The sequence below is a fragment of the Durio zibethinus genome, chromosome 18, assembly GCF_047325235.1.
Source record: "Durio zibethinus cultivar Kanyao isolate XHJ-2024 chromosome 18, ASM4732523v1, whole genome shotgun sequence".
In the NCBI taxonomy this organism is placed as follows: Eukaryota; Viridiplantae; Streptophyta; class Magnoliopsida; order Malvales; family Malvaceae; genus Durio; species Durio zibethinus.
In genome coordinates, this window is record NC_143179.1 from 11291262 (window position 1) to 11349008 (window position 57747).

Below are 57747 nucleotides of genomic sequence, written 5' to 3' on the forward strand. Positions count from 1 at the left end.
AAAATGTGTAAAAGTATGAAAATAGAATGGTTGAAATTAATGAATATAGATTTGTGGCCACAACTAAAGCCAATTATTTCTTAAAATGATAAGAATAAACCAACAATATTTAGAGCATATAAATGATATGCAAAATGAAAAGTTTGGACATATTAGCCTATGAAGTAAATATATTGGAGATTCAATCTCAAGTGGCGGTAATTACTATTAAAGAAAATTAAATTTCAAGATATTTAGTTAGTAGTATTATAAATAAAATGGATTTAAATACTTGCTATTAGGCACCAATAATGGAAACCTAACTTTAAACTAGGAACCTTTAATTATAAAGTTTAATGGGTAAAAACAAGTTATTGTTATGTGTCTATTAAGTACTAGTAAAATCCATTCAAATGTTAGAAACTAGTATAATCTATTGCATGGAGAGTATGAGTTTTTATACTCTTAATAGAGTTTTAAATGTCTAAAACAATTGAGACATAATAGAAACTTTATTTACATAAATATAAAAGTGGTGCTGCTTTAACACGAAGAATTGGTGTTTCTTTTGTAAATGTTTATAAATAAAATAAGCACATGGGCATAATAGTGCTAAAGTGGTTATAAACCTCTAACAGAATAATAAATAAGTATTATATGTGTTATATCTTCAATTCTAACACTAAGAGCTGAGGTTTAATCTGTGGACACATCAACTTCGTTAGAATTATAAGATGTATATGCTAATTTAATATTTAAATCGAGAGATACCTTTTTATATTCATAATATTTATTTGTGTGAAATGTTAAAGATTAAGCACCAACATTCCAAACTAGTGGATGATTGTTTATAGTTTAGAATATGATACATCTCACATTAAATAAAAGATTTAATTATTGATGAATAAAATTAATTTTTGTAAATATTCATATTTTAAATAATTATATTTGAATATAAATAATTATCATATGATAAATGATCATAACTATTTGAATATAAATAAATTATTATTCATAAAAGTCATGAATATATAAAAAATCATAATCATCTGAATAGAAGTTTATGTCCGTTCATTCATTATAAATAAATATTTCAATATAACCATTTTCACTACTTTTGATTAAAGAGTTTAAAGCTTTATTATATCTTAAAGTTATAATTATCTTTAAAAAAATATTTTTTACATCTCAAAGCTAAAATTCTTTTATATTATTTATCTTTTCTTATTTATTTTTTCTAACACCATATTGATTATGTACCCACATTTTTACAGCCATAAGTTAGAAATTTAGAATTAGACTTCCACAATATTTCTCTCTTACAGGATATTTACTTTAGTTTTATCTGAATTTTTATTTTTTCACAAAGTAGTCGTATTCGATACATATTTGATAAACATTAATATGAATGTTCGATCCTTCAAAAAATAAAAAGAAACGTATTCATATCATGCACATTTTTATATTATGCTAACTTTTGAATCCTACTAACATAGGATATTCTTTGTTTCACTAATTGATTCCTTTGTTTTAAACATTTTAAGTAATAATGGTATTATAAAGTTCACAACAATGCAAAATAGTACAAAACTGATTTTTTTTAATGAAAAAGGTAGCATAAGATAAAAGAATGTATTGTAAATATTGATATTTAAAATTTAAATTTATTAAATATTATCTCTTAAAAATAATTACATACATAAATCAATTAAATTAAACTTCAATTTCAAAACAATTTTATTTTCCTAGATTAGTCGTTGTATGTGGATATGTTCAAATCAAGAGAAAATGTCAGAAATATTAATTCATTCATCTACCATTGAATTCTGTGTACCAAATTTCTGTCAACTTCGGTTCAAATACGGATTAAAACCAAAGCCTTTTTATCAATGGCTTGGACAAATGGGATACGGAAGCTAAATATAAAGGAGTAGTTATCACATCAAAGATGGACCCAAGAAAAAACCGTCCATTATCTAAATTCATTCCCTTTATTGACCGACTGTGCTGACTAACCTGTTTTTATTGAATTTGAGACACTGATATGGCCAACCAAGCTTATGGTTTGACCCATAATTTCATAGTAATTCATAATAATAAAGTCCAAAATTTTCTCAATTATTGATTTATTGTTTTTAATCAAAATTAAAGAGGGTTGCAAATAGTGACAATTTAATCAATATAAAACGACATTATTTCTTAATAATATGTCATTAAAATTAATATTTAAAAATTACCAATTTTAAAAAAATTATATTCATAATTTATTTTTCAGTCAAATAAGTAATAAATTAAGAGAAGTTTAAAAATAAATTAGAAATTAAAAAAAAAAGACACCCCTTAATATTGGTTTTTTCCTAAATTTATTTTACATAAAAACTTTATATAATTGGATCAAAAGGCAAAACCCAAGATGGTAGTATATTTGGTTATCTGCGTCGGGGTGGCAAGCAAAGATAATAAATTTTGTTTGGTCGGTTTGATATAGGAATTGTTCTTTTGTCAACTTTACACATATTTATTTATATGAAATTCAACCAATGAGATATGTGTGAAACAATTATATACACATAATTGAGAATTTTACTTGTTACTTGCCAGCCTGCAATTCTCTTTAATGTAATGGAAAGCTGACATGGCTTTTTGAACTCTTACACATTAGTATTTGTATTGAAAAATTAAAATTTAATGTTAGAAATTATTATTAGCGATAAATTGAAGATTAACTTAGTTGATTTATATAGTTATTATTAAAATGTGAAATTTAATAAATTAAAAATTTAAATTTGAATACTTATTATTTCTTATCCAATCCTCTTACAATTTACTTTATAAAAAAAATTAGATTATAATCCAGACAATGCACAGAATAATTTTGCTTATTTAATATGAAAAAATATATATTTATATACAAATTAATTTTTTTTAAATTATATTCAAAATTTTAAAACTCATAATATATATAAAATTTATATATATTAACTTATCATTAAAAAAATAAACTTTTTGAAAACAGTAAGAAAACAAATTGTAATAGTAATAGAATATATATTGAAAAAAAGTTATTGAAAAAAATTTATGTATAACATGCTACATTTATAGTCTTAAATTTGTAGAAAATTTTTTTAGTGGTAATTAGGATTAAATAGATAATTTTTAAATTAATTTTTTAAAATTTAAAATGGATATAATAAGTGATAAAGATAATTTTAAATTTTTTGCATTTATTTAAAACTACAAAATTAATAATTAGAGTTTAAATAGATATAATGGTTTTGATAATCTTATTATTTAAAATTTTAAGATGAAATTTTTTTAAAATTTTAAAATCTTACATAAAGTTGTTTGAAATTTTAATGTCTTACGTAAATTTTTTTAAAAAATAGTTTTTTAAATCAAGATAAAAGAGATTATTGAAAGATTTGGATAAACTTATTTTTTATAATTTTTAAACATATTTGAAAGATTTTGATATTTAAATAATTTTTTAAATAAGGTTATTTAGTAAACAACTAAAATTATTTATTAAAAAAATAAAATATATATTTTTTACTTAAAAAAAATATATTTCTAAATTGATTTGATTTTCAATTATAATTTGAATAATTTTGATATTTGAATAAATTTATAATTATCTAATTTGTAATTAAAAGAAATTATTTTATTTTTTTAAAAAAACTATCTTATATCTCATTTAAGAGAGTTGTCTGTATAAACGGACATGTGACAAATTTATTTATGTATATTATTATATAATATATATTAGATTTGCAACCATAAATGAAGCACCTTAAAAGCTACCAAAGAAATGATACCCTTTAATGTTTTTTTCATTGACATTTCAATTTCAAATTGCATTGCCATTGCCATAAAAAAACATACATTTCTTAGCAAATTTTCAAGCAATACTCAAAAGTAAAGAGCACCCTTTTTCCATAATATATATATATATATATATATATATATATACATAAAAAAACATACATTTTTTCGCAAATTTTCAAGCAATACTCAAAAGTAAAGAGCACCTTTTTCCATAAAATATATATATATATATATATATATTATTATAGTGAGACAGATTCATGGGGCACCAAATGATGGGACCGCACCAAAGTAGCCAACTTTGACTATATACTATTAGAAGATTCTCCCATGCTTTGTTCAGATCAAGTATATTTATGTTTAAAAATTCTTAAATATCATCATATCATTGTCATCTTTAGGTAATACAATCTTCAAAAAATTCACCATGAATAAGTTACCAGTTACAACCACTTTTGATATTAAAAAAATGCCATTTTTACAATTAAAGTAACCTTGAATTGATATCTTTCATTGTTTCAAATAGGTGAATCAGGCTTAATATCCAGGCAACAATTGTTGATTTGTGTTTAACTTTGTAAGAAAGACATGCAAAGCTAGAACCTCAAGCTGATGACCCCGCTGTTATGGCAGAATGGGACTTCAATTTAGTTTTACAGTTTGGTGTTTTTCTGTCGCATGGTCAAGCTTGTGTTGAATATGACTGACCAAAAAGGAAATGGCAAAGGACAAGAAGAGTTCGTATTGAACTCTGATCATTAAAACTAAAAATTCAATACTCTATTATCAGATCACAAGATTGTTATTTACAAAAGGTGTTTGAATCCCACAAGACAACCGATTACTTAGCTTTCAGACCAAAAGGACATTGTTAAAACAGTTTTGGCGGTTTCTTTCTGTAAGTGGAAACATGTCAACAATTTCAATTTAAAATTGATTGATCTAACCGAAAGATATAATTTTGAATTTTCAACAGAGCTGTATTAGCCATCCCAAGGCATATGAGTGGCCAATCAGTAGGGCCAATGACACACGTGATCACCTCATCATGTGTATTGGCAAATACCAAGTGGCATTTGTCAGTTTACAACCTTACTTTAAACATCGTCTTTGTCAGCAGATTAACATAGATATCTAACAATCCACCATTGATTCAAAGTTATTAAAGTTTCCAAAAATCATATACTGTTTCTGTAGTATCGTCAAACTCGATCCATGAAAAGATGGCAACTGAAGCAGAGATCATTCCTGAACCCATTTCTTTAGTGGTATAGCTCCATCCTCTATTACTTGCTTTGCTTTGTGTTGATTCTTCATTTAACTGACTCAAAATTTGAAGTGCATACTCTGAATACTGAAATACATACTAAGCAAATCTTACCACAAAGTACGCATGAAAAAAACCACAGGGAGTTTAGCAAGATCACATGTCCGTCAAGAAGGGATACTGCCATTTCAGAACAGAAAAATCGGGTCATCTTTAAATATAACTTTTTCAACTTTTTGGTGTTCTTGAAACACTTAAAACTGGATGATCTCTGAGCTTTTATGTTTTTCTTTTATGATGAATCATATACCTCCTTTTTTAATCAACGTAACGACCAAAAATGGAGGTGATCTGGTCTTTCCTTGTATAAAACTAGTTTTTTTTTAGCGGCAAAGGGTTCTTAGACTTCACCAAATACATTGAGTCGGTCCAAAATTTATGAGAAATTACCTTTCCAAAACCTCTCAACGGATTCAAATTCAAGACAGTCAAGAGGAGCAAACTCTCTTGCACTTGAGCCAACATCCGTTAATAAACTAGTTGGTTTTCAAAATAAAGATTATCTTACTATATTATTTTGATCCATAAGAAATAAATCCTCTGAAGTGATCCACTAGATTCAAGACAAGAGTTGTTTGTGCTTACTGAAACTTGTGTCACCTTGATGACAGCCCAGATTTAGCTTTTAACTGTCAACAGATTAAACCAGAATCATCATCAGTTCCAGAAATAGTTTTAGGAAAATAGCCAATTATAGCTAAGATATAGAGCATAGTTTCATCTATAATTTTTTGGCTTTGCTTCAACCTTACTGCATTTTGTAGCTACCATAAGTCAGTCTTGATTTTCCGATTTCTTTAACATTTTTGAAGCCATTATCAGAAGTCTCAATTCTGAAACCAATATGCTGCATAAGTTAGCAATATTTCTATATTAGGAAAGTAGTACTTTCTTTTCTGCATAGTTCAGCAGTTTTCTCGAAAATAATAATTGTTCAGACTGGAAATGGAAAAAGAACAGAAATGGATAAGTTACTGTATTCAATTTTGTTACCAAAGAAGCCTATTCTGAATATGTAAATAACAAAAGCTTTATTCTTCATGCAGAAACCAGAGGAAGAGAGCAAACACTTGACCTTGGAGCTGTGTGACAAAGTTGTCAAGTTTCTACCAGGAGACTTGAACAAATTCCAAGGTGAATTAACCCGGCCTGCTGAAACCGGTGAATGTTTGGCTAAAGCGGAAAACATGCCAGTAGCCAGTAATAATAGGGTTGAAACCATGTATACAGTCTGTGAAGGCAATCATGAAATCTCTAAGGGTGAAAGTTTTTTAATATCACCTGAGATTTCCAAGGTTGCCAATGAGACCCGTGGAATGTTGGAGCATACTGAGGTTGATGTCACTCCATTTAAGGCAGAGAAGACACTGGAGGATGAAGAAAAGATGGCGAATGATAAAAAGTTTCAGCTTGAGGAAGAGGCGGGAACTGGGGAAAATGAAGTGAAGGAAGCAACAGAAGACGGAATGGAAAAGGGTGGCACAGATCATGGCATTGAAGAGTTGAACCTTGATATTGGGGGAGAGAAAAGAATGGAGGTTGAGGTAATTGTTGACCAAGATTCTTCACTGGAAGAGAAAGGTGAAAGCATTGAAGAAGAAACAAGTCACTCGCAAGAAAGTGAACATAAAGGGACAATGACTGATGAAAATGCTGATAATATTGAGTCTGATGAACAAGTTCTTGGCATACAACAGGCCAATTTAGAGCTTAAGAAAAAAGCTTTAATTCATACTCCTGATCCAACAATTGAAAGCTTGAAGGAGGCTAATGAAACAGTCACTGAGGCAAGTAACTCCAATCTTCAAGACGAACTGGAAGAGAAAAGCTTCAAAGAAGTCAAAGATACCGAATCAGAGAAGCTGCCTGCACTAGTGGGAAAGGAAGAGGGCACTGAAGTTGCAATATTGGGAAGAGAGAAAGATCAAATAACTTCTGATAGCATTGGAGACACCTTAACCTCAACATTAGCAGAAAGTTCAGAGATCAAGGACCATGAAACAACCTCAGAAATCAGTGAGGTTGCCAAGAAGGAGCCGTGCAATCCTTATGAGGAGGTAGCTTGTGTGCATGAATCCACACCAAAAGTGGATGACAAGCTTGAAGAGGTTTCCAGTATCATAATCAAGCGAGAGGGGATACAAAAGGAGTTAGAAGATTGCACTGCAGAGAAACCTGAACTGGAGGATGCCATGGAGAACATCTCAAAACAAGAAGAAACTAAAGAGGTTTAATTTTAGAGCGTGAATACCAACTGAATTTCAAGATTTTTTTTTTTAATTTTAAACTCTTTTTCTAGAAAAGAAAGGGAAAACAAAGGAGAGATCATCATTGTAATTGTTAATCAAGTATACCTCATTCTCCATGCAGCTTTGTGAAGGTCCCAAGTTAATCATAAAGGAAGAATGTGCTATTATAGATGAGACAATGAAATCAACTGAAGAAGAAATGCATAGGAGCTTCCAAGAAGATGTAAAAAATGAGACACCACAAGTAGAGGTGAGGTCCAGATAATTTTAAAATTTTACTGCGCCTTGTTTGCGAGGTTGAGTTGAAAGTTGAAACCTCCATGTTTGACCAATCTTTCAACAAAATTTTCATCCAGGTACCTGAGAAGTTGGAAATAAATACAGTTGAGGATGCTGAAAAGCAAATTCTAGAAGAGGAAGACACCAACAAGCACCAGACTACCCTACTGGCCGAGACAATTGAAGAGAAACCGAAGGAAGAGAATACCAGTCCAATGATGTCCATAAAAAAGGTAAGGGACTGTATGACACTAATCTTTGAACTTCTCACTTATTCTATACTTCTGAACATTCACTTCCATCAACAGACATGGCATAAACAATCATTACTCTTACACACACATGCACACAATGCGAACCAGCAAGACCAGAAAGTGATAACGACAAATGTGCTTTGTACTCCATCAAAAGGGCTGTGCATTTAGCATATCTTTGCTTTATTCTACTTCTTAAATTCAAAACTTACATTTACATAGGTTGTTAAATATTTCAAGCCACTGATGAAGTTTGAAGCATTGAAACACAGAAAAAAGAGGATGACAGTAAAGCTGAGAGCAACTTTGAAGTTTCTACATCAGCAACAGATAAAGAGGAATCTTTGGAGAAAGAAAATGAGAAAAGAGAACCAGAAAAAGAGGTCAGTTATATGTGGAATGTATAATTTTGTTACTTGGTATTTCATATTGGACCATTTCTCAAAGATGCTAAAATAAAACAGGTATACTTCCTCTAAATTAAGGCATCCAAACAACCATGAGGAAAATACACTAACAGATTTTTTTTTCAACAAAATCTCAACAAAAAGGGAAAAAGGAACTAAGATCTTTCCCATTTTAACGCTAAAGAAAGTGGTCTTTTCCCCCTTTATTTACCTTGCATTTGAGAAGGGGTGGGTGAAGCATCTATCGGTTCTGGCTGGCTGTTCTGAGTTTGAGTACATGAAATCTTTAGGAAACTCCAATCATGTATTCTGATTATATATGTTATCTTCATTCATCTAGTTTTCGCATATTTTAAAAATTAACAGAACATAGCATTCATTTACTTCTATCAATATATTAATAAACCAGATCATCCACTCAATTATTTCCTCAGTTCCTGTAATGTAAAAGTAACAGAACCAAAGTAAGAAGCAGAAAAGGAATTCATTATCACAGAGGTTTTATGAGGTAACTGATGCAGGCCATAACATCACTAAGTAGGCTGGGAAACCTCAAATATCACAATAAAAGATGGAGATCTCCAAGAATGATAGATTCAATTCATGAAACTTACAGCACAAAGATTGACCCTTGGCCTGTTGTGATTTGTTCTTGTTTATAATCTAATATTTTACCTTCTAGCACTTTGTCATAGTTAAGTTGAAATTTTGTTTGTCATTTCAGTTGTGTAAAGAATCAGAAACAGCAGCTTCAGGTACAGGAAAAGAAAATCCAGAAATGGAGGAACATCCTATAGCTGACATCTCCAACTCATCAATGAGTAGCGAAACTGTGAAGGAAAGTATAAAGGATGGTCAAAGCAGCCCAATGAGGTTAATAGAAGAGGTGAGCTGATAAATCAAAGTGATTTAGGTTCAACAATGTTTTTTCTTTTTGACCATTATTAGTTGCCAACGTACAATTCAACTGTTTTGCAGGCTAGCAACTCAAACATTAAGGAAACAGCCCTCCAGAACTTAGAGGAAACAGTAGAGCCAAATAATGATCCTAGTGTGCTTGATATTGAGAATGAGTCAAAAGAAGAAATAACAGCAACAGAACCCAAAGAAGACCTTGTCCGTAGATTTTCATCTGAGCTTGAGGAGTCCAAAAAGGACACTGAAGAAGAAACCTCAGTAAAAGGAATTATCAACACTGCTGATTTGGACTCTGAATCACCTGAAGCAGAAACAGAAGAAACAAACAAAAAGGAAGCTGAAGCAGAAGAGAAAGAGAAGGAAAGAAATAATGTTCTTGCTGCTGAAGAGAACTGCATGGTAACAACTGAACATGAAGGGATTGGCATTGACGGTGCTGACATTGATGTCAAACCAGTGGACCCCTCCACATCATTCGAGAAGGAGAAGGAGATTCCCCAGGTAGATGGAATGCAGGATAAAGTTCCAAATGCTGGAAGTGAAGATCAAATGGAGATAACCACTAGGGAGATTCCCTTAAATGAAATATTAGGAGATGAAGTGAAGGAATATTCTACCATGCCTTCAGAAGAACATAAGCTCACACCCACAGTTGAGAGGAAAATAATTGATGAAACTTCAGAAAAAGATCAGACTCCAGATGAGCACTCAGAATCTCCTGTGTTACAAGCAATAGATGAGATATTAATGGTAAAGGAGGATAATCCCACATTAGATGTTCCTAAAGCAGAGTCTGAAGATACCGGAAAGGAGGGTAGGCATGAAGTCAAGGAACACTTGGCTAAGGAACCATATGTGCATACAGAACAGGAGTCCGGAAAAAGCCACTCTATATCAGGGGTCACTAATGTCTCAAATGGGGAAGAACCTAGAGAACTAGAGAATGAAAGTGATGCTTGCAAAGAAAAAACACTGCAAGATAAACAATCATCAGATACAGGATTGGAAAGAAAGAAAGTTGAAGATGGAAAGCCATTGGATGAAGTCACAGATGTGGGAAAAACCTCAGGAACATGCCATGATAGTGACAAGGCTAACCGAGAAGAAGAGAATTTAGCTAATAACTTGGCAAAACCAGAAAGCTTGGAGGGAGATACTGAAGTAGAAAAAGAAGAAACTGAACTGCCAGGGGGAGCTCATGATCAGATTCCTGAAGTAATTAATGTGAATGATAATGCCAAGGTTAGAGCGACATTACTCTTTTTACTCCTCCCTTTGGTACTGAAAGAAACCAAATCAAATTAAAGACATGCAAACAAATATCATTTCAATTTCGATTATTTTCATTTTGCAATCATGTCAGAGATTACATCTAATAAGCAACCAAATCATATCACTATTAAAATGTTTCTCTTCATTTAAGTAGCATACTTCCCGAGTCCTCTACTAATTTATCAATTTGTAATAGAATGTTGAACCAGTGGTTGAAGACCAAAGTAAGGAAACATTCCCTCAACCCAGCAAGAGCCAAGATGATGAAACCAGCACAGATGTTCAGAATCAAGAAACTGAAAAAAAGATATTAGAGGAACTGGAAGACAAACGGGACAATGAACACTATGTTAACAGAGAGCAAAATGCAAATGAGGTTACCAAGGCTGTCCTCTTGTCTGAAGAGGTAAAGAACATGTATAAATATTTTTCTCTTCATGATTATTTAAGGAGGTGTCCTGTTATATTGACAAAATGTTTATTTAGCAGGTCAACAAGGAAGTTGAGAAAGCTGATGATAGTGAAGACATCAAAAAACATGTCATTGATGAAGAAAGTAGCACAAATGAACTTCATCTGGAATCAAAAGGAGATGATACAACTAATGAGGTTATCTCAGTAATTCATCATAAATATTCATCCAGATAGGGTCTTTAGATGTTGCTCATTTTTTTTTTCAACTTTTAAACATTTTAATTATCTTATGATAGGTGGAAGAGTACGCTTCAGTCTCAACTGTATGTCTCAAGGAAGTAGACTCCAACAGACAGATAGAAAAAAGCAAATCAGAGGTCAAAGAACATTCGACCAAGGACAGAGAGGCATCCGTTGTCATAAAAGAATCAGAAGAAATGAGACAGGATGAAGACTCTGGAGACCGTGTAAGCATGCAAGGTGAAGAGAAAGAATCAGAAGAAAAAATTGATGACATTGTTGATGGATCAAAACTTTGTCAAGACAAGAGTGATATTGAAACTGTGACAAAAGTAAGAGCGGAGACAAGCTTAAACAACACTGAGGTGGATAAGAAGCTTGTAAGTACATCGAATATTAGCTCAGAAACTACTGAGAGTGATGCTAACCTAGAGACTAAAGAACTGAAACTTGAAGAAATATCCTCTGACTTGGCACCTTCAGTCCCCACTAATGACAATGATGAAGTGGAAAGGCAACGTCTAAATGTGGATATTGTAGACAAGGATGAAGCTGAAGTAATCAAGAAAGATCCTGATGCAGTTTATTTGTCCGAGGATCAGATTGATGAAACTGAGAAAAGCCTAAAAGTGGAAAAGGTGGACCAACTCTCAAACAATGATCATGTGCTTGTAGAGACAAAGAGTGAAGCCTCCAAAACTTCAAATGCGGATGAACTGGGGAAAATTGAATTAGCTTCAGATGGAGGTCATTTTTCTGAAGACAATGGCTTTGAACAAGATGCAGAAACCAAGAAAAGCCTAACAGTGGAAGAACTGGAAGCAAATGAAGTTGAAGAAACCAAAGGTGAACCAGAAACATCATCCAATTACTTACCTCAAAAAGTTGAAACCATTTTGGAAGAAGATGCTATTAGTTCCCATAATACTCTCACAGAAGAGAAACTAGAGGAGCAACTTCAAACTTCTACATCAACATTGCCTTCTGAGGATGAAGAAATCAAAACTCCAAACTCAACTACAAAGATAGAAGAAGAGATACAGAAGGATGCTGGAACTGTAAAACATGAGAGTCTAGAAGATTCTTCTGACACAAAGACAAAAGAAGAGGTCTGCTTGCAAAAGGAAGAACAAAGAAAGCCTCAGGCTGTCTCAGGTGAAGAAACTGTTGTTAATCAGGGTCTTCAAAAAGAGGAACCAGAGAAGCAAATTCAGACTACATCTTCTACATTTCCATCTCAGGAACTGGAGAATGCAGCTGGAGCCATAAGTGATGAGATAGATGTTGTTACTGGAGATGGAATAACTGGTGAGCATACTCTCTCAGCTAATAAACCAGAGGAGGGGACCACAAGCTTTGCATTACTTTCCAAGGAACAGGAGGAACAAACCGTAAGCACGGTTGAGAAGATAGACAAAAAGAAAATAAATGAAGCAGAAATTCCGGGAAACAAGATTTCAGAAGATTCTTCTGATACAAAGAAAAAGGCAGAGATGTGCTTGGAGAAAGAAGAGTTTCAGGGGCTTGAAGATGCTACGAATGATGAAACTGCTGCTCAAACTATCCAAGTGGAAGAACCAAAAGAGCAATCTTTAACTTCAGCAATGCCTTCTGAGAACATAGAACATGGAACTACAGCCAATGAGGAAGAAGAAGAAAAAGTGAAGGGAGTGGAAATGCTCGTAAAAGAAATAAACTTAGAAAAGGAAAAACCTGAGGAGCCTGAAGCTGTTGTGGATCAAGAAACTACTGTTTGTCAGGCTTCAATAACAGAAGAATCTGTGAAGATTGAAACAATAGGCACAATTGAGAAGTTAGATGAAGATAGTAAGATGAAAGAAGCAGAAAATCTTGAAGATAAGATTTGTGAAGATTCATCATCTAGCTTGCAAAAAGAAGAGCCAAATGAGCTTCATACAGTTCCAAAAGAAAGAATTACTTCTGGTCAGACTTTCTCAGAAGAGCAACCTGATGAGCAGCTTCATATTTCAACCTCTGCTATAACTAGTGAAGAACAGGAGCATGAAACTAAGAAGACAGAAGATAAGGAAACAAACCATGAGGCAACCATAAAAGACGAGATTTCAGAAGATGCTTCAGATGCAAGGACCACAGAGGAGACATGCTCACAAAGGGAAAGGTCTATTGAGCTTGCTGTAGAAGATGCAATGACTGCTGGTCACACTGTCACTGAAAAGAAATCAGAAGAACAAGCTCAGAATCCAACCTCTACACTGCCTTCAAAGGAAGTGGAAGGTGGAAATACAAGTACAACTGAGAAGATAGAAAGCAAGAAAATAGAGGAAGCAGAATTTTTACAAGATGATATTGGGGGAGATGTAAGCTTGCAAAAGGAACGATTTCAGGAGGATGAAGCACTTGCAAAAGATGAAAATGCTTCTTCTCAGACTCTCCTAATAGAGGAGCAAATTTCAAACCTTGTTGCCACATTGCCATTAGAGGAGCATAAGCATGAAACTGTCAACGAAGTTGACAAGACTGAAGAAGAGAAAGTAAAGGAAAAAGAAATGCAACATGAAGACTCCGATGTAGCAAAGAAAGTTGTAGAGATATGCTCTGAAAAGTATGAGACAAGGGGGGCACAAGCTGCTTTGGAAGGTGAAACTATTGCTAGTCAAGTAATAACACAGGAATCAGAAGAAAAGAAAACAGAAGAGGCAGAAACGCTGAAAGATGATAAAAGCCTGCAAACAGAATGTGTAAGTCAAGGTGCCTTAGAAGATGGAGCTACTGCTGCTCATACTCTCTCAGGAGAGAATCAACCAGATCAACTTCATGGTACAATCTCTACATTGCCTTCTGAGGAACAAAAAGATGAAACAAAGGAAACAGAATTGCTACAAGATGAGAGTCCAGAGAAGATTACAAAACAAACAATAGAGATTAAGGAAGCCTCAAATGTCAAAATGGAGACACCTGAAAAGGCTATTGACAATGAAATACTCACTGAATCAGAAGATGCTGCAAGAGATGAGACAGCAGGTGAAGAAAATCAGTGTGAGAAAACAAATGAAGGAAATGAAGTCATATTGACTGAAGTTTCAAAAGAAGAGGTAAGCAAGACTAGCCCAAAACCTTTAATAATTTCCTGTATTTCCTTATTCGTTTTCATTTCTATTATTCTTTTGCTTTTAAAATTTATCATCCTAACAACTAATAACTGAGGGGGCAAAAATGACAGGTCATTGAGGACAAGGAAGTTATTGAAACATCTTATTCAACTTCCCACTCAGGCAAGCTGACGAAAGAAGGCTCTGCAGAAGATAAGCCAAGGGATAAACTGATTGAAGACTGGACAAATGAAGCATTAGAAGCCACATGTCAAAATGAAGAGGTCAGGAAACAGAAACTCAACTTTATTCATCTTATTCTTTTCTTGCTTTTCTATATCTATATTGAAGCATTAATCCCTTAACAGCTCCTTGTGGAAGCTCAAAAGTCCACTGAAAACGATACCATTGAAAAACAGATTGTTTGTGAAGATAAAACTGTTGAGGATCCAGGCCAAGCTTCGGTTTCCGGGATTGAAACCAGAACAGTGACAGAAGAGGTCAGACTACATTTAATCCTCCTTTCAAACTTTGCAATAAATAATCTTTTATGCAAATGTAACTGTAGTAGGTAGGAAATGCTACTATCTATTTTTTCTAAAACTTAAGGCAAAAAGAACTTTATTCAATGGGAGATAAAAATATATGAGAAATGCAACAGTTTTGTTGATTTCATGAATCTGTTCAAGATGACGAAAAAGATTTCAGCTCATTGAATAAAATTATGACGAGAGAGAGAGAGAGAGAGAGAGAGAGAGAGAGAGAGAGAGAGAGTGAGTGCTGTAGAATAACAGATAGAAATAATCATGCTGAGCAGCTCTATATTTCATCTTATTTCAGGCATCAAGCATAGAATTATCACTGGCAGAAGGCACCAATTATCTTGCAGAAGGCAATCAGATAATTGATGATATTCAGCAGCCAGGGGAAAGAACAAATATGGCATCTGATAAGCAGATTCCAAAAGAATTAGATCCCATTGAGAACACAGAGATAACAAGTTCATTCGACAAGGAACATGCTCCAATAGATTTGCAGGAGAGAGTTGCAGAACCCTCACGAAAGGCTGAAGTTGGAGATGTCAAAGAGATTTATCCAAAACAAGCAGAAGTTGACCATGGTGGAGAGACAATAACAGATAATTCAGGTGAAGATATAACCAAGGAGTCTACGACTAAGGTATCACCATCCAACCACATTGAAAGCTCCACAAAGGAAACTCTGCAAGTGACTCAAGACACGATTGAAGAGAGAGAAGCAAAAGATGAAAATGGTGCTGCTCAAATTCTTTCAGTGGAGAAACCAGAGGAGCAATCTCCAGCTCCATCATCCAAAAAGCCTTCTGATGGAGTTTCACCTCAAGTCGAGGCAGTAGAAGAAAAGGAAGTGGAAATTCTAAATAAAGATTCTCCTGATACAAAGACAGGAGAAGAGATATGCTTGGCAAAGGACGAAAACAAGAAGGTAAAAACTGTTGTGGAGCAAGAAACTATTGCTGTTAAGGCTCCACCATCAGAGGTTAGATAGAACTAATTCAAACATAGATAATTTCATGCACTCTTTATTTGTTCTCTTTTATCTTCTTGTTTCGCTGTAATAATTTATTTATGAATTCAACAACTGCTAACGGTGGGAGCGAACATGACAGATTAAGGAGGATCCAGTTTCTCCTTTTGAAGATGGCCGCAAAGAAAATGAGCTAAAAGATGAAGATACCTTGAAAGTCCAAACATACGAAATTCAAAATGGAGAGGTCAATATACAGGCATTCATCTTTGCTCCTCTTGTTCTATTAATGTTGCCTCCCTCTTTTGATATTGAATCTTTATTTACAAACAGCTCTTTGTGGAAACTTTAAAGGACGGTGCAAACGACAATATTGAGAAAGAGATCGTTGCTGAAGATGAAACTGTGAAAGAAGCAACGACTGTAAGGGAGGAGGTAAGAATAGTCTAGTAAGAGAAATGAGACTTTATAACTAGAAGGAAAACAGATTAAGAATCTAGCTTGGATATATCACTAATTTTACATTTGACAAACAGATTCCAGGAGAAGCATATCTCATTGACAGCGGCACGACAGCTAGTTCAATTAACAAGGAACATTTTCCAACTGAACAGCAGGATAGAGCTTTAGTAACCTCAGATAAAGCTGAAGTAGGAGATATGGAACCTGGAAATGCTCAAGAGATCTGTTCAGAAGTAGTAGTTGATCATGGAGACGAGCAAAAGAAGGACAATTTGGGTGTGCAAATAACACAGGAACCTGCATCAGTGGATTCAGCTAAGCCATCATTGTCTGGCCTACACCAAAGATCCACAAGAGAAAAAATGCAAGTGTCCGAAGATATGATTGAAGAGAGGGAACTAAGAGTAAGCAAGGAAGAACCACATGTGGAAGAAGCAGAAACCATTCAAGCCAAAGAAGCAAAAACAGAAGAGAAAGATGAAGGAGAGGAAGGGGATGACCACAATAAGACGGACTCTGGTTCAGATGCTCCCGTGATGGTAGAAGCACCTAGAGATACTGACACTAAACCACATAAGAAATCTCATAACATACTATCAGGTGTTGGATCGAAAGTCAAGCATTCAATTTCCAAGGTGAAGAAAGCAATTACTGGTAAATCTTCTCATTCAAAAGAATCAAAACCAATATCACCAAAGGGAAGCGAGAAATGAAGGTGTCTCAGTTAGTAAAGAATCACATATTCTTAGATGTTTTACAGGGGCTTGTTTTCAGGTCAAATATTTTCTGATCATACTATTTTTTAAGCTTTGTGTGTTTATGTGCAAATTGAAAAGAGTAGCTTCAATTTTTTGTATAAAAAAACTTGTAAAGTTTCATGATTGTGAAATGTAGTATGACAAAGTTGGAGTTTTTCTGAGCATGCCATAATCATATGCATACAAAATTGTTCATTGAACAAAGACTTTCGCTATTAGTTTCTTTTGGCAGGAGTTCTAAAAACACATACCATTTCCAAATTACCAATTTCACAAGCTCAGGAATTGAACCAAACTTCACTTGGATTTAATAAAGCAAAGATCATCATTTTAGTTTATTGCTTGCAATTGCCGTTGAAAATAGCAGAACAAGAAATTGTGATTGAAAAACAAACTCCCTACATCCAAAGAATAAGGAAGTTGGCTAAATTAAATCCATCATATTGATGTAAGCCATTGCCACAAAACAAAGACTACGGCTTTGGGAATTAAACCATACTTCACTTGAACTTAGTAAAGCAAAGATCATCATTTTAGTTTCTTGCTTCCAATTGCCATTGAAAATTGCAAAACAAGAAATTGTGATAAGAAACAAACTACCTAACCAGAATTGGGATTTCATTACCTCAAAATTTCACCCTTGTTTAGCATTACTCGGCATTATGATTGAATGCAACTCCACTTGGGATGCCAAATGGGTCCTTAAATCTCAAATTCACCATTTCAATCAGTCAACAGCTAAATATTAGCTCAGTATCTAAAATAAAATTCAAAAGAAAATCAATGGGAATTCAACCATGCCAAAAACTAAAAATTACCCCTTTCAAATGCCTTAAAAAACAAGTACACATAAGCCTCAATAAGTTTCAGTAACAACTAAAATGGTTCCAACAGGAAACATAAAATTAAAAAACTACCCTAAAATAAACATAACAAAGATAAGATTAAGAACCCATCAAATCCATGGGAACCCACCACTTAATACCTCCTTCCGGGTCCACCACCGCGACCGAACCCGATTTGAGGAACCGGAACAGTAACCGGATCAACCTTAACAAGCCCAGGAATATCACTCATCCCAAGAACCGAAAGCATATCAAGAGTTTCCTTATCAACTTCGATTTGATCAACCTTGATGGCCGATTCATCAGGGACGAAATCCATGCGACGCTCGCGCTCCTCTTCTTGAAGCTTCAAAGAGATGCCACGAACGGGACCCTTCTGAATCCGCTTCATCAAGTGGGTCGAGAAGCCAGCGATCTTGTTGCGGAGCCTCTTGGAAGGAATAATAGCCACTTCTTCGATGATCTTTTTGTTGGTGTGAAAATCGAGGGTCATGCGGGAGTAGTACCTCTCAATTACTTGGCGAGACGATTTCTTCACTGTCTTGGTGCGGACGCGGCCCATGGCTTGGAGCGGTGAAGCGGTGGAGGCTGAGTGGTTGGCTGGGGTTTTGCAGAAAGTTGAGCGAGAAATGTTAGGGTTACGGTTAGGGTTTTTTATATGGATGTGGAAATTTTGGGTTGGATCTTAGGTTTATGGTTCAGGTTTTTCATTTGGGTTTGGTTGAGCCCAATTATGAAATTCTTGGGCTAAGCTTGGAAAAATAAAAATTATTTTGTATTTAACATAATAACATTTTAATAATTTTAAGTGTAATTTAATTAAATTAAAATAAAGTTAAGGATGTAATCGATTGAATTTGAGTTGATACAGTATTAAACTTAAACTCGAGCGTGATTCGAAATTTAAGACTTGAAATTCGATTTAAACTCGATCGAATTTTATTTTTTTAATTCGAATTTAACTCGAAATAAAAATCGAACTATTCGAACTCACTTGATTAAACTTAATTAATATGTAAAAATAAGTTTGATTCTTATATTTGACAAAAATTTGATTATTTGTATTCAAATTCGAATTCGAGTTTAAGATATTTTATTACTTAAAATAATTAAAATATATTAAAATATAAAAATTAAATTAAACTCGCGAGTTTTTCAAGTCAAGTATAAAAATACTCAAACTTGACTCAATCAATAAGTCGAGTTACTCAAGCTCGAGCTTGACTCGATAATAATCAAATCGAATTTCAATTTTATTTGAATCAAATTTAAATAACTTACAAATACTAATACATTATTTACACTCATATTTCAAGACAACGTGCATATTGGTTTCATTATATTTTGGAATTTTGAAAATTGCGGATGGATGCTTAAAAATGGTGTAATTACATATCTAATCCTAACTATTTTATTCAAAATATTCAAGTCATTTATTATTTATAGGAGATTGATTTTAGCAATTTACTAAATTATGGTGAAAAGCTGTATCATTCAGATTGTGATGAGTGTCATATACAAAAATGTCCTTGATTAAGTATTTATTTTTTATAATTTTTTTTTATATGTTTAGAGAACCGGACCTTCGTTTATAATTTATAATTCATATCCCTTAGATATATATCAAATACATGTATTTCACAAAAAATAAAAGATGCAAGCAAAGTAATAAAGATTATTTTAATTATCTAACTGCATGTTTTCATGATACGCATTTGCATATATAAATAGTTAAAATTGTAATGATTTTTAACACTAAATCATATTATCTACATCCCTCAAACCATCCCCCTCTCTTTTCGACATGAAATTAATAGATAATTAAAATTTTAATAATTTTTAACCCTAAATCACATTCCCTATAAGCCTAGAACCAACTCATCTCTTTTGGACGTGAAGTTCGTGACATAATGATGATGCAATCTAAATTCTACGATGATCTAACCGTATATAGTACCTACATCAAAAGCCATGTCTGATATTTGTTTCAAATGCTGATGGCATTGAGATAACAAGACAGTATTGTTGCCCAATAGCTACGATGATGCATTCTAAATTCTACCCTTATCTAACATGCACATAATTGCCCAATAGCTCCTACTCTCTGTCGTTCCTTATTCTATTGCCACTTCTTGCTTGTATAAAGGCTGAAATCATAAGATAATGATGTCTGGTTTAGCATCAGCATGAAGTAAGGCCTGTGAGTCAAAACACTAGCGATTTCATCTTAAAAGTCTCAAGTTCAAATGTTGAGAAGAACAGAGTAAGATTTATGAAATATACGAACTCTGTTTCTTATATATTAAATCGAAGTAAAATCATGCATGACTTGGCAAAATTTTAGCCAATCCCAACAATAATTGGAGATTTTCAACTTACAACCACTAGCTCTGTATATAAAAAATCAAGAAAGTTGAGATTTTTTATGTTTCTTCTCAGATTTCTGAGCTGCTTCAATATTCCTTTTCCGCTCTTTGAGTTTTTCGACCTGTTTCTTCTTCCGTTTCTTGCCCATCTGATCAAAGAGAAACATACTAGAGTCACACCAAAGATGAAATTCCAATTATAAAATTATGACAGCAGGGAAACTCAGGTGTTCATGACAAAAACTATGATAACAAGGCCAACAAAAGTTACCTCAATGGCTATAGCTAGCCCCCTCTTTTTACGTGACATCATAAGCCTTGACGGGTCCTCGGTATCAATGGCATTTTGTTGTACATCAGGAAGAGATTCTTCCTTAGACTCCATTTCCTCAGCAGAGCTCTTATTTATAGTTGAGAAACCCTGAAGTTCCATTTTCAAATCATCATGATACTGCTTCTCAAGAAGCAACATCTGCAACCAATAAAAAAACATGGCATGGTCAGGAAGGGCAACCATGAACATCATAGGATCTTCCCAACCAGAAGAAATATAATTTTTGAAACTCTTATCATGTATTGAGGTGTCACATGTCTGTGACTCCAGTCAGATACCTGTCGCTTCTTCTCAGCAGCTTCTGTAGCCTCTGTTCTATTGATATACCCTTCTGCCAACATATTTTGAGAGTTATCCAAGCCATCATTTTCCATACCAGGCAAAGGTTGAACATCACTTTTCGCAGCAGCCTGTAGTTGTTTAATGGTCTTGGCATAATCAGGAATATAACCTTCAGCCTCATCATCAACAAAAGGTGACAGATGTGGAGGTGGATCCCTATTGGCAGGAAGACAGCAATATCAAATGCTGATGGCATTGAGATAACAAGATTATTCCATCTTCAATTGCAATTAAATGAATCATATTGATTCCATAGGGTGTGCATACTCCAAAATATATCAAAATTATCTTCCTGAACTATGATTCACATTCAATCTATGCAAATGAAGCTACCAAATTAGAAAATGAGAACTAAATGTTGTTCATTCCAACATAGCAAAAGCCATGAAGTTCAACACTCAGATATCAAACAGATATCACAAGAGTAAGTTCCCAAAATTTACCTTCCAACCATATATGGCTCCGTTGGCAAGATGATCCGGGCATTTACACAGTCATAAACCCACTGAGGTTGAACATATTCTCTTGAGAGGTATACATGACCCTGGGTTGGTCTGTCGACAATCTACACAAGCAAAAACCATAACTAAAAATGGAAATCCCTAAAACCAAATTTATAGGCACCTACAAATCTCACACGTGGCCCATTTATTGGCACACCTGATGGGTAATGCTATCATCAGCTTCAGCAAACGGAGCTCCACCTCCTTCCCAAGAAACAGTACCTCCAAAAGCAGTAATGACAAAAAGTAAAGACTCTCTTGGAACCTGACCATATAGAGTATGAGGAACTATTCCAACACAATCAACTGATATAAAGAAATGGAAGCCACTTTATTGTAGTATTATTACCATGCGCATCATATTGAAACAAAATTCTTTAACAAAACGAAACAGCAAACCTACACTGACTTGATACAAAATTTCAGCCAGGAACAATTAATCTCACCTCACGACTCAAGAAAATTTTCTTATTTTGAAAAAGTTTTTTGCAGTCCCTTGTAGCTTCATCTTCTTCAATTTCACTAGCTGCATTTTGAACAAGGACCATCAGTGCACCAGGTTCATTGGCAGGGAGTTGATGCTGAAGTTGAGCAAGTCTTAGGTCAGACTCCTCCTGCTCTTGCTCTGATCTAGATGAACCAGCAACTTGAGGTTCTTGTACAGAGGCTCTGTAGTTAGCATCAAAATATCTCGACAATGCATAGAGATCTGTGGTATTCAGAAACGCATATTTGTATCAAGAGAGCTAGGAGGGAAAAATTACAAGAATTGTTCATAGTCATCACTTAAAATTGCATAGAACTCTGAAACGAATGTGTAAGTTTCATTACAAAATGTAACGCAATAAAGCAAACCTGCTGCCAGAGCTTCTAGCCGAGGATCAAGAATAGGAGGATACCTCACATTTATAGAATGATAAAGTTGATAATTGACAAAGCCAAGAAGTGCCTGCACCCAAAATAAATATATGAGAAAGATATAAAGCCAATCAATTGGCGTAACCATCAGATAACAACGTATCAGGAAATAAAGTAGCTTGAAACAATTGAGAAAGTAGCAAGGCAATATCGGTGGGAAAGACGAGGAGTTAAATTGATAGGTAATTTAAATTTAATAAAAAAAAAAGCAACAACAGCTCTTCTATTCATGCTCGGCTTAAGCTTATGTTGAGCATGTTTCTCCAACTTTATGAGACACCTTCTCCTTTCTATCTATGACAGTCATCATTAATGGGAAAGATTCTACATCTGAATATCAAACTAGGATACATGCGAGACAGAGATGTAACCTCGTAAAATTCCAAAAATGTTAACATGACATTGAAGTCAACATCATCAGTCAATACTTGTTGTCGTGCATGCGGTGCTAACCATGTGATTTTTTGACCATCAACCTCAGCCTGCATAGGACAGAGAGTAATCTTAAGCAACATGCATAATAGCAACAGTAACAAAAATAGTATTATAGCCAGCAGGAACTATAACAACAATTAACAACAAAATAAGGTTGTAATACCTGGTAATATATACCCTTGACAGCTACAAAAACTTTCCGTAATTTATAAGTACGAGAAATGTAGACTTGCCATTCATGACACAACCTGACAAAGGACCAAGAACAGCAACACAAGGATGCAACTGATGAGATACTAGAAGTAAGGTAACCATAAATCTCTCTCTTTCTTCTTATTTTCTTTCATACTTAATAAAAAAAAGACCTACCAACCTTCGACAATTATGGATGCGCTTCACTTCAATTTTCAGCCTATCAATGGCAGGCAACATTGCAAACAGGTGGACCATTGTAAGAGGGTCATCCAAATCTCTAAGTGCATCAACAAATGTCGGATACCTAAAATCCCAAACATAACTTAGATACTCAAGAATTTATACAATTACCATTGACAGGAAATAGCAAAGTACACAGATTGTTTAACAAACCTATCCCGGATGACCATATCAAGCTTGTAAGAAGGAGCACGAGATAGAAGAAGCCTTGCTAACTCATCATTCTTTTTTGCCTTAGCTTTCTTTATCTTCTTTTGATATGCCCTTATTTCTCTGAACTTCTCGAGTAACGGATCGTGAAGAATGTACATAACATCCTTCAAGTGGTAGTAAGTATGATGGTTTCCTTTCACCTTCTTCTTTGGCTCCCTTGGAAATACTCCTTTGTGAATGCATAATTTCCTGCAATATCAAAACCATTAAAAAAAGTCAACAAAGCCAACACTCTTTCTATTTGAATTCAAAATAACATGCGCTATCAAAATAACTCCAAAACTTCTCCAATTCTGCAAGCATTCCATTTTCAAAATTAAAAATTAAATTAATTTATATTTCATTTGGTTAAAGCTTTTGCTATTTGCATACTGCTTCCTCAGTTTTTTTATAAAAAGAAATTTTCATATAAAATTAAAAATAAGCAAATATCTCAAACATAGTAATTATTTCATACAGAAATAAAATCATACTAAAAAAAGTTAACACTTTAAAGATATTTCCAAAACGTGCTTCTTCCTTTTGCTTCAATGAGCAAAAAGCAAGTAGAAAACCTAACAACCAAACGTTACCTAAGGAACTAACCTCAGCTTAACGAAGCTCAATAACTTCACATGCTTAGCAAATTAATCAATGAAGCTAAAATTTAAATAAATAATTAGAATTTATAAATAAAAAAAGCGAGGAACAAGAGATGAACCTGAAATCAGAGAGGCTAACTTGAAGGATTTTAATGGCTTGTGACCTCGTCACATATCTCGCAGCATTTCCTTCCTTTTTCTTTCCCTGCCAAATTTCACCAGAAATTGTGAAAAGAAAACGCACAAAAAAAAAAGGAAATTTTTGAAATTTTGAATTGCGAATTGCGAATTGCGATTTTCAAAATTAACGTTTGAGGAGAAAGAACTTGCCGGAGGTCGGTAGTGCTTTGGCTTCCCCATAGTTTTGTAAAGAGAAGTGGGAAACTAAGGCGAACAAAGGGGGAGCAGAAATTACTAGGGTTTAAGCTAATAGAGGATCGGGTTTAAAAATTGAAACGCTATTGGGCTAGGTGTCTGGGTCGGATTCTCGTCTCATGGACGGTGGACCAAGCAGTTTTAGATAAAGGTGGGCTTCTGGTATGTTGGAGGATATAACGGATCGAAGCCTATCAAACGGTATTAATTGGATTCGGTTTATTAGATCAATATTTGAAAAATAATTTATTTTATTAATTCAATAGATTATTAATATTCAAAATTGATAATGGAATGTACCAAATTAAATATTAATCAATTATATTAATTTATTTTAAATATAATTTTATATATACTATAAACATAACATAATTTATATAGTATTATAAAATTATGTATAATATCATTTATTTTATATAACATAAATATAGGATAGTTTTTTTATATAATTATACAAACAATATATTTTTTAAAAGTTAAAACCGATCGATCTCACTGACTTAAGTTGATTTTGATTAATCATCTTCATTTGATTCAATTTAATCGATTATTTCAAATAAAATTGATTAATTCAATTTTTAAAATTTTAAAACCGAATCGACTGAAAACTCTAACAAATTAGATTTCACGCTGTTAATTAGTTGAATTAGTTAGGCTTAAGAGAAAAATTTTCCTTTTTTTTATTGATAAAAACATTTCTCTCTTTTTTCTTTTTTTAATTTCTATCTAATTCATTAAGAGAAGAAGCCCGAAACTGCAATGAGGAGTCCATTCATTCCTCAGAGATTGATAAATTAATCAGAGAAACAGCCAACATTGGCAAATCATTTCCTGAAAAATACTTGATTATATTGGAGCCACTTGGTCGTGGACATGAAACCAGCAGACAAGTTCAAGTTCAAATTCCCTAAGGGAATAACATGTACAGTTCAGGAAGGATGACAATTGAACCAGAGCCAAAAGCTCCTGCCAATTGGTGCTCTTGCCTATTTCTAGTTAGCACATGGAAATACATAAACAGAGACGAGTGCAACATCAAATCTGATATTCAATCTCAAGTCTTTGACTTGATCATTTCTGTAACCAAATGGTCAATTCCTATCTTTGTCTGCTATCACCCTTTCAATGATTGATAGAGATGAAAGAAGGAATTCAATAGCTTTAAATCCAATGATTTGAACTCATTTTTATTCATTCTACGCATTCTTATATAATGCACTGGCAAGGTCAAAGTAACAACAATGGAAAGGCCATAATCTGATATGTTCAACAGCAGAACATGTTGTCTCCTCCAATCTACATAATTATTACCACATGCACTTATCAATTTTGATTGGAGCAACCTGTGTTTCTCTTGAATGTGAAACTGCAATAATCATCTGATAGAAAAAAGAAATCCGATATTAAAGAAAACTTGTGAACAAGTCCAGAATCTACTAACCTAAGAGGAGAGCATACTCATAGTTTGTCTATTGGATAATGTAAAGCTCTTGTTTAGCTATAAAGTAACGACCAATGAGATTTCCTGGTTCCATTATAAATTGTTCCTGAAATGAACCCATTCGCACGCTGGGAATATCAATAGAAAGATCTTTGAAATTAGGCGTGCCCTCTACTTGTAAGCCATCCCCACAAATAAGAAACCAATTGCCAGTGATGAAGGATCCTGAGACACGGATTGCAACTCCATCTTGACCATGAGCACGACATTTAGAGTTTTTCTACAACATGCACGAGTTTTTCAGGGGGCCAGTCACCTGCTAATGTACTTCGGATATTGGACATCATTGCTTGGACATCATTGGGACCAACAAATTGCTTCCCTGAGAAACTGAAAATAAAAAGGAAAAATAATATGATTCTTGAAGGGGACTGAAATGCATGAAATATCTAAGCATGGGGATCATTCTGCTGATTTACCATGTAAACAATGATAGCAAGACTATCGCTCGATAGTTCGTTACCTGAAAGCTGAATCTTCATTGTATAGGGTCCTTGTTTGCTGCCAAGTTTCGTCCGGTCCATCAAATAGTAAGTAATAGTGTATTGTCAGCATCTGATCATGTAAATATCAGTGTTAGTATCCATCGAGCATAAATAAAAAGGATAGGTCTAGTTAAGATATTGTCAAATATTATATGTAAATTCAAAGTTTATAAAAAGTGCATTGTGTCTTTCTTTGTTAGATACACAGATGGAAACAAATAACAAATCGTTTGGTAGACCAGGTGACGCCAGTAGGCCTGTTTTGGGCGATATATCTCAAACTTCATGTCTACATCCAATGTGTCAATCCCAAAGGTGAAAAAGAACTATGACCTCTTGCTCAAACATGTGTAACTGTCTGAAAGTAATGTAAAATAAGAAGTCCATATACTCACATCAGCCAAATCTTTCAGCCTTTGAGTTGGATTGAAAACACTTCAAACAAATGCCAGTAAGTCTACTCTAGCATGCTCGTGCTTTTTAATAAAAGGGTGGGCAAGAAGCTGCAATCAGACAACATCAATTCAACGTATGTTAAGTTTAAACTGTCTTATATTCATCCTGTGGAGTATAATTTACCTGCTCAGCTGTTGGCCGAGCATCTGCATCCTTCTGCAGGCAAGCATCAATGAATGAACAGAACTCTGGTGAAAATTTGTGTTTTGATGGTGATGGTGATGGATCGTCCAAGATCTTCCACGAAAATTCAGCAATTTTAATGTCAGATTAAAAGAACTAAGAAATAAAGTGTAAAGTTTCAAGCAACATTAGTATGGAAAGATGTGTTGAAGGCATTGGCACATTACCTGCAACATGAGATTAACCGGTCCTGCATTAGCTGTATACAGAAATTCTCCGGTGCCGCACTCAAAAAGAGCAAGACCAAGGCTCTATATATCAGCTGGATAAGAACAGCTCTCATTTCAAATTCGCTCAGGTGACATGTATGTAACAGTTCCAACAAAGGTAGCACACTACCACCAAGTAAGAAGCAGTTGTTAGACATTTATAATAGATTTTGATTAGATAACTGATATTCATCTTCAAGAGCAACTCCAGTGTAAATTATCTCTATAACAAAACAACATACACCAAAGGTAATGGCAGGAAACAAAAAAGCATGCACAAATTAATTAATATCTGATGACTAACCATTGCCATTGAATTATCTAGGCCAGCACTTATGCCGAAATCTGTAATTTTGGGCTCCCCCTTAAGATTTACAAGCAGATTTGCAGGCTTGATGTCTCTGTGAACCAAATGCCTAACTCCATGCAAGTAGCTTAGTCCCTTGAAAGGAAAAGGATACAAGTTGTAGCATTAACTTAAAAAGATGCAGCATATACAAGCCAATGGCAACCTTTTTCATTCAGAAAACCAGAACTGAAACAAAATGAGATATTGTTAGCACTTACAAGTAGGAGCTTCTGAAACATAGATGAAAGGACTGGTTCTGGTATACTTTTCCGTAATCTTAAGATATCTGCCAGTGACCCTCCATCCATGTATTCCAAAGCTATGCTTATTTGCCCCGAGTCTGGGATACAGAAAGCTCCATGGAATTCTACGAGACCCTCAGAACAAGGGGCCTCACAAAGTGTTCATATTTCGGTAAAAAGCTGTTGCCTTTTCTCCTAATATGCAAAAAAAAGAAATGGATGTAAGCGAAATCTACGAACCGGATAATGCTCTTCACTGTTGAAACAAATCTAGCCACCTTTTAAGCAACAAACAAGCTCATCTTTGCATCAACGGTACCTTCTCAAATATATTAATTTTCTTCAAGGCAAGAATTCTATGAGATGGAATGTGCATAGCTCTCTGAACAACACTGCTTGCACCACTACCTATTGCCCCAAATATCCTCATCTCATGAGAAGCACGCCGATATGTCTTTTCGCCTTGATCTGTTTCATCCACAGCCGAAGATGAGCACTTTTGCAATCCAAGCTCATTAATGTTGTACACTCCATATGATCTACTCAATAAGTTGACAGTTCCATTATCGGACAGCTTTTCACACAACCAAAAAACATGTATGTGTAAGGGATAAAAACTAGCTTCAAACTCACATAAAACTCATCATAAGTTGAAGCTTACCATGCAAGAATCATAAGGATCAAGTGTTGATCCAGCCGAGAAGCCCTTCTCAGCATCGAACAAGGGCGCTAGCTTCTTCCTTAACTCTTCTAATCCCGCCATTACAACTCACCATGAAAGTAAAACAGACATTGATGCATTCCTTCTTGAAACAACTTGTCTTGACAAACAAAAAGTTCCATATCAAGAAAACAAGAATTGAACATATTTTACTGCCCAGAAATTCAAAGTAACCAACCATTATTCAGTAATCTAAACGAAAAAAGAGGAAAAAATTTCAATGAATAACATCAAATTTAAGTTCAAAACATTAAATTCAGCAAATGAATGATCACTGTAAATCTAAATCAGAAAAATATCTGCGTGAAAGGTTCCTGCTATAAAAAGTAAAATTCAAACACCAAATAGAATAATTACTACTAATCTTATTAAAGGAAAATTTAGAAAAAAAAAAAAAAAAAAAGAACTTACAAGCTAGAAATCCGTACAGCTAAGCTTTGAGATTAACTGCCAATGGTAGACAATTCCGACACACAATCGAGTTCAGTTTATTGCAGTTATGTTCTCTGCAGTTCTTGTTTTTGACTAATCACAGAGAGCCACGTAATAATTTATTTTTAGTGCATTTTCTTAAAAAAAATTCAATGCCTAAACTCATGTAGAAAATCGGCCCACGATTAAATCATACATTTAAAGCCCGTCTGAGCCCACTGTTTGCGAGGCTCAATAAGTCTATAAATTCAAAGTTTTGGGTCAGCCCAACCTAGTTAATTTTTGATCCAAGCCCAATGTTAATTGGTTGTTGAGTTACTTGCCCTCGAAGCCAAACCATATTGTTAACTCTTCTTTTAAGAGATCGTTGGTCTAGCCTAATGTTTTGTTAGCCCTATGCATTAATTGATATAAAAGGTTTCTATTTGCACAATTATTTTTCTTTTCACATTTTTTAAAAATAATCTTCAAGTGAATATTTTTTTTTTTAATTTTGAAAGTCTCTAGATTTTTAAATTCAAAAACTTTTAAAAGGTTTTGAATATGTGAATGTGAAAACTTTTAAAAGTTTTTAAATTTAAATATCTGAAAACTTTTAAAAAGTTTCAACTCTCATTAAAAATATCATTTAAGTAATTTAAAAATCTCATTAAGAACATTGATCATTTCTTTTTTTTCAGATCGTTGAAATTAAAAAGAAATTCAAATATTCACAAATTGTAATCAAGCGTTCTTTTTGTTAAAACTATAGTTTTTATCTATTAATTTATAAATGAGTTTATAATTATTTGAAATAAATCATGCTTTTTTTATGATATTGTGAAAAGTCTTCGGACTATGCAATTTTTATCCTTTGCTAAATTTTTTGGCTTATAGTTTAGATTTTTAGGAGACTAGTTAAATAATTTACTAGGTACAAAACATATATTTTATAAATTATTTAATTTATCCAATTTTCATATCCAAACGCTTTTAAAAATGAAAAATATAAATTAAATAATTTTTTATAGAATAATTTTAAAAAGTAAAGGTTTGAATAGAAGCTTTTATTAATATATTAAAATCTCAAACGCATCGAAGTGATCCAATCCAATACCATTTAGTGTGATGAAAATAGCCTCTTATCACAATGATCCATGCTTTTAATCTATGTTTAAAAAATCAAACGAAACTTAATTTACAAACATTATATTGGACATAAAATATTTTTTATTATATTAATAAAATCTTGTAATTTAGGATCGAGATGAAAAATGTTATTAATGAAATTAGCTAAATGTCAAATTAAAAAGATATATATTACACATTATAGCTTCCCTACTCCAAGTGGTATGACACTAATGCTACTTGCAACTATCATCTTAGGGATTGTTGGCATTATATAGAAAATTGCACAACATTGAAGTATAAAGTCTAAAGTTTGATAAAAAATGGATTGGTAAATTTTGATAAAGAAACAGAGACATGTGTCATCAAAGACCCTTAACCACACTGGGGCATAATTTTGAAAAAGTTCTTATAAATGTCTGTCACCTTAGGAACTTTAAGAAATAATGCAAGTTTGGAACATTTGAGTTTTTTATGTCAGTTTTTTATTTGTCTTTCATTATTTCAACAAAGTGACAGATGCATTTTCATTGCATTTTCTTATTTGTTTCATTGCTTTTATATACATGTCCTTTATATTTCATCCACTCTCATGTTCTAAATAATGAATGTTCAGATAATTATGATAATAATTTAAGATTTAATTTTGAAAGCATTATTCATAGTGATGAAATTGATAAGTTGAGACTATTAATCTATTAGGATCATTGAAGTAAAAGAGAACAGAAAACTAGCATAGGATTTAGCCCACTCATAGATAAAAGTGATGTAGTGTGTGATTTTTTTTTGTGATAGCTCACTCACAAATTTGTTTTAGTCAATAAATGTTCTTCATTAAGAGTATTTATATTTGAAATGAGAAATTATCATTTTTCTTATACCTTTCACATAATGAGTAAAATTATCTATTTGCTATCATATTTGAGTCTATTGAATTTTCTTAACAAGAAACTCTAACTAAGAATCATCCCCCACACTAGGGGACAAAGTTTAAAAAAGGCTTGATCATAAAAAAATAATAATAATAATAAAGAAAAAAAAAGTGAAGGTCTCTAATGATTTTAAAGGCAAAAGAAAAAAAAAATTTGATGCTTAGATCTTTCCTAAAAAATGATGATAAGTGCAAATCAAAAGAATGTGAAGAAAAAAAAATAAAAAAAGAAAAAATTGATAAAGAATGAGGTAAAAAAAAATCAAGTTGCTCCATATGATAATAAATGATCATTTGGTTTATAGCCCTTCAAATTAATTTTAGGCCTACGTTATCCATTTCTTTTATAACACTTCCCCTTAGCCTACATTATGTCATTTAAAAGTTCATTATGATTAAATGTGAATACCTGAAGTGAAGAATTATGAATTAAACTAAGACAAACTTGAAATGAGAATGTTGGAAATTTTAATCAAGAAGTTATTAATGGATTAAAGGAAAATGAGAAATGAAAAGGAAATGATGTGAAAGAAATGTTAAAAAAAAAAAAAGGCAAAAAAAAGCAAAAAAGCAAAAAAAAAGAAAACTTAAACTAAAAACCCAAAAAGGGCTTTAAGTAACAAAAAGGAAACTTGGAAAAACAACCTTAATGAAGTTCCCCATGAAATAAGGATAATGCTTGAATTGATGAAAGATCAAGAATATTAATGAAATGAGTTTTTAAAAAAGAATTCATAATTAAATTGTCTATAATTGTCAGAATTTTCATTATTTTAGATGTTGCATACCATTCATATTATTTATCTTGATTGTTAATCCTGAAACGATTTTTTTACTTATTTATTCTTTCCCAGATTTGTTCTTATAATGAATACCTTTTTTTTATTTTTCTTATTCTTCACCATTTATTTATTCCCATGATGAATTAAAAAAATGTAATGGATTACATTTAGCATTGAATTGAAATAATGATGAATGAATAAATGATTGTTATGAAATATCTTTACATTATTGGGAAAAAGTTAAAAGTGATTAAGGCATATTGAAAATAAAATGTGAAAGATGAAAGAAGTTTAAATGATGTAAGTCATTGTGGCTTACAAATGAAAAAAAATTTTCAAATGTTGAGATCAAATGATGAAGATAATGAAGAAGAGTTTTGGGTCACAAATCAGTTGGTACATTTGCTAGCCAGTTTCAAAAAAGTTGAAGAAAAACAAGATAAGAAACTGAAAAGAATATATGAAGAAGAGTCTTGAGATCCTATTAAAAGAAAGAAATTTTGAATTTGGATGATATAATGGATGAGACTTCTTGATGATGAATAATAACCCATATTGAAAACCACAAGGGTTGATGAGTTAAAAGGAGTGTAAAGATAAATCGAGAGTTTTGATAACCTTCTTATTTACCATAATTGAAAAGATAAATGAATTACATAGCATAAATTGCATTCACCACATGCGTTATATGTATGCATCATATTGAGAATATTGCACTTATTCATGGCTTCATCATGTATATTTGAAAAAGAAAAAAAGGTCTAAAGTTTGAAATTGGGTAAAAATTTTGCATTCATGTGTTGTATTCATTGTATTCATTACATGTTGCATATATTATCACATTTATTATACTCATGCACTTCATGTTTGAAAAAAAAAGATTAAAGTTTAAGTTGTGAAATTAGAATGAAATTTCGAAAAATCTTTGGCTCATGCATTGCATTTTTTTCACATGCATTACATATAACACATTGAAAACATTGTATTCATTCCAATGCTTCATGCATGTTTGAAGGATAAAAATTAAAGTTTGAATCTTAAAATTGAATTTGAGAATTGTGGAGAATCTTTTCATTCATGGCATGCATTCATTGCATATGTTTGAAAAGTATAAAGAAAAAACTAGATGAGGAAATAATTTTGAGAAGAAACATTAGAAGTTAATCAATGATGATTTAGATGAAATGCAAAAACTCAATTTAAGGTAAGAGTTTTTTAAAATTTTCAATGCCTCTATTAGGAAAAAGCTATTTCAAAGGTAAAAATGATCTTATTTTATTTTTCAAAGTTTCAAAACCTCAGTTATGGGGGAGCATTTTATTTTTTTAAAAGTTTCAAACATTTTATTTGTCTAAAGTTTCAAAGCCTTAGTTGTAGAGGAACATTTTAGTTTTCAAAGTTCCAAAACTTCAGTTGTAGATGAACATTTTATTTTTCAAAAGTTTCAAAGCCTCAGTTGTGGGAGTGCATTTTTCAAAAAAAAAAAAAAGGTTTCAAACATCTAAGGAGAAACCTTTGCAATTTTTTTTTTTATTTTTCTTGACCTGGATAAAATGGATGTCTTTTGTCTTTATACTATTACTGTTTCATAAAAAATACATAAAGAAGGGTAACTATAGACAATTTATTTTATTCAGAGATTTTTTTAAATTCATTGGGCTTCAACTTTTTATTTTGATGGTGCAATTAGGTTTAATGGAAAAAGTGAATTTTGGACCCAAAGATTAAGTCCTAAATTTTATTTATGTTTTAATTTTTTAGTTTAATTGTTGTTTTTTTATCAAAAGAGTCAAAGTCAATTCGTAAAAATAAAAATAAAAAAAGTAAAAAATAAAAAAATATATATGTGATTTTGCACGAAAAATCTTGGATTAAATTTAACTCTTGGATTCTATCTCAGATTTCAACTTTAATAGTTGAATAATTTTGGAAAGACTTAGAGGTCAATCTATTAAAAAAGGAAAGACTACACAGAGAATAAAAATTGAAGAGAAATCCTAAATTCGATTGAATTAATTTTTTTCAAATCGAAAGGAATTCAATTACTATATAAGAACCTTGAATCTAAGATCAAAATGAGGGGCCTTAATGCAATTGATTTCAAGATCAAACATAGGACATTGAAACGAGAGAAAATTTAGGTAAAGTTTTGAATCAATAACTAAGTAGCAATCAAGCAAAAAAAATTTACAAAAAGATCCAGTTGAAATTTTTGAAGAAAAGCTAAGATTTATAGTAGGAAGTATCAATTTTGAAAGGAAAAAAATTGTTGGAACCTGTGTAGGCCACTTCATTAATTCGATACCAACTTTTTGCTTGATATTTTGCCTAAAATTCCTTTTTGGATGAAACATTCTAATTATGATCGAGTGAGTTCTAAGATAGGTTCTACTAATGCTTTACCAATGCCATTTGTTTATTTTGTTTTCTTGGTTTTATTTTATTAATTTAATCCTTTTATAAGAGTAGATTGACTAGTTGAATAGGTTTATCTCCGACATGTGGCCTTTCCTAAAAAAGATGATGAGTTCAACAACACATTTTTCCCCCTGAAAACACTTCAACTTGCCAGATAATAAAATGCAATGCCATTCAAGTTTTGGAATTGAATTTATCATTGACTATTCAGTTAAATAGAATTTGCATGTTTTGTACTGTTAATTGCATAATAATATATTTATTTGCATGTTTTATATTGTTAATTATATGATAATATATTTAATTATATGTTTTATATTGTTTATTTGCATGATAATATATTTATTTACATGTTTTATATTGTTAATTGCATGATAATATATTTATTTGCATGATTTATATTGTTTATTGCATGATTATATATTTAATTGCATGATTTATATTGTTAATTGCATGATTATATATTTAGTTGCATGTTTTATATTTAATTGCATGATCATATATTTAATTGAATGTTTTACATTTTTAATTGCATGATTAGATATTTAATGGCATGTTTACATTGTTAATTGCATGATTATATAATTACTTGCATGTCTATTTGCATGATTATTAATTTATTTATTTGTGTGATTGTATGATTATTAATATATTTATTTGCATGATTTTATATTTATTGCATGATATGATATTATGTTAATTTTGAATGATATCTAATTGCATATTTTTATAATTATTGTGTGCATAATTGCATGATTATATTACTAACATATTTGTGTGATTATATTTGATTTTTATATTTATATGATTGTTATTATTGCATGATAATTAATATATTTGCATGACATTCTTGCATCAATATTTTAGCATGATCTAGCATAATATTATTCCATGATATTTGGTATGATTTGTAATATATTTGTATGATAATTTTTGCATGGTATGATTTAATATTTATTGCATGATTGCATGATTGATTGATATTCTTGATATAATTTTTGTATCACTATGTTTTGTAAATAAATAAAAAGATTAGAATTGATTTATTTGCATAATAAAAACCATTTTTGATTAAGTGTTAGGTAAGATAATACATAATTAATGTTGTATCAATTTTGGGTATAAAGGAGTGCTAATACCTTCCATGCATATAACTAACTCTCAAACATTAGTTTTGATGATGTAGATCAGCACCTATTTCTTTTAGGGACCTTTAGCCTTTGCTTATAATAACTTTAAAAAAAATAAATTCATATAGGTGGTAAGTTGCACATAACTAAAAAAGATTAGTCGTAATTTCATAATTTTTGAGTCTAATGGCTAGGTTTTCTAACCTAGATGTTATGACACATAAATCAAGATCACGTACATTTTGTTGTAATTTTTCACAAAGAAAAATGAGATAAAAGCAAAAAATAAAAATAAAAATAAAATCCAAATTGGCTTGAAATATATCCTGGATCACAAGTCACCCCACTTGCTTGGACATGATATTGAAAATTCCTCCATCATCATCATCATCATCATATTGTTTTGAAAATGGGATTTAATCCGATTCCTCTCTACAAATTAAATATATAACTAAGATTTTTTTATTTTGTTTCAAGAGTAATCTTAGGTTTCGTGACTAGGATTTTTTTAAAACTTTATTAAGCTGGAAAATGACATTTAAGATTAGACCAAATTCGTTAAATTTTGTGCTAATTAAAGAAATGAATCATCCAAAATATCCAAGCCACTACCAAAGCCTAAAATTGTGGGTTAAATAGTGATTACATGAGACAAATAGAGGTTATTAGTACAATATTAATATTTTTTTATTAATAACTATTAAATCATTTCTTGTCTCTTTATATCTTTTGTTAAGTGAATAAGATTTGGTCGATTTTGATCAGATTTGTAAAAGATTTTTGACATTCATATATCAAATCATGATATTAAATCTCATTATTATTATGGACAAAATAATATAAAATTTGTGATTAATTCATAGTTACATAGAGATGGAACATTCCCTTCATTCTTTACTAGTAGCTGGAATTAAAAATATATTTATCATTGTTTGCAAAATCCATCTCAATGGATGCATTTTGAAAGATTTAAATTTGAAACCAACGAGATAAAATTTAGGTTTTTTTTTTTTTTTGTGTAATATGATATCATTTATATATATATATATATATGGATGTTAATTTGGGAAATCTGATTTTTTATAAAGATGTGTATTAAATTTTAGGGATGGGATGAAATGGGTATGACTTTAAATTTTTTTATCAGGTATGAAAACAGGTAATACAACACTCATTACATATTCGTACCCTATATATATATATATATTTATATATTTAATAAATTAATTTTTTATTTAATAATATAAATTTTATTTTAAATTTATTAGAACTAAGATATTTGTATTTAGAAGTATATATTTATAAAAAAATTATTTAAATGTGCAAGATAAAAATAAAAATTTTTTTTTTTTTTGTTTAAAAATTTATTGGTATGAGAATTATCTATACTCATTAAATACATACAAAAATGGAGATAAGGATGAATTTGAAATATCTATCGAATATGGATATCGAAATAGATATAATATAAAAAATCGAAGATAAGGATAGGAAATACTTTATTTGTCATATACCTTATACTCTATCGATTAATATATTAAAAAAATATAAATATATATATATAAATAAAATTATCTTCAAAATCCAAACCGCGGAAGATGGATTCTCTTGTTTGATTACCAATATTTCTAAAAACTTCTTATTTATGTATCAAAATAAAACTGTGTATGCATTTTAAGAGCCAATAATAACATCTCTAATCATAAGGGTCATGGCAGATCACTTGAACTTAAAATTATTCCTCTTTTATATCTCCATCCAACCCCAACTTTTCTCCATCACCCATCACAATCTGACCCAACCAATAATTTGCATTAAATAATCTGAGGCAAGAATCAATGAATCATATATAGTCTTCCTTTCACAGAAAAGCCTAGCTAAAGACAATAATTTTTATACTATATATAAAACTTTTGTGAGTCTCCCAATCTTTCTTTTTCTTCATGACCCTTAAGCTATCATTGCATCAATATTATATACAATTAATTTGTATCAGAAGACATTGAAAATGCAAGGACTTTGGAGAATATTGGTAGGCATGGATTAAAAAAACGTAGGTCCAATGTATCATAATCATCACCAACAAGATCTAAATTAGATTATCATGAATTAATTCTTCTATCATTGTTTACACCAACTACCTCTTTCAATTCAAAAGGAAGTAATGTGAAGCAGTTATATTTATTTAATTGTCATCATCAATTTGAGTACCATATATATAATTCTAAAGGCAAGTATAAAAAAAAATGCATATAATTAATCTATAATACACATGTAGCCGTCTCCTAGTTATTTGCTCATCTTCCTTAATTAACATTTGTGTCTTCACAATCACAAAAGTTAAATCTTCAGGCTGAAAATTCTTGAGTGCACGCAGATTTATCGGATTGCAAAGCTATAGGGACAAGATGGGGTAGCGAACTGAGGAGACTGAAAATGAAAGAGACCCAACCCAAACCAACCCACAGTTTTATTTGGTATCCGTCCTTGTAAATATTATTTCAGCATAGTTTGTCTGTAAACTATATATACAGTGAATAAAAATTGATGTACATGGATGGAGTACTAGTACTGTACAAGCTGATAATCAGTGGATTTCAATAATAGAAGTTAACAGTAAAGGTTTCAGAGCTTCATGCTAATAGTTAAACTCAATGATACGTTGAGAGTCATTCTCGTTGCATTGGAATCACGATTTAGTGAATTTTCCCTAAACATGATTACAACATAATCAGTACGGGTGATGATGATATTTAGTTTGATTTTTTCGGATAATATATATTATTATAAATTTATAAAATTCGATCTGAATCTAAATCGAATAAAAAAAATTTGATCTGAATTAAACTAAAATTACGATTTCAAATTACCTCTTAATTTTTTTTTATTTTTTTTTCTTCTCCTTGGTGGCCGGAGTTTGAACAAAAGGGAATTGAGGCATTCATGCATGCACATTTACATATTTTGGATCGGACATGCTATCATTTTCAAAGACTTTTTCACCATGCCAAAGTAGCAGAGATAAAACTTTAGTTAGACACTAGAAAGAATGAAGCAAACATTGAAATGATTGATTCAACATATTTAAAATACATGTACTCTCCAGCTAGCACCATATATTCTACACACACACACACACACATATATATATATATATATATATATATATAAGAATAATTGAAAAGAATCTCTCAAACCAACCCTACCGAGAGCACGCGGTTGGATTAAGCTAAGTGTTGATTGGATGATGAGTTGACAATAATAGTATAAACATTTGTTCTTTTTGCTATATGACAATTGTAATTAAATTGCTAAACTTTTTTGCTTAACTTGATGATTATATATCAAGGAAAACACTTGTGCAGATTGTTTGTCAATCCTTCTGATATGCTATTTATCCTTTTCATATTACCTAAATGCCTTTTTTTTCTTCTCCTGGTTTATTTATTTAATTGATAAAATCATTTGGTATTTTCATGTTTTATCTGAAACTTCTTTGATGTAATAACGAAACAAACCTGCTTTTCAGTATCCATGTCTTTCTGCATCTCACATGGGTTTGAAGTCATATTTGTATTGGTACATACACTAGATTGATGTCGGTTCTGAATTTGATCCAACTCTCAGTTGATCATATTTTGTCATAGCCAAGCAAATTTTAGCCTGCAAGCCATTGGTGTAAACTTTAATTCAAATTTTTTCTCTACTTTTGTTCTTGTTGGAGATTTTGTGGATGTGAGTATTCAAGTTGGATTCACCAGTTTCTTGAAACAGTGGTTTGATATGATTATAAGTACAGTGTCATAGTCATCCTTTTCTCTAGCCCCATTTATTACCCCTTGTTATCTTTTGCTTTTTCCATTGTTTCTCACTGAAAAATGCACTTTGCTTACCTTTTCTCTCATCTTCCTTACCTTTTGTCACCGAGTTTGCAGGTCTCCCTGTCCTGCAACTAGCTAGGGTTTCCTCTTTAAAAACTCTCTCACTCTCACATTCAATTACAAAAACCCAAGTAATTTTTCATCTTTCTATGGCTGCATAGTCTTTTTCACTGGGACAAAAACCAATTATCAAAAGCACAGAGAGATCTTGAAAGAGCCTACTCAAGGGGAAAAGAGGTAGTTTTCTTTTTTCCTCCTCATTAAACAACCTAGTCATAAATAGGTAACAACAACTACAAGCAGTAGCCTATTGATTTAATGCTTATATATATATATATATTCTTCTTCTTTTTTTACCCTTTTCTTTTGCTTCATTTTTTGATACTGCTTCATGCTTTTCCCACAAAGAATTTGACAACAAATATATATTTTTTTTCACATGAAAAAAAGATCTGGTACTATATATACTGTATACTGCAACTAAGCTCTAAAGAATCTTGGGAAATTTTTGTGGTCCTGAAAGGAGGGAACTGGCAAGGTTTGTTTCAATTTTATGCAAATCTTTGACCAAATTCAAGACAGAATCCTAATACAGGAGTTATTTGTGCATGTTAATGTAATGATACATGTTTTTGTTTCCTCTCAATTTTATTTTTATTTTTTCTTGGTTTGTTTTTGACTTTTGGGTTTTTTTTTTGTAAGATGACATGTTCTGACAGTAGTATTTAAATTCAAGGAAAGCTGCTTGGCTGGTCAGAAAAGGCAAAAGTTGTTTGAAAAGGAAGATGGAATCGAGTGTTTTCCTTAAGCAATTTCTCATGAAATCTTTTTGGTCCTTAACCTAGTTGTTTCTCCAAGAAGTCTTGATAGATTGAATTCAGAACAAAGGCGATTTTTTCCAGTTTAACAAAGTCAATCAACTTCCATCTTACTGAAGAAAATAAAAGATATACTTTTACTTTATCAACCATATAACCTCACATTTGAACGGAATTTTATTAAAGAAAAAAAAATTATGGTTGACAAATTATGATGTCTGATGCATGCAATTTTTTGGTGCAGAGAAGATGGCTTCTTCCAGCTATTCCAATTCTCCCTGTGCTGCCTGCAAGTTCTTGAGGAGAAAATGCATGCCAGATTGTATTTATGCACCATATTTTCCACCTGAAGAGCCACAAAAATTTGCCAATGTTCACAAAATATTTGGTGCAAGCAATGTTAGCAAACTGCTTAATGAGATTCCACCTCATCAAAGGGAAGATGCAGTGAACTCCCTTGCTTATGAAGCTGAGGCAAGGATGAAAGATCCTGTTTATGGCTGTGTTGGAGCCATTTCAGTCCTCCAAAGACAGGTGATGAGACTCCAAAGGGAATTGGATGCTACCAATGCTGATTTAATCCGCTATGCCCGCAATGAAATGCCAGAAACAGCAGCAATATCCCAGTATGGAAGAAGAACAGCAGCTGGTCATGGTAGTACCGGAGGAAGCAATTTTCTTAATCAAAATTCTCGGTTTTACTATCCCTCTCAGTGGAATAACAATGACCCTGGTGGAGACAATGAGAGATCAGGAAGTGGAAGCATGTGATGTGAGGTTGCACCATATAATTAAATAATCAATAAGCAAAAATCAATGTAGCCTGTACTTTCATTTTCTATGTGCTAAATTATTAGGTGGGAAGTCCCAGTTGGCTAGCTCTAGGGTTTTCTAGTTATGAAATTCCTGGTAAGGGACTATGTGTCATATCATGGTATTTTTATGATATGCCATTATCCTGATGAAATGTTAGTTTTTTTTTTTTTTTTTGTATTTGAGGTTATAATCTGATCACTTAAACTAAAAGTACATTACTTTATCAGAAATGTCGGGAAAATATTATTGTCAGTGTCTTATTACTTTGCGAAAATAATATTTTGATGCAGCTGTTCTTGCTATCTATTATTCAAAGTTTCTATATATGTGTAATTAAGCCTCTAAACTTATGTCATCAACAAAAATTGAGTAATGATTTCTTCATGAAGATTAGAGTGCAGCGGCTTCGGACAAGGTTTCCAAGCTCCTTGGTGCTTGAGTCTAAGCAGCTTGGATGGGAAGTCAAACCCAGAAAGCAAATTGTGATCTGAATTCGGTGCTGCACCTTGATTTGCAACCTTCCCTGGGAGAATTGAAAAATGCCCATCAATTAATTATTTATGCCTGTTTGTTTCCTCAACAATAGTTTTATAGAGGGTACTATATATATACTCTTAAAGCCATTAATCTTCCATATTTTATACATAAATCTGCACCCACCTTGGCCAATCGTCAACAGTTCTTACAAGCCACCAACTGCTACTGGACTGCTACTGTTTTATGCAGCTTAATTATAAAGTAACAGGATTTTATATATTAATATATTTTTTCTACTTTATGCTATAATTAACAGATACAATTATTCTGATGCTCTAAATATCATGTTGAAATCATTACCAGGTTCCCACTTTCCTCATGAATTCCATTTCTTCTCTAATATATCTACTCTCAAATTTTCCTTCCTTAATTAGCAGTACTGATGGCAATTACCAAGAGAAGATTAATTGTGTTCTAGTTTCCAGCCGTCCAATATAGGATCTTCTAATTACTTAAGGTCTAACCGATAAAATTAAAAATAATAGTGATAGTAAAATTAATTAATATAATTATAAGATTAAAATTAATGATGAAAACAATTTTCATTTTATCATCATTGACTAAGTTAACGTCTTCATAAGAATATTATAACTTTTAATTTACTTTTTTTTTTTTGCTTGGGAAAATCTTGAAGTAATTAAGTTGTTCAGTCTCACATGTTAAAGTAAAATGTGTCATACTTGACAGCTTAAAATAAGTAATTGTAAGTCGTATATTGGAGATAACTCTAACAAATGATCATTAATAAAACTCAAATCTAAAACCTTTTCATAAAAAAAAAATAAACTTAATCAATTGAACCAACTATTTGTTGATCACTTTTAATTTACTTTGATTTCAAAGTAATTTAGGAAGTCTACAGGTTAACAGCAAAGGCATCTGGATTTTATCAGCAAATTAGGAAAGTTCTTGGTATATATTTGGCATTAAAAAGGATTAAAAAAAAAGATGTTTTCAAGCCTGTTGCAACTTGCTTCAATTCACAAGCCTGATTTTTCCATGTACAGATAGTAAACGTCACACTCTAAATTTATTGACCTCCCTTACTACATAATTCCCATTAATAATTTCCCAGTTCCCTGCAGTTCTATAGATATGTATAAAACTGTCGTTATCTGTAACAGTGGGAAGCTACTGGTGCCTAGCCTTGTAGGAACAATAAAAGGTTGTTTTTACAGTGACATAAGTCACAATGTTTTACCGATGTTACAGTATTGTGGATTTTTTACATAAAAAATCTTATAAAATTATCTAAAAGATCAATGATTCACTTAAATTAAAGAAAAATTATTGTATTAAAAAATATTAAATATATACTAACATAAAAATATATATCTTCATAAAAGTCAAACCATCAACTCGATGTCATACGAGAAGAATGCTTAGTCTTAGTGTTGGGTATGTGTATCAAAGCAGTTATTATATTTGTGTTATATAAAGTATTAATAATTTATATATATGAATTATATTTTATAATAAAATTATGTATCATAATTTATATTAATATAAAAATATAAAATATATTTTTTTAATTGTAATAAATTTATAAATATTTTTTATTAAAATTTTAAATCATGTTTTTTTTTTTGTTTTTTAACTAATCTCTAAATAATGATTTTCTCCTTTCTGGCTTTAGAGAAACAAAATTTATTGCTGATTCATATGGTATGGAGGTTATAGCCAAAAAATGATGTCCATTATTATATTATTTAAAGAGATTCTTTACTCTTTTTATGATTTTTTTTTACCATGTCTTCCCTTCCCTAAATCATAGTAAAAAAAGTAATTAGCAACAAAAACGAATTTTGCTTTCATAATGTTTTCTCAAAAATCATAAAAAAATCTAATGCTTGTTCAGTGATTTATACAATTAATTTAAAAAACAATGATATCTAATATATTTAGGTTATGTTTAGTGTACAAGATCGTGATAAGATAAGATAAAATGATATTATAAATATGATTAAATTAAATAATATTATCTTATTTTGTATTTGATGTTTACAAGAATTAAAAGAGTATAATTTATTTATTTATCAAAATTATCCTTCCTCAAAATTTATATAATTTAAATTATTAATATAATTTTTAAGAATATATTTAAATATGTAAGTTTAATCTCATAAATTAAAAATAATATTCTCTACTTAAGGAGAATTGAATAATTCTATGCCAAAAATGATATTATTCATCCTTACAATCCATATCTCTCTGTTTAAATATAAATTAAACATAGTATAAGTTAATTATCATTCTATCATATTCATTATTTTATATGCCAAACATAATATTAAAATTTAAATCTTAAAATTTATAATCTCTTCTTATATTTCCAAATTACAATTTTTTTTTTATAGAAAATAATATAAAAATGAAATTTGATGTGATCAGTGTATATTAAAGAGAGGAATGGAGAAATCAAAGCTAAGATAAAAGCTTGATTATCAGATATGTACTTTAAAAAATGCTATGTTATAATATATGATGCTGAACGGTAAAGGAAAATGTCTCCTTCAACTCGATTACATCCTTTTTTAGGTGTTTCCTTATCTTAATCAGCATTATTGTCTTATTTCTTTCTTTTGTATTTGTCACTTTAAATAAAAAATTTATTAAATAAACAAAAGAAAAAGTATATCTATGACTGTTCTATCATTGTAGCATATAACTATCTTAAAGAAATAAAAGAGTTTAGATACATGCATATGTGACGGATTTTCATTAAAGAAATTATTATGAACAAACTTATGATGTGGACATGTTATGTGGTCACCGAATCGAAGCCAAAGTTACGGATTAAGGGGTCAAATAGTAAAATCATTAGAGAAGGGGGCCAAGTATTACATTAGCTAGCCCGAGTACCGTAAAATAAGGGTGTAAAATTTTTTTGCGAGGGGGGCCGTCACCTCTATGTGTCCTTTAGTTAATAGAAGTGAGAAAAAAAAAAGAAAATTAAAAATTGATTTTAAATTATAAAGTTTGATTCAGATCAATTTTTTTATATTTGACTAGTGATGGGGATTTGGTATCGTCTTGTCTATTATAAAAATTTTAAATATTTTATTGAATTAGTATTTGTTTGGGTTAAAAATTAGAATGATATATGCAGTTAATATTCCCTAAATCCTTATGAGAATTTAATCTTATGTAATTTAGTATTGAGAGTTGAAAGCTTTGAAACAATAATCCACACTTTGAACATTGAACTACTAAGATAGTCCCATGATACTTGGTTATGACTTAATAGTTGGCTTTGTGTAAATTAGTACTGAGAAGCTGAAAGCTTTATTGTTGGCTCTAAAAGTTCATGTCTAGTAGAAAGTACAACAATTGTTGATGTAGATTGCACTTGTAAATAAGCCATTCAGATTATGCAAAGTCATCAAAACCAAAAATAGTGAACAATATAGTATCTTTAACATTGTAACATACATCGTAGCAAGTAGTCCCACTTTTGAAACAGTTATTTTTTCTCTAGAGTTTAGAACTACTGCATCTTTCTAAATGTCACATCCTTGTAACATAGATGCTTGTTTGAGCTTTTGAAATAAAAAAAAAAAGCATGTAAATTTAAAGTTACTTCAGATCAAGGTATTCGTTATAAAGAAAAATGTTAGAAACTGCAGAATGCAGAAGACATAAGTACAATCAAAATTATCATTACTTTGAAATTCTAAAGAAAAAACTTCATTAGATAAAACTTGACCAGTAGAACACCTTTGCAAGTTTTTAATGAAAATTTAACAAAATCACATGACCCTGTTTCCAAATAGAGGATTGTAATTCAACTATAATAATTCAACTTCTAGCTACAATCATACCTATAAAGAAGAAAACAAATTAAAGAACAATTTTTGTTCACAAATAAGCAAGATTTTCATATAAGAATAAATGGAGACCAAAAAATAAAAAACATGTTTTAGTGAGATGAGAAAAGTTAATTTTTCTGAAAGCTCAAGAACTTTAACCATCTATTTAATGATAAGATGTCAACTCTTGCAAACACCAACACAAGCTACCATATTCCTTTTTTCAAGCCAACTATTTTCAGAATCTTCAATCCTCAACAAAACTTCCCTTAACAATTCCTTAGGTAGGTTGGCCCAGTAATAATCGCCAGCAATTGCCACTTGGTTAGAATATTATAGTTGTTTTTGAACCACCGAGCGTAACCTTAGCCTGACAATGCACTTTATTTTCATGAATAATATTAAAAAGCATAACAAAACTTAAGATTATTGCGTGTCAATTTTTTTGTTTTCCACAGAATGCCATGATACCTGATCTATATGTCTCAGCTAGTTCTACTAACACAATAGTTTTCCTAAGCCATATTCAATTCTGAACTCTACTATTTGGTTATGAACTACTTTTATTCATTAACTATACACATAAATCACACTAAAAACAAGGAAATAAACTTAAATTTTCAAGTACAACCACAATGATCCATATCATTGTTAGAAAAAATAAATAAGAGAAGAAAAATAATAGAAAAGAATTTCAACTTTGAAGTATGAAAAATATTTTTTTAAAGGCAATTATGCCTTTAGGATACAACAAAGCCTCAAACTCTTTAATCAGAAGTAGTGAAAATGGTTATACTAAAAGATTTATTTATAATAAATGAATAGACATAAACTTTTATTCAGATAGTTATGACTTTTTGTATAATTATGACCTTTAGGAATAATAATTTATTTATATTCAAATAGTTATGATTATTTATCATATGATAATTATTTGTGTTCAAACATAACTATTTAGAATATGAATAAAATTAATACAAAAATTAATTTTATTCATCAATAATTAAATCTTTCTGTCCAATGTGAGATGCATTACATTTTAAAATACCAACAATCCCCCACTAGTTTGGAATGTTGATGTTTAATTTTTATCTTTCACATAAATAAATATTATGAATACAAAAAGATATATCTCAATTTAAAAATTTAATTAGCATATATATCTTAGAATTTTAACAAAGTTGATGGTGTCCGTAAATTAAACCTCAACTTCTAGTGTTAGAATTGAAGAGATAACATACATAATACTTATTTATTCTTCTATCAGAGGTTTATAACCATTTTTAGCTCTATTATGGTCATGTGCTTATCCTATTCATAAACATTTATAAGAGAGACCCAAATTCTTCTTGTTGAAGCGACACCACTTTATGTTTATATAGATAAAGTTTTCATTATATCTCTATTGCTTTAGACATTTAAAACTCTATTAAGAGTATAAAAACTCATCCTTCTCACGCAATGAATCATACTAGTTTCTAAAATTATAATAGGTTTTACTAGTACTTAATAGACACATAACAATAACTTATTTTTACCCATTAAACTTTAAAATTAAAGGTTACTAATTTAAAGTTAGGTTCCCATTATTGATGTTTAATAGTAAAGATTTAAATATATTCTACTTGTAGTATTACTAATCAAATATTTTGAAATTCAACTTTCTTTTATAGTAATTATCCTCACTTAAAATTGAATCTCTAATATAATCACTTTATACTTATATATCCAAACTTTTCATTTTATATATTATTTATATGCTTCAGACATTGTTGCCTCATTCTAATCACTTTGAGAAATAGTTGGTTTTGGTTGTGGCCATGATTTTATATTCATTAATTTCAATCATTCTATTTCTGTATTTTTATATATTTTTAATATAATTATACTTCTAGTATAATTAGATAAACTCAATGAATATACCAAATGATTTTAGTCCTTTTAAGATTTTTAAGAAACTTTTTTATGATTTTACTGTAATAAGTGTCTAAACTTATTAATCTGTAAAAATTATACTAAAACCTTATAATAATATGATGGTAATTTTTATTTATTTTGATTCTTATTACCTCTACCATGTGTAAGTTTGCATTCTTTTATTAAAAAATGTCTCATTCAATTATTGAAGATATTATATATACTTAATTAAGTTGCCATCTCATTTATCTTTTTACTATTTGATGATTTTTTTTTAAGTAAAAGGTCTCCAAATCTACCTTTAATGAAAGATAACTAGCAAATATCTTAATATTTCTATAAAAGTTTTAAAATTTTTATATTTTAATTCAATATAAAAGTTTACATCAATAAGTAGATTACAAATATAACCATGCTTCTATAGTCTCCTTTTAAGACTTTTATGTTAACTCATAAATACTTATATAAATCTATTTTATTCTAGACACTATTAATAATTTTTTATTACCATGAACAAAACTATATCCATCGCCCAAATGGATCAAATAGCATTCCTTTTGCTATTATAAAAGTTTTCATATTCATAAGATTTTTGAATCACTCACGGCATTCAAAGTAAATATACTTTAAAATTTTCACTAGATAAAATTATACATGATAAATCATTTGTACAATCCATGAATTAAATCATATACATAACAAAAAATTATCACAACGTGATCAAGATTGTAGCATCAATTTTGGCTTATAGCTATTCTAAGCCAGCCATAATAATTCACATCATACCTATAAATCATGCAAATTTGGCTATTAAAGTTATCTCATTTATAATGATGACTTTTTGCGAAAACCAACTATCTCAAATGTTATAATGAGTTTTCAATGCATATATTAATTACCCAGTAACTAATTCCAAGTTCATGACTATTGAAACCTTTAAACTTGATTTTAAAAAAAAAATTTATGAGAACTTTATTTCTTCACCATTGTGCAACCTATTTATCTCTGTTATTTACCACTTTTAATTGGTCATAACATTTTTGAATATATAATAAATTCAAACTTTACTCATATAACCAATATGCCTATGCAAAATTAGAGTCCATAGTATATTTAACTCCAATTTTAAATACTTTCACAATTATTTTATGATCAATATGTTCATATCTAGATCACCATATCATAGTCATGAAACATGAATCCAAAGAATCATTTTCATAAAATAGAATAAACAATAATTTTAATACCAGTTTTACTAGTATTTCATGCAAAAATTTGTAATGAATTTGCATTAGTTAAATCACTAATTGGCTAACTCTAAAGCTTACGGCTTTCACAAACCAATATGTTAATATGGTGTATAATCAGCCACATTCTTATCATTGTCATGAAACTATTGAAACATTAGGAACTTATTTGCTTTTCATTTTAATAGCCTACAAAAGGTAATTTTTGGTACAAGAAGTAAAAATATATTCATTGTCTTTAACTAATAATGTATTAATTGGATGATGGCATTCTATTTTCATAGTCCATGCCTTTCTTACATGTATAAGAAAAAAAATTTCATCTCATTCAGTTCATTTTCATAATATATGGCAAACTGTACCAATGTTCTCCATGCCATCACAAAATGGAATTAAACACATGCATGTATTGATGCCTTTGGAACATTGAATTTGCATTTTCTTTTCTAATTTATAAACATGCCTAATTAGATATTGATGAGCATCATTTAAAATGCTAGTAACCAAAATAGTTTTTAATGACATGCCTTTTCATTTAATCAGTATCCCATATGCGAAAAACAATAATATTTTTTTGTAACCATTAATTAACTCTTTAACAGCTATTTATGATTTCAACTTTGTGATTGTTCACAATAAAATTTTATTTTGTAAAATCACTTTTAGTGTAATATACCTAGCAGGCAAAAATACCTGTCATATTATCCATGTTTTTTATAATAATAATTATTTGATTTATTATCCACTAATTAATCTATGAAACAATACCATATCTTAATAATAATTATTCACATATATCAATTTAATTTTAATTGATTTTCATGAAAATTGTACACAAGTTAAAATTTAAACTAATAATAAATTAAAAAATATATATATCAACATTTGATTTATAAACGACTAACAAATATAGAATCATATAAATAATACTTGACTTAACTTATTATCTCAATTTTGGTGCCATGATTTAAAAATAAAACTAATATTTCAACCAAATATTATTTTTTGCATATATTCTCCACTTATATCTAATTTTTCATAGTAAATACCTTTACCTATTTAAAATTGTTTTGATAGAAACTATGGGATAATTTGCCTATTTTATATATAACCAAGACATAACAATTAAATAACCAGTCATTCTATTATAACCTAATTTAATTCATTACTTTATAACAAATGATAATTCTTTTGGTCACAAGTCAATTCATGTCTTTCTATTTTATGTTTTCAAGCTATTGTTCATTTTAGTCTTTATAAGCATCGATTTTTCAAATAAATATAATACAATTCATTAAACCTAATTGTGGAGTCAATTTTAGTATATGCATAAATTTATACGATGTAATCAATATTTTACGTATTATATTTTGACTTTACACATTAATAAAATAAATTGTTAACTTATTTATCTCATTCAGTCAATCTTTTTACCAGCAATTATGCAAAAAATAAAATACATATCTTTAATGAAGATATTTATGAAAATTAATATTTTGGTCCATAAAAACATTAATCCTTTAACACCTTGAGCCTTCTCTAATACTGATTTTCAAATCATGTCAATTTCTTTTCCTTGTATCTTCTTTATGCAAAATATAAATTTCTTATAATTACCTTAAATTGTTAAAAAAAATAAATAAGAGAAGAGAAATAATAGAAAATAATTTTGGCTTTGAGGTGTGAAACATACTTTCTTAAAGGCAATTATGCCTTTAGGATACAATAAAGCCTCAAACTCTCTAATTAGAAGTTGTGAAAATGGTTATATTAAAAGATTTATTTATAATAAATAAACAAACATAAACTTTTATTCGGATGGTTATGACCTTTTGTATAATCATAACCTTTATGAATCATAGGCTATTATATTATAATAGTTATGACCATTTGTCATATGATAATTATTTGTGTTTAAACATAATTTTTTAAAATATGAATAAAGTTAATACAAAAATTAATTTTATTCATCAATAATTAAATATTTTTATCTAATGTAAGATGCATCACATTCTAAACTACCAACAAACATGGCATAATAAAAAATATGTCTCATTTCCATCACATTCAACTTAAACTCATAGGAAACTAACATTCAAAGTCAAGGAAAGAAACCAAAGAAAATACTAAAAAATAGTATACTTCATGGTAAAACTCTGAACAACTCTTAGTGAATGTGAGTTTGAACACTAATAACCAAAGAACAACTCATATGATTTTAAACCTAAGAAAATAGTAAAAAATACTATACTTTCTGGTAAATGTGAGTTTGGCCACTAAAAATTCAAAGTCAAGAAAATAAACCAATCTAAAATCATATACTTTCGGGTAAAATTCTAAACAATTCCTAATATCATGAAAATTCAACTGTCAGTTTTTTTACTATTTAAAATCATACAAAAAGTATCCAAACTAAAAAAAAGAGCTAATGAAAACAACTAAAACTCATTTTCATCCAAAATCACAACATGTAAAGATAAAATCTTCCAAAAAAACACATTTACAACAACATGCAAACTTCCCAACCACAGAACCCAAAACCCATTCAACAATCAAACTTCATTAAACAAAATTACAATTTGTAACACAAAAACGATGACAATGAAACCCAAAAGAAAAGAAAAATCGACATTCAATGAAACAACAAAAGAGATAAAAAAAAATTGAATAAAAAAACAACTGAAAAAAAAAGTAGTAACCAGATAAAAATGAAAGGAAAAATTCACATAAAAAATGAGCCTCTCTTGGAACTGATAATAGCTCTGTTTCAAATAGAAATACAAACAATAGAAAAAAGCTTCGAAAATAGAGAAAACCTACACTTGTCAAACATAGAAGCACCAAAAAGAATAGTTGTCAAAAAAACTTCTTCATCCTTTAGTAAGTCAAACGTAAAAGAGAAAAAAAAAAACCAAAAAGACTTGCCATTCAGTAAAAGCGCACTCAATATAAAAGGGAAAAAAAAAACACGTGTCTTTCCCAAATCTCTTCAGGGATCCTTTTAATATAAGGTTATTTGAATTTGAATTAAGTTTAAATATTAAATATATATATATTAAGTTCAAATTGGATTTTGATTTGGAAGATAAAAAATTAAACTGAATCGAATTATATAATTTTATTAGTTTTTATATATTTTTAAAATTTTTATAAAATAAAAATAATAAATTTATATCAAAATTTATTTAAATAGACTAAAATTTTATATTAAAATAATATTAAAAATTAAAATTTTAAAATCGATAAACCAAACTTGTAAAATTTAATTCGGTTCGAATTCAGATTGGATTTTAAAAATTCATAATGTTATGTAATATTCAAAAAATCAAAGTAAATTTGATCTAATCTGAACCATTATATTACCTATATTAGTTACATCTATTGCGGTTATTGATTTTATAAATAATAGTTCTAATTAATATTTTGTTAAAAATTAATGGTGGAGTGATTAAAATAAAAATTTACTAAAAACGTTAGTAGCTAAAATTTTAATTTTCATAATTAGATGATCAAAATAAAAAATTATCCAAAATTAGATATAATTTTGGATGATGGATACAAAATAAAAATGTTAGTAACTAAGGTCATATTTGGTGCATAGGATGATAGATAAAATAGGATGACAATCATCTTATATTATATTTTGTTTGTATCTAATTGAAAGTGATATGATTACAAGGAAGATTATTATTCTCTTGGTGTAGAATAATTCAATCATCCCAAAGTTGAAAGAATTATTTTTAATCCATAGTATTAAACTTACATCTCCTATTATACACTTAAAAATTACATCAATAATTTAAATTATATAAACTTTAAGAAATGATAATTTTGACTAATAAATAAATTATTTTATTATAATTCTTGCATATATTAAACACAAGAAAGAATATCATTATTTAATATAATCATATTCATAGTATTATCTTATCTTATCTTATCATAATCCTGTGTACGAAATGCATATTTAGTGTATTTTATTCTTTAATTTTTAAAATGCTTTTTAAAAAAACCTAACTCTGATTGAAAAAAAAAAAAAAGAAAACTAATCTCTATACTTACTAGATTAATTTTTACCAATGTGTAGGTAATTTTTTATGCTTAAAATTTTGGGTGGAAGTAAATTTGATAATTTATATATTTGTGTCATATAAAATATTGAAATTTATATATTTTTATTGTGTTTTATATGAAAATTATATGTTATAATTTGTGCTGATACGAAAACATGAAATATTTTTTTTTATTTTGTTAAACCCATATATGATTATTATTAAGATTTTTAGATCGTATTACCTTCGTGTCTTTTTTTATATTAAATTTGTATCATGTCATTGTGTCATATTTTAAATTATCAAATTTAGGTCAGAATGGGATAAAATGATGCTAGTAGAACAAAGACTTATTGAGAAACGAGTGAGGTAAATTTTAGGTTAATTTAAATGTCTTTCATTGACACACAAAGGGAGAAGCACGCGAGCAACAACTCAGAAAAAAGGGCATAAAAAAGTTGATGTTAGATGTAGGCCTAAAGCTCTACACTCATTTCCATTCACTTTCACTTGTTATAAACCTTTCTTTTTCAAGTTAGGACGGACCACCACACAACCGCCCAAGAGGATAAAAAAAAAAAAAGGGATCAAAAGATCAAAAACTGACCCAAGAGGTCCAAAACCAAAGACACAGCTCGATTACAAATGTTTTGCAATACTTTTGAGATTTTGATTGACTAGACGTGCCTTTCAATGGGGCAATCAAGGTCCCGTGAGCCCCAAAACATGTCATGAACAGACTCTTAGTTGATGATCAAATAGCCAAACTTCAACATGAAAGATGAGATTAAAGCAATCTATTTTTACCCTACTTTTTCAAAAGAAAATATGAAGTTGATGGGAGGTTGATCGTTTTTTGGTCCCTGCCCCTACCCCCCAACTGGCCATTCCCATCACCCCCCCTTGGTTGGTACAATAGTATAGTGTTATTAAGGGTCCTAAGTGTAAATGACATATCAAAATTAGTAAGTTATTCGAGTTCGATTTGAATAAAATTTAAATTTTATTTGATAATGTTTAGTGGAACTCAAGCAGCTCAACTTACCGAATGAGTTAAGTTTGATTTGAATAATTCACGAGTTTAATCGAATTTTTATATTTTAATATATATTATTATTATTTTAATGAAAAATTAGTATTTTACCATTATATATATATATATAAATTCAAACTCGATTTCGAATTTGAAGTCAAGTAAGGAAATCAAGCTTTTTTTTTTTTTATAAATAAATTTAATCGAATGAGTTTGAATAATACGATTTTTATCTCAAATCGAGTTTGAATTTAAATTTTAAAACTTGAACAAATTTGAATTGAATTTCAAATAACAAATTTCAATTCAAACTCAAATTTTTTATTATTTTAATTTGACTCGATTTAATTACACTCTATCTAATATCCGCACGTTCGCTATGCCATTTGTCAATTTAGGTTTCTTTTCATGTATTTTGGTAGGACAAATGCGCGTTTATTAACATCCACATGTTTATATACGTGGATAGGTGACAACGATGCAAGCATCTAAAAATAGTAAACCTTTGTCTCCAAAATAATTTCTTAAGGGCATCAAAGAAATGTAAAGAAAAATAATATGCCATATCGAATCTTTACGCCTTAATTTACTTTAGTTGATATAATTTTTGGTCTAATGATCAAGAAGCTTATTAAAAATTGAGATAAATAATGTATCAGACTTGTCAAAAAAAAAAATTCAAAGTGAATTTCGATGTTCAAATTAGTTAACATCATATGAGAAGTAAAAAGGTAAGAGAAAACATAAGATAATTGTAAAGAATCGACTATCGAGAAGATGTAAAATATCTAATATATATCTGATTTGAATCTTATTTTTCTTTTTATACCTTATAAATAATGAAATAAATAATTAAATTATCATATGTAAACTCTAATGACATGATAACGGGAATGTTGCTCAGGTGCCCATTGAGATATAACAAGTTTAAATTGCTTTTTAAGTATTCTTTCACTATCTTTTGAAACAATCGGTACTAATATAGCCATATGTACACATGAATGTTTAGCTAGATAATTGATATATGACTGTTTAAAAAGTTATAAGTTCGACTCTTTTATTCTCAAATGAATATATATATATATTTATATATATATATATATATATATATTCGTGCATGTTTAGCCTACTAAACCTTCTTTAAGTTTCAGTTTGAGTTTGTTAGGATATATGTATAGCTAGTTGATCAAGCCTTGCATGCTTAGAACAAAGGCATTGTTTTGTTCTGGTATTTGATGGTTGGATAACTAGGAGAAGATGGTCATTCGTGAAATTTTCATTACCGAGACTGCATGTTCAAGAAGAAGCAAGTTTATCTATAAATTGGATGATCAAATGTATAGTTTGATTAATCTTTGCATATGATGGACAACAACTCTTGAATGATACCGACATTACAGTATGAACTTGTTGGGTTCTGACTCAGGCACAGGTTGAGGTCAGGTCCAGTTTTTCAAAGTGACACTCAATGCAGAGAGATGACAAGCCTACCAGCAATTCTAGTTCGGTCCAGTTTTCTTTAATGTTAATTGTAAAGCTCAGGCCAGGAGAGAAGTCAAAAGCCTATGATAAAGGGCCTTCAGGACCAAAGATTGTAAAGCATAAAAATTAAGGTCTGGTCCAATTTATTAATGACAAAGGGCCTTGAAGCCTAATGTTGCTCAAGCCTTTTATTAATATCAGGTCCTGATTTTGAATGTGAAACTCAAAGCAAAGAATTGAGATTTATAATTTAGAAAGGAGAACAGAGAAAAGAAATATATGGCCATGGCCACTATAAGTTTAGGCAGTAACCCACTTTTTCCCACGCAAAAAGCACAACACAACAATTTTGTGGACAACAATGTCAATGTGGCAAAATAAAGAGGTGGACCGTCACACAAATATCAACTCAAGGGCTTTCGCTCTCTGCCCTTGTCCGAAGCGGTTCTGATGGTCTTGGCCTTGCTAAGTCTGGGCATGTCACCAGCCCCTTCATCGGATGAGGAATTGCTATCTGTGTCTCCCTCACTGCTGCCTTTGGGCTTGACCATGGAGACACAATGCTTTCAAACTCTATTAACGATTCTGCAACTGCAATGGCCCGGCTCAATTCTCGCACACCTTGTAGCTGCAATTCAAACTTTACCCATAGCTTCAGTCCATCTAGAAAGTAAAACAGAGCCTCTGCCTCTGGCTCATGCTTGGGACCAACAGCAACAGCTCTGAGAACTCCCTCCAATAGTCTCAGATTCTCCCCTTTTGAGCAAACCTGCGAAGCTTTCCTCGAGCTTCTTCTTTCGCGTACTCTGGCTTAAACTACTGCCTAAGCTCCTCCATGACCTGGTCCCATGTGGTGATTACCCGCTCACCACGCTTGGCACTGTCATCCCTACGGCGCCACCGCAAAAGAGCATTATCAGTCAAATATATAGCAGTTGTGCTCACCTTAGCATCATCTGCTGTCCCGACCACTCTGAAGTACTGCTTCATGCCCCAAACAAAGTTATCGACATCCTTAGCAAAGCAACTTCCCCCAAATGGCTTTGGCTTAAGCAACTCCACCCTTGGTCCTAAACCTGCACCAGCAACCACGGTCGCTCATAACACGACATGATCAACCTTGAACCTTTGTAGCTCCTCTTGCAAAGTCATCATCATGGCCTTCAACACCTTATGATCCTGCACGACCTCCCCTATTGATTCGTGCACGGGTCCTATGTTGTCCTCGAATCTATCTTGCGTGTCCATAATGGCCCCCTCACACTCCTCCAGTCGGGTGACCATGGACATCAGCACCTCCTCAGAACTAGCTTTCTTTCCCTTGTCGGTGGGTGGGCATTCATTGCACACCTTGCGTGGGCTCCCTCTCTGGTCATCCCTAGCCATACTAGCAGCGCACAACGAGCAAACAAAAAATTCACGAATGTAGTCTACGGAATTTACCTCAACCTTCGGACCAGCACTCTAGTGAATCAATATTCTGCCCAGCACAACATACACGACCAGCACTTTGTCGGGCACCAGTCAGCACCTCTGCACAGTACGCCCAGCACACCCACAGCACAACAGCAGCAATCGGTCGAACATCTGGTCTACACTCCTGCACGCCTGGACTTTGTACACCAAAGGGCATATCACCATCACACGAGCACAGAAACAACTTAGAATGCTCGCACCACACAATCGAATGCCCACGCCAATATGTCAGCAACCTCCCCCGAGGCTAACACTGGTTCCAGTAGTAACCAGCACTGATCAACTCTTCTGAACCAGTTTCTACTGACTCTGAACCAGTTTCGAATCTGCTCTGATACTAACTATCACGATCTTAAGCCTGAATCCGTGGGCCCTAAGTTGAGAATTGATTCCGTATGCCTAAGCTCAGCCTACTACGCAAGCGTGCAGGCACTGTACCAACAAAAAGTCAGAATACGCAAGCAAAGAAAACAGGGAAAGGCTAACAACATAAAGGATTAAGGCAAGAGTAAGGATTTTATTACTCTTATTCTGGTTGTGTAGGGACTCTATTTATAGCTGAGTCCCCTAAGTTACATTCCTAAACTCAAACTCTAAGGATTGCATTAATTTAAATTTTATGATTTTAGGAGATCTGATATAGTCCTTGATTATAGAGGATATGACGTTGCAGCATATTTCCAACATCTTTGATCAAATCTGAGTGGAAATCTGTCCTTGCCAGTTCCAAGTCCGTACTCAGCATCGCCCGCTCCTGGGCTTGTACCTGTACCCACACGTAGGCCCGACTCAGTGTTATCAACTCTGATTATCTCATGTCTGTGATCAGGAGTGCCCGCGTCTGTGTCTGCCTGTGTGCCTGTCCCTGCCTATACGCCTATGTTTATCTGTGCGCCTGCATTGCCCGCACCTCGGCCTAGCTCAACTGTGCCAAACCTGAACACCCTGTCTGAGCCACTGGAACCTTGATCACTGCTCGCACCATTGTTCTGCTGGTTTCCCACAACTTACACCTTCAGTGCGCCTCAGGACCTAGTCTTTTTAGCTGTCAGACTCTGTTCCGCTAGAACTTGAATTGTCGTCGACTTGGAGAGAACCCCTAAGCCTGGACCAGCTTACGGACTGTGACATTCTTCAGCTCACCATGTCATCCCCTACGTGTCTCCATATTGAACCCTTCACTCCTTTATAAAAATCCCACCACCCCAAAGTCTCCTTTCAGCTCTGATTGTTCTTTTTCTTTTGCTGTCATTAACATATAAGTTTTCAATATCTGCCAAAGCTCATAAGCTTTTCATCAATGGCTGACATCCGTGATCGCAACCAGCCTCAACAGGTTCAGGTTCACCTACAGCAACATTTTAATTATCAGGGTGGTGGGAAGAACTATCAAAGTGGACCATCAACGAGGAAGGTTCTGGCTAT

The 57747-nt window shown here is 31.2% G+C and overlaps 5 protein-coding genes and 1 pseudogene across 10 annotated transcripts in view; 3 read left to right on the forward strand and 3 right to left on the reverse strand.

Moving 5' to 3' along the window:
- The first annotated feature begins 4922 nt into the window (after window positions 1–4922).
- On the forward strand, window positions 4923–17125 carry LOC111299564 (uncharacterized). 3 transcript variants are annotated; one of them, XM_089747521.1, is made up of 16 exons: window positions 4923–5072; window positions 6178–7359; window positions 7502–7630; window positions 7737–7892; window positions 8186–8296; window positions 9045–9206; window positions 9299–10480; window positions 10707–10916; window positions 11000–11119; window positions 11221–14238; window positions 14367–14519; window positions 14604–14735; window positions 15076–15753; window positions 15884–15988; window positions 16075–16176; window positions 16278–17125. In XM_089747521.1, exons 1-16 carry the CDS (start codon window positions 5028–5030, stop codon window positions 16914–16916), a joined length of 8124 nt encoding a protein of 2707 aa, XP_089603647.1. In that variant the 5' UTR covers window positions 4923–5027; the 3' UTR covers window positions 16917–17125. The 3 variants fall into 3 exon arrangements, with proteins under 3 accessions (XP_089603647.1, XP_022750543.2, XP_089603648.1); XM_022894808.2 differs by having other exon boundaries at window positions 15076–15699; XM_089747522.1 differs by having other exon boundaries at window positions 14655–14735.
- A 634-nt stretch (window positions 17126–17759) lies between these two features.
- LOC111299566 (small ribosomal subunit protein eS17w-like) lies at window positions 17760–18442 on the reverse strand. The gene has a single exon (XM_022894811.2). The coding sequence runs from the start codon at window positions 18366–18368 to the stop codon at window positions 17940–17942; it is 429 nt and encodes a 142-aa protein (XP_022750546.2). The 5' UTR covers window positions 18369–18442; the 3' UTR covers window positions 17760–17939.
- A 1447-nt stretch (window positions 18443–19889) lies between these two features.
- On the reverse strand, window positions 19890–24379 carry LOC111299567 (pescadillo homolog). 2 transcript variants are annotated; one of them, XM_089747523.1, is made up of 14 exons: window positions 24264–24379; window positions 24053–24138; window positions 23293–23541; window positions 23078–23203; window positions 22868–22952; window positions 22641–22751; window positions 22207–22300; window positions 21798–22060; window positions 21509–21616; window positions 21292–21413; window positions 20785–21004; window positions 20444–20644; window positions 20186–20321; window positions 19890–19953 (listed from the first exon to the last, which is right to left on the reverse strand). In XM_089747523.1, exons 1-13 carry the CDS (start codon window positions 24291–24293, stop codon window positions 20211–20213), a joined length of 1806 nt encoding a protein of 601 aa, XP_089603649.1. In that variant the 5' UTR covers window positions 24294–24379; the 3' UTR covers window positions 19890–19953; window positions 20186–20210. The 2 variants fall into 2 exon arrangements, with proteins under 2 accessions (XP_089603649.1, XP_022750547.2); XM_022894812.2 differs by lacking the exon at window positions 19890–19953 and having other exon boundaries at window positions 20008–20321.
- A 1089-nt stretch (window positions 24380–25468) lies between these two features.
- Window positions 25469–28832, reverse strand: LOC111300512 (mitogen-activated protein kinase kinase 3-like; annotated as a pseudogene). Its single transcript, XR_016329856.1, has 9 exons — window positions 28395–28832; window positions 28053–28307; window positions 27710–27928; window positions 27447–27584; window positions 27101–27268; window positions 26874–26987; window positions 26690–26797; window positions 26273–26364; window positions 25469–26139 (listed from the first exon to the last, which is right to left on the reverse strand). The product of XR_016329856.1 is annotated as a mitogen-activated protein kinase kinase 3-like (transcript).
- A 9754-nt stretch (window positions 28833–38586) lies between these two features.
- LBD25 (LOB domain-containing protein 25) lies at window positions 38587–41081 on the forward strand. 2 transcript variants are annotated; one of them, XM_022896145.2, is made up of 2 exons: window positions 38587–39372; window positions 40198–41081. In XM_022896145.2, the coding sequence occupies exon 2, from the start codon at window positions 40203–40205 to the stop codon at window positions 40722–40724; it is 522 nt and encodes a 173-aa protein (XP_022751880.2). In that variant the 5' UTR covers window positions 38587–39372; window positions 40198–40202; the 3' UTR covers window positions 40725–41081. The 2 variants fall into 2 exon arrangements, with proteins under 2 accessions (XP_022751880.2, XP_022751881.2); XM_022896146.2 differs by having other exon boundaries at window positions 39115–39372; window positions 40203–41069.
- A 13850-nt stretch (window positions 41082–54931) lies between these two features.
- LOC111300514 (oleosin 18.2 kDa-like) overlaps window positions 54932–57747 on the forward strand; it is a 3722-nt gene continuing 906 nt past the window's right edge. Inside the window, exons 1-2 of the mRNA XM_089747525.1 lie at window positions 54932–56830; window positions 56952–57747. The exon at window positions 56952–57747 is cut by the window's right edge and continues 906 nt beyond it. Coding sequence (XP_089603651.1) covers window positions 57623–57747 — 125 coding nt within the window. The 5' untranslated portion in view covers window positions 54932–56830; window positions 56952–57622. The remainder of the gene's footprint in view (window positions 56831–56951) is intronic.

Coding starts and splice junctions, on each gene's coding strand:
- LOC111299564 (XM_089747521.1), top strand. CDS start 5,028: ATGGCAACTGAAGCAGAGATCATTCCTGAACCCATTTCTTTAGTG. Junction 7,631..7,736: donor ATGAGACACCACAAGTAGAG/GTGAGGTCCAGA, acceptor ATTTTCATCCAG/GTACCTGAGAAGTTGGAAAT. Junction 14,239..14,366: donor CTGAAGTTTCAAAAGAAGAG/GTAAGCAAGACT, acceptor CAAAAATGACAG/GTCATTGAGGACAAGGAAGT.
- LOC111299566 (XM_022894811.2), bottom strand. CDS start 18,368: ATGGGCCGCGTCCGCACCAAGACAGTGAAGAAATCGTCTCGCCAAGTA.
- LOC111299567 (XM_089747523.1), bottom strand. CDS start 24,293: ATGGGGAAGCCAAAGCACTACCGACCTCCG. Junction 24,139..24,263: donor CAAAGCACTACCGACCTCCG/GCAAGTTCTTTC, acceptor GAAATTTGGCAG/GGAAAGAAAAAGGAAGGAAA. Junction 20,322..20,443: donor GGCTAGCTATAGCCATTGAG/GTAACTTTTGTT, acceptor CTCTTTGATCAG/ATGGGCAAGAAACGGAAGAA.
- LBD25 (XM_022896145.2), top strand. CDS start 40,203: ATGGCTTCTTCCAGCTATTCCAATTCTCCCTGTGCTGCCTGCAAGTTC.